Below are 61444 nucleotides of genomic sequence, written 5' to 3' on the forward strand. Positions count from 1 at the left end.
CTGCTCATGTGTCAGCATCCTGGTTGTACTCTGTAAATACAGAACCTACATCTAACAATTTGGACAGCTTGCTTTTGTTAATGTCGTGGAAAAGACACGTGCCCTGAAGATCACAGCTTATACACCAGCATGAAAGCTGTAGCTATACCATAGATTTTCTGCCTGTCCAGCAATAATGTAGCGAGCTCAGGGAGAACAGCTTTACTAGATTAAGTAAGATTAATTAAATAATTAAGTAGATTAATTTATTATGGATTCATAAATTTCCTGTTGTTAAAATGGGCGGTGAGAACTACTGCTCCACCAATTGAGGTATATCCTCTAGATATAAACATTTATTTAATTCCTTTTATTTAAAATACAGTCCACTCTTACAGACCCTCTCAAATGTCTTTCTTTTCCTCTGGTCAGGTAAGAAATAAGTATGGCTGGTAGTGAATTTAACTGGGATGGCTGAGGTCTGTACCAGCCCCAATTATAGTTTATTCTGCTGTGATAAGTTGTAAGCTGAGGGAGCCAACAGCTGTGTCATTGCTAGATTTCCTAAGGGTGTGTGGGGATGCTAACCAGGGAATGTTAACCTGCTGGCAGTTCCTGAAGGCAGGAACACAGATCCGGGGGGTTTGTGCAGTGCAGTCAGTGAGCAGCGTGCTTGGAGGGGAGCTGCACCCTGCGGGGCAGCGTTCTGGGCTGTGAACCACCGCTTCATGCTCCTGGATTTATTGTAGTTGTAAAAGACACACAGTTTGACAAACATGATTTTTTTCTTTGCCATTTATAATTTCTGCAGCTGCCATGTGAAGACCAGATCATCCTTCTGAAAGGCTGCTGTATGGAGATCATGTCCCTCCGAGCAGCAGTTCGCTATGATCCCGAGAGTGAGACTTTAACACTAAATGGGGAGATGGCGGTTACAAGGGGCCAGCTAAAAAACGGGGGTCTTGGCGTAGTGTCTGATGCCATTTTTGACCTGGGCATGTCTCTTTCTTCATTTAACCTGGATGACACCGAGGTTGCCCTTCTTCAGGCTGTTCTGCTCATGTCATCAGGTAAGAACAGAAATATATTGGGATCCCAATCATTTTTAAACTCTTTGGTCTTTGTCACAAGCTTCTTCGTAAAAGAAATAAGATATGTTAGATCTTGTAGTGCTGACTAGAGTAATGTGGGAGAAATTTTCTCTCAAAACCCCAGTGCAGCTTAGACTTTTTTTGGTGAGCAGTGGGAAAAAAATTCAGAGTGTTCAAAGAGATGGACTCAAAAGTGGTTTTGGTAACACACCTTCCTCAATTTGGTACTTGTGGTTGAGCCTGGGATGATCATCAAGAAGAAATCAGTTCTGATTCTGAGCCAGTTTGCCTTATAGGAAAAATGGATAATTTAGCAACACAGGTCCTTATGATAAGTTCCCTCTTCCCCTGAGTCACGTCATGCACCAGGCGGTTCCTACAGATCTCTGCAAGTCTCATATGTTTGGTTTGACTTGCCTTCTTGTTTTCCTAATTAACAGCACCACTGCTTCCTGATGGGCATCTATGAGCTGTGCTGTTTCCCTACACTGGGACCACTTGCAACTGTCCATAATACAAAACCAGCACAGACAACTTCATATGGTTTCCAAAGAATTTCTAACCTTCTCAATTTGAGTATCTGTTCAAATATGCTTCCAGTGATTGTGCCAGCCCAAAGAGGAAATTCCATTCTTGGGCAGTGGCAGATTTGGCAAGATTTTGTTATAAGATGGCTTTGAAGATCGGGCACTGAATAACAATACACAATCAGTGATTTACAAGCATTAACTGCATCTGAGATAGAAAGGTTTCCACATTAATCACAACACAGCACTTCATCTTCCCCATCAAAACATTTTGATTTCTTTTTAGGTGCCTGCACAGTGAATCAGGAGCAGGGCTTTCAGAAAGCAATTCAAAGGACCTGCTTTCCCAGAAGTGTCTCCTGAGAATTGACTTGTGAAAGGAGTTTTCCCAGTCCCCATCTGGCTGCCAGTTGAGACAGCCGGATTTTTGGCCTTTGTTGTTCCTTGGTGCTCCATAACATCTCACCTGGGATCAAAGCACGATCAAACTATTGGTCAGATTGTAGAAAAAACAGATAGAAAGGAACTATAATTTAGATATCTGACAAGGAATTTTTTTGTTTCTTTATTAGTTGTTTTACAGAAAAATGTAGATAGAAGCCTTAGCTGAAATCAGGGATCTGTTGCTCTAGTCACTGTAAGGAAACACTCCCCAAACAGCTACACTCTAACTGAGCAAAGCAAGCAAAAGATGAAGAAAGGAAGGATTATCTTCTTGTTTTAACAGGGATAGTACTGACAAGTGAGTTGTCCTGAGTGAAAGAAGTTTGTGGCAGAGCCACAAATGTCCATGGTCTCTCTCCTTTCTTTCCTAGCATCAGAATCATCCTATTTTCCCTGATTTATGATCAGGAATTTCTTAAAGCAAATAAGTAAGAATGATAATTCTGCTGCTTTGTATCTACAGATCGCCCAGGCCTTGTTTGCGTCGAGAGAATAGAAAAGTGTCAAGAGGGTTTCCTCCTGGCATTCGAACACTACATTAATTACAGAAAACACCATGTTGCACACTTTTGGCCAAAACTGCTGATGAAAGTGACAGACCTGCGAATGATTGGAGCCTGCCATGCCAGCCGCTTCCTGCACATGAAGGTGGAGTGCCCCACAGAACTGTTCCCTCCATTGTTCCTGGAAGTGTTTGAGGATTAGAGAGACTGAAGTGGTTCTCCACACCCCCGTCGCACTACTGGCTGTCATTTCATCCCATTGCCCAGCTCTTCTCACCTGTTTGTTCTTCTTCTTTCGTGGTCTTCTGTTTCTTGAGACGGGGCTGGGGTTTTGTTTGGGTTTTCTTTTGGGGTTGCTGGGGGGCAGTTGTATACACATGGATGAAAACATCCCTATAATGCGGGTACTTGTGACTATTGCAATTTGTTCTTCAGTCCTTTGATGTGAGTGCTTTGACAGCTTAACAGTGAAAATATGAACAGACCAATCTCATTCACCAGCATTTGCGTGGTCACCAGCTCACACCCATCATAGCCTGGAAAATAGGGGAGAGAGATGGAAGTGGCAGAAAAATAAATTGGCCTTCAAGGTAAAACAGCTACTGTTAATTTGACCCTGACAGTTCTGTCTTGTATTACCTCCTTTTGCTGGGTACAACTGACCAATTTATAATATGAAATTTCTGGTCTTCATGATTGTTTCTATCGTAACAATTACTACTATGATCTAGGATCTTTATCATCATCATGATCCAATCATTCTCTGAGGTTTGTTCCAGCAGATGCAGTTTAACTGTGCCCCATAAAACAAGTACTTAAAATAATACAGAGTGTTAGAAAGGACTGAGTCTTTTTTTTTCCATGTGTATAAGATATTAAGACCTTCAGTTATTCAATTTGGACTCCAGATAACTTCACTGGAATGTTTGTTAGAGTGAGGAGGGAAATTTGATCCTCTGAGGTGCTTTTCCTGAGAGTGGAGGGGTCTGCTCTTTCTGAAGTGTGTGGAAAATCTGTCACTTTGAGGGAGAAGGCTCTCTGTCAGGATAGCAGGCAGTGTCTCAGAGTTATTCAGGGATATGAGGGCTCACAGAATGAGGACAAAGAGAATGAAACATACGGGGTGACCTTCAGATGGGACAGAAACCAACTGTGTTATTAACAACACTCAAGACTGTACAGCTTTATCCCAGTAATACAAATAGTGTTGCTCAGCAGTAATCCTTTGGTTTTATATATATATATATAAAGTTTATATGCACATATATATATAATTTTATATATATATAATTACAAATCTTCAGCAGATGTCTTAAACCTATTTCCATATTTTTACCTTTTCTCTCTCCTTCTCTGACTCTCTCGTGTGTGTGTGTGTGTGTGTGTGTGTGTGTGGATCAGCTGGGTTCTCCCTCCCTGGTGTCTGTATGTGTTTCATTTGACTAGATGTTCTCTTGATTCTTTTAATTTATTTCCACTAACTGCACTAGCAGGAACCAAACTGAGCAATGACAAAAATGTCCTGCTGCCAAAGTCTGCAAGCCAGTACTCACAGTCCTGGAATGTTTGGAGGCCAGTGATGAGGACATGGTAGGCAGAGGTTCCTCTCTGTCATCCATCTCCATTCAGAGATGTTGTCTCTGGGTTTTATAAACTTGACATTAAACCATCTTCTGGATTTGTATGACACATCGAAAGCATCTTTCTGTTCTTCCTGGGAACCAGAGACTTAGTTCATGTTTTTTGCACTGCCTTATACCCCACATTCTTTCATGTTGCGCATTGATTTGTACCAGTTTCTTTCTCTGCTATGTATTGACCCATTTGCCCGGCAAGTTGTGGGCATTGTTGGAGTGGATGTATTGACTTTAAGAGCTCATGGCCAATATCTGAACCCATATGTTATGTGCTTATCTGCTCATAAAAACAGGACACTCAGGAAAACTTATAAATTGAACATGGTATATGTGTTTAATTCTTCCTACCCTTCTTTCCCTGCATCATTGATAAAATATTTGGAGTGCTATTGGGCATGTTTTTAGGGATGTGGAATCTCGTTCTCCCTGTTCTTTGATACCATATGCACCTGTGATGAGCTATGAGCACTAAAGTTGTCCTTTAGGGGTTTTTTTGTCAGAACATGAACCACGTTGGGGTGTTTCGGAGTTTTTTTGCAGGTAGCAGTGAAGACACACCATTGGAGATTCATTCTTAAATATTTGCTGTAGAACCTCTCTTGTTGGCTATGTTTGCTCCATCTTGAAGCGTGTGTCTAAACAACATCTCTATCCAAATTCCTTGTAGAGCACTGTCTTGGAGACAAAGAGTCAGAAAGTAGCTCTTTGGATAGGTGGTTTGGGGTGACTTGATAGAGGACTTACAGCATACAATAGGGGACTCAGAAAAGCAGTAGATCCCTTACTTGCGGTGATGCCTTCACAATCTAGAAACAAAACAACACATTTTTGAGACAATATTAATATAGCAGGGAATATAAAAGCAGAATTGGAGGCCTCCAGGTGCAAATATGGCAAAATGTGTATGTGATGCAGGACTTCTACAATTTTATAAGTTTAACAAATTAGCATATTTAACAATAGTATCCAATTAGAAGAGCAGTTAGTTAAGTAATCCCCCCTTTTGGTACTGCCCTATTTGGAGCCTGTCCCCCCCTCACCAAGTTTCTAGCCCCATATTTATTATGTCTAGGATACATGGTGACAGAAAATAACAATAAGACATCCTTGGCTAAAGAGGCAAGACTAAATAATATTTCGGGAGTGTAGCATAATATGTGTTAGAAGGTTAGCTTATTGTTCTAAAATGTACGGAAAGAGGGGTAGGAAAAGTATTGGGAGCTACAACCATGTATTAGAAATCTACAAAGCTACAAATACATGACAAATATATAAAAAGCTTAGGCATCAGCACCAATGCCCACAGTGGCTTGCAAAGAAAAGAGAAATGTGCATGTCTTCTGAAGCTCTGTTCTGCCATGGATCTGAGCTTTTGACTGTGCTGCTGATGGGACACAGGAGAGGAAACATCACATCTCTTCTAGTTCCAAAATGCTGATGCATTTTGGAGCTGTGCTTAGTCAGGGTTCAGAAAATCAGGCCGCCTTCCTTAGATGATTGCAGATGGACTGAAGTGCCTAAAATCAGGCAGCCAACTTGGGCAGTTCTGGCAGTGCTCTAAGCAAAAAGGACATACACCAACATGCTTTTCTAGCTTTTTAGGTTTAGTTGGAGTCTGACACTAATTAACAGACTGAGTTAGTAGGATTCCCTAACTGAAAACTAAGGCCAAGCTCTTAGTTTGACAGATTTGATGTACTGACATCTAATGGCCTCTGATCTCCTACCAATCTTACTTCATGTGACTTCCTTTACTTCCTCAATGAGACTGCTGGTTTATGTGATCATGACAGCAAAACTAGCTGAGCTTAGTTCTGCAAAGACATACTTCTAAATATCAGTGGTCTCAAGCCATTGTGGGATTGAGCCCCTGGACTGACCACCTCAGTGGCAGACACCAGTGCCACAGTCAGCACCCTTTGTAGTACCTGGCCTTCTGAGTGAAATAACAAACTTATGCTTTCCAGTGCAGTCCAGAGTCTTGTTTCTGCTGGTGCCACATGGCTCTCATATTTGCTTTGTGGTTCTACACGTGGGTCTTACACAGAAGGTTTTTTCTGTCAAACCTGATTGTCACCGTTCATGCTATTGCCCTGAGTAACATGTGCATTTAGATACTCATTTTATGTGTAATCTCAGTTAAGTTGTGATATTTATGATATATATAGTGCGTGATCATGATTTTTGTTTACATTCTGCCAAAATGTAGACGTTAGAGTTAGACCTCCCAGGTCCAAAATCATCCTTGAGCAGACTGCTTGCTTCTTCAGAGGCAGGTATCAGAAAGAGGAAAAAACTGTCCAGAAAGACCATTTATATCAGAAATCTGCCAAGAGAGAGCTGTTAATCACAAGCAGAGCATGTCATTGCTAGTGATGTATTTTTATGCTATGGAACTCTAATCTGTATGTGTCATATTGACTTCTTGCTGCATGAATCATAAATTTTAAAAATCAGTCTTATGGTTTTGAGATGTAGCCAGCATTCCTAAGGCTAAACCTTTTTCATTAACAGAATCAAAATCCACAACCAAGGAACGTTTTCCTCTCACTGTGAGAGCAATTGAAAGTGTTCAACATTTATCTTTTCACAAAAGGAAGAGGCAACAGAACCTCTTAATGTGTCTTGTTATTGTGATCATCTGGAAATGATTGCCAGACGTTTCCTTTTGATATAGTAATGAAGTGATCTGTATTTAAATTTTATAGAGAGAATTTTATTCTAGTGTGATAGAGATTTATTTTCCACTTTAAGACTCAAAACGGTGTGAGCACGTTTTTGGTTTTTTGGTTTTTTTTTTATTATGGTATATTTTTGCTTTAAAATTAAAAACAAAACAAAAAAAAAGGTTTGGCCTTATCACAAAGTTTTAGTATAGATGTTAGCAAATGCAAAGAGTATGCATTATTTGTGTGTATCCACATTGACTGATGTCGCCTTCAAAAAGCAATATTGTGCAGGTAATAAGTTGTTTGTGACTGTCCATTGCACAGTTTACCTTCTTTAAAAGCTAACCTTGTTTATGCACAAGACAATCAAATGTAAATCTACATCAGCACCCAGGTGTGGATTAAATTTATGTAAATTACTGAGCACAATGTAAAACATTAAAAGACACTTTATTTAATTACACATTTAATGTTGGTAAAGATAGTATCAGGGCATGAACTAGCTGACATACTGTAATTTCTTTTTCTCTTTTCCTACTTCCTTAGCACTCTACAGTTTCAGTTTGCTCATAAATACATCAAATTAGTCATTTATAATTTTTTTAAAGAGGAGGGTGGTTTGGGTTGTTTGTTTTTATGAATTTCGTTGGGAGGACTTACTACTTTGTCTATGAGGTTTGTGGGTTTTGCTTCTTTGGTTTATTTTTTTATATCAGTTTCATGCCCTGAGGGTAAGACAAACATTACACCATACAGTAAAAAACAAAGTACCTTGGATGATGTATTTTTTTGCAAACAGTGTTAAGAGTTATGCTAGATTGGTAATATTTTTTCAGCCTAAGATATATTAAAAAAAAAATCTGTGATCACAAATGTTTTAAACTATCTGAAGAGAAAATTTGTATATTTGGGGAAGAAAATAATTTTTACATAGCTTTTGTATGCAGATATTAAAATGTAATTATGAATATAGTGGGCATAGATAACTGTGTAAGCTTGAATTCTAAAAAAGAAAAAGCTTATAACTGAAAAGTGGTCCTGGTGTCTCTGTCTCTTTGTTGCAGGCTCTTTTGTCAGCTCTGTCTCACACTTCCAAGCCAATGGAATGGGAAAAGTAGGGCCTAGAGCACAATGTTTTATCAGCTCTAACCTGTTCACATTTCTGTGTTTCTGCATCCCTTTCATCACCTACCTCATATCTTATCTCCTCTCCTCCCTTCCCTTGGGCAGCCAACCAAAGGTTTTCACTTCCTCACTCTTCACAGCAGCCAACTTTAATTTACTCCAGTGAACTGACTCTTGATTTATGTCTCACTCAATTACATTTTTTAAGGGAACGCCCTTTCTTTCCTTCTCCACTCCCAGTCTAAACAGGGATGGTGTGACAGGAGCAATAAGCTTCCCATCTTTCCATACTTTCCATACCTTGGTCTCCTACCTACTGGAGATCTTCTCATTCAGATATTTTCTCTAGTCTTATATTCCTTAGCAGTTCTTATTTCTCTTCCAGTCCTTTCATTCCCATCAGGAAGAAAAGCCAGACCTATTGCCTGGATCCAAAGTAATTTCTTGGCCTGTTCCAGATGGGAAACCTATTTTAGGCTGCTGTTTCACAGTGATTTCCACAGGCATTTCCTGGCTGGTTGCCAGCTCCTGCTCCTGGTCCCCTTCCACATGAGGTGCTGGGAGCCTTCAGAGGGATGCTGAGCTCCCTGAGCTCCCTCTGTCTGGCACCCCTGGGAGCACATTCCTGACTCCAGGCTTAGTGTTCCTGGGGAGGGCTGTGCCAGCACCTGGAGGGTTTGTTGCCACTGAGGCCTGTGGGAAGAGGGGCTGCCTTCAAAGGCAGGAGCTGTATGTGAGGAGCCAGAGGGAAAGCTTGAAATCCCTGCTCTGCCCTAAATGGAATCCCTTCAAGCGTTCCAGTTCAGGCACCCACATGGGGAAGCCTTGCCAAAGCCTCTGCTGGGTTTGCACCGAGGACAAGGGATTAATCTGGTGTGTAAAAACTTGTTTACTTGATGTGAAGAAATAGTTCTGGTCCCAGAAATGCCAGTGCTCTGACTGGGACATTTTCAGCTGTCGTTTGTAGCAGCAAAGTCTGTGTTTTTTAAAAAATAGCATAAGGGTGTCTGCAGGGACCTCCAGAATGTGTCAGAGCAAGTCTGCCAGACCACTGTGCAGCAAAAAGGCACTTGAAATGGATGGCAAAGGTGTTGGGAAAGAACTACAGCCTGCACTTGGATTATGGATATCAGGTTTTACAGCAGTTAGTCCCATCCCAGACTCAACTCTGCTGACCATGAGGGCAATCTAGGACATCAGCAGGTGTTGTGAGGCTTGGGGCATTTTGAAGGGCAGAGAGCAGAGGGACACAGTGGGCAGCTATTGACCCACTGGTGGTTTGACCAGCAGTAGCTAGCATCCCCCAGGCTTTCCTCATTGCCCTTTAAATCTAAGGTCCTCTGGGGCAGTTCATTTTGGGAGCCAAGGGTGACTTCAAGTCCTGGGCTGCCCTGTGCTGAGGGCAAGGGAACACACCGAGCTGGGAATATCCATGGGGAAATCACCTCGTGCCTTGAGCAGCTGACAGGCACACAGCCCTGTGAGCCTGGAGCTGTTGGAGCTGTGCTCCAGCTCCGGCACCAGGGCTTGGCTGCTGATCTGAACCCAGGGCAGAAAGGACACACAGAGACCACTTGGGGTGTGAGGTGTGGGATTCTTCTTAATTTCATTTTTATTTCAAGTTCTGTTAATGAAATCAGTAGTGCAACTAGGCAATCACCTAATGTTAATTATAGCTTGTCACATCTCTAGCTGTGCTGATCTGATCTGATTTGCCTCTAGCCTTGGCTTCAGACAGTTGAATGCACCTACACTCCATTATTCCCATACATGTTTTTTCCTGAGCTGGGAATGATGATAGTATTTCAACTTCAAAATAAACCTCACAATATCCATTTCTTTTTTATGGTGGAAAATAAAATGTTTATAAGGATTTTAACCAGGAGATTTCAAGACAAGATAGGTGTCTAGGCCAGGAGAAGAGGCTGGACTAATAAGCGAAGTTTCAAAATAATTTTATAACCTGTGATGCTGCACTTTTATCCATCCACAGCTCCAGGAGACTGACACCAGTAATATTTCCCTTTTCATCAAGGAAGTAATGGGCTTCATTAGAGACTTAGGAGATGTTTGCCTTCCTCAGAGCCAAGATGTTTGACTTCTTCAAAGTCAAGGGAGGTCGTCTCAGCTGTTGACATTTGTCTCTGCTGCAGATGAAGTTCTCTTCCTATTCAAAACGTATTTTAAGCAGAGAGGTTGATCAAGAAGAGGGAATACTTTTCTGCACTGTCCATTTGACCTCCATTCCTACATGTCACCCATATGCACACACTGACTCCTGGGCATTTTCTTTTCCAGTGTGCCATAGTAGCTGCTGCCCTTGGATCAGAAGTCAGGTGCCAAGGGCTTGTGAGAAGGAGGGTTGTACTGGGTGGCTGCCAGTGCTCTCCACAGACTGGAAATACCATCGCTCTAAAAGTACTGCAAAAGCTTATATCCTTTGTGAGAGGGTGCAGATTTTTGCTGTTGTGTGAGTTAAGGGTCAGTTATGAAAACCTTGCTGTTCTTTGCTTTTGCAAGCTGTGAGATAGCTCAGGACTGCATTATTCTTGGACCAGATTTGGAGTAGTCTAGCACTGAACATAAGCACATATTCTGAGCTTTAATTCACTTGGCACTTATTTTAGAAGCTGACCTAGTATCATTGTATTAAGAAATCTGTTGCCTTCCATCTAAGCATCCATGATGTTCCTGAAATGGGTGCTGACTAGTCTGTACCAAGTTTTCCCTTTATTTTTTTACTCTGTCACTTCAGGCCCACTGGATGGAATAATTTTTGCATAATGCAAACTAAATGATGACTAATAATAAGACCCAAGACTTGAAGCTGCTTTTGAAATTCCACTTCTTGAAAATAGATGTTGAAAAACACCCCTCCATTTCCCTTCTCTGTATAAATCTCTGGGTAAAATGCCTTGTCTAATACAGAAATGTTTCCTACTGCTTCTGCACTGGAGCATCAGTATTTTAATGATTTTTAAGTGCAAATGGGGTAACCAACAGATGACAACTCTAACCTACTACAAGTAAACAGAGAGAGAAGGGATAGCTTAAGGTTTGTTTTGTTTAAAGAGCTGATCTAGCTGATGGTGATGTGTTTGGGTTCAGGCCTAAAAGCTGTTAAAGCTGTTCAGAAATCAAGTGGATATAGAAAAAAATCTTACTTGCATGTAAGCCTGTGATCCCCAAAATATATTTTAGTGGAAACCTTTCTGAATAAAACATCTATTTTTTTTCCTAAGCGGAATCAACAGCATTGAGAAGCAGTATACTTGGCTAACAAAAAGTGAGAGAACTTTGGCCTTTTTCACCATTTTTACTCTGCACAGAGCCTGTATAAGGGGGGAAAGCCCCAAAGGCACTGGGCTTTGCAAAACATCTCGGTTGGAAAGCCAACTTTCTAGCTAACCCAGTTTGAAACACCATGTTCCAACCACAGGTTCAATGCACATACACAAATGAAGTTACAAAATAAAGTGGTTTTTACTGAACCCTGATTTTGTGACAGCAGCCTAGCACACTGAGTGCCTGGTCAAACCCTACCAGCTGTAAAGCAGGGCGGAGTGTTGGCACCTCTGTTGTTTAAAATGTCAGGACTCTTCCCACATGGAAAAGGTGGTGCATTATGCTGTCAGTGTTGATTTTGCAGCTGGACAATAAGTGGTAGCTTGTGTGACAAACACACTGATGAATAGATTCAAGGAGCCGTTTATCGTCTAAAATTTCTCTGCTGAGAAATATCCCCTGGCTGTCAGGCTGGGGGCCCCAGGATTGCTGTCAGAGCCTTTGTAAGAAGTAGGGTGCTTTTGGTCTGATTCTGCTCAGTTTTCTTTGAACAGTTCCATGATTCTTACAGCACACAGCTGGTGAGGACATGTGTGAGGGAGGTAGGAATTTTTGCTGCCTGAAAATCATATCCTATTCACAACACAAGCAGCAGTTGCGCTGTTTGTAACTGGGCCATGCAGACAGGCTGAGCTTGTCCCTTTGAGGAGTCTGGACAGAGAAGTGCATTGAAAGCACAGGTAGTTGCTTCCTTTGGATCTTCCCTTGTGAATGCACACTAGGCTATTTGGAAGACTGCATTTCAAACTGGTTTAGAGAGAAAACTGGTTTTCCAACTAAATTAGATGTTTTGTAAAAGCATTCTTCTTTCCAGAAACTTTCTTGATTCTGCAGTTCAGGTATTCTTCACATATAGCATTGCAGCTTATCCTGGGACTGCAGCCTGGGCATGAAAACCCAGAAACTAACACCTTCAGCTGGAACAAAACAAAACTGGCTTTGGAAATATAACCATAGGATCTTCTGAAGCTTATCTCCCTAGTCAGGCTGCCTCTCTCATTCCTTATCACCTGGCCTGTGTGCACAATGCCAGAAACTGTGTAATGAGCTCCAAACTGCAAAGACACCTCCTCTGCAGCAGAATGGGGACACACAGCAGCCACAGCATGTGCTGTTAGAAGGCATCTCTGCCATTCCCGATTAACTACAGGAGAGCAATTGAAAGCTTCTCTTTCAAATTATTTTCTTTCCAAAAGTACTTTGCCAAAAGTGCAGAAGTGACAGGAAGAGGAAAAATCCAGCTAATCTAAACTACAGCAAACCTCAGGTCAAGGAGCTTGCCAGACTGATGAGCACACTACATAAATTACCTACTTACATTTACCTTTCTGCCTCCTCTCCTCAGTCATTTGATTTCACAAGTTTTGCTAGGGAGATTATAGATTAAATAGACAATCTTTGCCCAAACCAGTAGCAAAAAGTACTCAAGACCTTAAAGTGATAACCAGGAAACATCTACACCACAGGAATCCTGAATGTTCAGTTTAAAGAGGATTCACTGATTGGAAAATGCTAAATATTGACTTGAGGGCAATAAGAATGATAAATGTTCAGAAAGGAGGATGTGAGATCCATTTAAAGAAAGAAAAATAAGAAAAGAGGAGAAGTAGTGCAGCTAAAAATCTTATTTTACACTTTGGAAGGGGAAATCTGGAATTATATAACTATGCAAAAATCCTAGGAAAAGTGTTTAAGGCTTCACAAGCTGAGGAGCTCCAATGAATGCTAGGTTTAACATGGCCTCTAAAGCTTGAAAAGAAATGGTAAAGTCATTCCAAAAAGGCCAGAAAATGTCCATTTACTTTCTTCTAAATACCAAACAGACCCTCCAGACATGGGAATAGACTTCAAGTACCTGTCACAGCCTCAGTCTTTGCTGCCTCCTTCCTGGTCATCCCCCAGAGCCAAGCTGAGGGCTGGAGTTTGTGGTGGGCAGCCTCGAGCTCTTCTCTCAGCCCCATATGCTGCCCACCTGGCTGCTCAGCAGGAGGCTGGCTACGGCTCAGGATGTGGGCTCTGGTATCCAGGAACAAAGGCCCCTACTAAGTTCTTGGACAGCCTGGAGGCAAGGATCTGGCATTGCACTGACTAGGAGCAACACCTTTGTCCCCTTCCTCTGGCCAAGAACACTTGCACTTGGCCAGCTTTGTCAAGACAACCAGAATGGGCAGGAGTAGCAGGAGAGTTGGGAAAGGAGTGACTGCCACACTTCATTGTTTCCTGGGCTTTAGAAACCTTCCAAAGTCAGGTTGGAGGCTGGGACACACAGCCGTTTCTAGGTCTCCAGCTCTTTGATCTTAGAATCATTAAGGTTGCAAAAGACCTCTAAGACCATCAAGTCCAGCTGTTAACCAATTCCATCACTAAACCACATCCCAAAATGCTGTATCTACATGTCTTTTGGTCCCAAGGGCAGTGACTCCACCACTTTCCTGGGCAGCTTGTTCCAGTGCCTGACTACCGTTTCAGTGAAGAAATTCTACCTAATGTCCAATCTAAACCTCCCCTGGTGTAACTCAAAGCCATCTCCTATTGTCCTGTTGCTTGTTACCTGGGAGAAGAGAGTGACACAGAATCACAGAATCGCTGAGGTTGGAAAAGGCCTCCAAGATCATCCAGTCCAATGGACGAGCCCACCTGAACCCCAAACTCAATGTGCTGCATGACCTGACACTGCTGACCCCATTCCTTCACTGCACAGAGACAGTCTGGAGTTCCTGCACCAGATCCTGGTGTGTTCAGCTCCCTGGGACCACACAGGAACATAGTTCATCAATTGTCCCTTCAACAAACTTAATTCTGAAACTGCCACAAGACACAAATACATGCCCCAAATTGTGGGGGAGCCCAAACAAGTCTAGCACAAATAGGAGACCTCTCCAGCCTGAACAGAGCTCTGTGAGACTCCCTGGCCTCCATGGCCAATTGTGGGACTGTTCCTCCTATTCAGGGCACAGATCCAAACCCTGTTGTCAGCTCCAGCCACATGTGATGGGAGAGTGAAACCATCAACTTGCTGGTTGAAAATACTAATTCCTACATAGCTTGTGCCATCACAGGGCCTTTCCAGCTATTCCAGGTATGTAGAACCAGTGATCAATATTCATCTTGCCTCTAGTCCGACTTCCAGCATTGAGAGACAATGATGTCCTTCTGTACATGGCAAAGTCACTGCTTTATTTCACATAGTCCCATTTTTTCTGTTTGATCTTTGCTGATTTTTGTCTTTAACTTAATTCTGCTTTTCTATAAAATGTGGTGTGTTGTTTATATAACTTGCACTTGTTCTATTTGATTTCCTTCACAAAGATAACACAGTCATTTTTAATTTTTCATAGACGTCCTGTTGCTGCCCATAGTAATAAATTAAATTGTTCATCACATATAATTAATTGTTATGATTGTGTGCTCATCCACTTTGAAAGAGCGGGACTTATGCAGAAATGATTGAGTAAATTAACTATCTAGGAAAGCAAAGGTAGGACTTAATAATGTCCAATATGCTTTTGTACTTAAACTTTATATCCAAAAGCTGTAACACAAGCAGTTCTTGTTCTTTCTCACCTTTTTGCGTGATAGAATAGCACCTGTTACAACCAGACTGTGTTCCAGGCTTGCCAATGCCTCAAGAATCTGAAAATCATGACCTTCATCTGTCTTCTCCAGTGAGTCATGGAAGCAGATGGCCTTCCAAGTCAGCACTAAACCACAGTCCCCAGTGCTCTGACAGGGGACTCTGACTTCTCTTCTCTGTTCTGCTTGTAAGATACACCCATGGACAGAGTGCAGACTGAGCCAGCCTCTTCTGGCAAGTGAGGTCACTTACGAAGAGCTCTCTTATTATTTTCAATATATTTTGAAGAAAAACAGCAGGCTGGAGCCAACTGATCGTCTTTTCCAATGTGTGGGATCTGACAGGTCTAAAAAAAGGTATGGAAAGAAGAGGTAAGGGTTTGTTTATATGCCAGTCAGGACAAGTCCACAAAAGTAGACCTGTCATCTATCCTTATCTCAGGGGTTTGGAGCAATTCAGTTCAGGGAAAAATTATGTAATGAGAAGATACGAACATGCTAGAGAGGACATATACTCTGGAACAGTTTGCCCAAATAAACTGTGGCTCCCCCACCCTTGGAAGTGTTCAAGGCGAGGTTGGATGGGGCTCTGAGCAATCTGGTCTAGTGAAAGCAAGGGGCGTTGAATCTTTGAGGACCCATTTAATCCAGGCCATTCTGTGATTTTATGATTCTTAGTAATAACTCCTGATCATTGAAGAGCAAGATGGCAGAGAGTAACACAAGTTCCCTGTGCTCTGTTACAGAAATTATAATAAATATAATACAAATTCTGAAGCCAGAGGAGCTTTTACTAATCACATTTCCTTAATTAAAATGTCCCATACATGTGGTCAGGAAAGGAAACATGCTAGTGTGAGCATAGTATAGAGAAGTTGTTTATAGTTTAGCATCCTCTCATTTTTTCCTCTTAGGATGTTCTGTCTATTAAATACTTTCTGTCCTTTCTCACTTGTATTGAGAAAAATTAAGAGAGAAATGGGGGAAATTGGCAGATAATTTAAAAAACCTACCATCAGTAACAAGATTTTGCAGTTTAGCAGCAACATTCTGAACTTCTTTAAACTGTGCAAAACCAGAAAGTGCCAGCTTTTGGTTGCACCTTACATGTTTGCACATAAATTCCCAAATGTATCTATACTTCATTTCTGTCCTATTTCAATGCGTGGAAGTGACAGTTTCCTCAGCTGGTGAGGCTATGACAGAGGAAATAAGAGCAAAATTGTAAAAATTTTGATTTATCAAAGCATTTAAGTCTTTTGATTTCCATCTTTCTTTCTCCAATCTGTTGTTTAAAAGTCCTGACTTGGAGAGCTTTTCCGCAAGCCACTTGTAAGGCGCATTCCATTTGCAGAGTAATCTGGCTCCACCAAGTGACAATTGTTGTGATTGCTGCTCTGCACCTGCAGCTGAAATAATACAAATCTGGCACTAGATCCCACAACGAGCCAGTGCATCAAATTTTCATTGGAGAACTTTCAACTCCAGCAATTTTAGACCGTAGGATTTCCTTCAACTCATACGATGCCAGTGTGGACACAGAGAGTTGCCACTGATATTCTTGTTCTTTGTTGCACTGCGCTGTGCCACCAGCATCCAGGTTTCTGCGTGCACCCATAATGGGTAATTTAAAGGTATACATTCCATGGAGGAGTTCAGAAAAAGTGAAGTGCAAATACACATTTCATTGTCTATGTTTCCCTCTTCACTACGTATATATAATAACGCTATACCTGTTACTGCTGGATTAGTAACAATATCGGTGTTGTTAATTGGTATATATATATTTTAACAGTGCTGTGAGATGAGGATATACCTGTGGCATTCTAGGTTTTTTCTGAAAAAAGACCGGGATATGCTAAAGTAGTAATAAATTTTGCCTGTAGTAGAAGAAACAACAGTTTCTGATCTATATAATAACTCCCTATGTATTTTCTTATTTTGAATTTTGTCCATGAATAGATGTGAAGATTTATTCATCTTTTACCTACTTATTTACATTAAACTGGTGAATAACCAAAAGTAGTAAAAATTTTTAAATCTTTAAATCTTTTTCTACAAAGGGCTGTACCCTTTACCAATTTCTGTTACAAATATCCAACAGAAATGTTATAATTCCACTTATCTGAAGAACTTGGTCATGGGAGCAACAAAACTAACTAATTAACATTGGATAGGACATTTCAGATCCAGCTTGTTCTTCAGCTGGGAAAAGCAAATTTCTGACTTAGAGGCACTACCTATGGCCCACATTGGTGCTATATTTTGACTTCCACACCATGTGTCGCACTACAGCGTGTAGCTTGAGTTCCAAACTCCAATGAGAGGTGCCTGGAATGCTGCCAGAATCACAGCTCTGATTGCTTTGATTTAATGCAACTGTATGATGTGACTCTATCCACATGACTTAGCAGAGAGAGATCAAACCTGAGCTGAGGTTTTACCTTTGAATCCTCCACTGACTCCAGTCACTGTAACAATTGTTTTGCCATATGAATACATTTATCTGCAATAAAATAATATCATTAATGGATGCAGTACAGCATCATCTTCATAGAGAAAAACATCAGCTTACAGTAGAGAGTCACTTGGGCTAGAAGTATCTAGCTGTTTGGGGGGATATGCCCAACTGTTGGGGTAAAAAAGAGTGGAAAGTTTGGGGGGGGTGTTAGGATGAAGGTGACTGTACAATATCATAAAACCATTACTGTGTTGGGCCCTTGTTCCGTAACATCCAGTGGAATCCGTCTTTTCCCCAAGCCTTTTGTGTTTAGGAGGAGGCTGGTGGATGTTTGGAGGAGCTAGGAAGAATGAACAGGGGGACAGAAAGGAGAGTGGGGGAAAGAAGAAGAGAAACTGAAATGCTGATTTCGCTTTCTGTGACATTATGAAGCAGAGGCTTCCGTTAACTGATTTGCTCATCGTTTTTCATATTGAAGACTAAGATATTGTCACTTTTTATGGTATCATTATGTATTTCAAAGGGGGTTCTTTACACTGGATTAATGAAATGTGTTCCCACAGAAGCTTACTTGACAGAAGGAAAGTGAATCCCAACTTTTTTGATGCAAACCAAGAATAAGTTAAACAAAATACATAGATTTACACCATTGTAAAAGCTGTGCAGACAAAAGCCAGTGATTTTGACCTGAAGAAACAAAAAATACAGAACCTTCCAAGGACTGGGTACACATAAATTACTGCTTTTTCCATTCTCACTGGAAGCTTCTCTAGTTTTAGAACTGCCCATGGCAGAGAGTTGAACTAGGTGATCTTTAAAGGTCCCTTGCAACCTAAACCATTCTATGATTCCATGTTCCTATGTTTGGTGTACCTTTCATTAACCTGTATTTATATTTGAAAATTCTACACAGTACACTTACCCTTCTGATTGCAATAGAATTTGTTTGCTGCCCTGAAAGTGTTGTTATTCATTAAGTTCTACCTTTTTTCCTTGGAGAATTTCCACAGTGTGCTGCTGAAGATGGTGAAACAATTGGATGTGAAATGGAGGTTGATAGTAACAGAAATTAGCCTTCCCATTTTATTTCAGATGTCTGCCAGCAGTCTGACAATGCTGTTTCCGTAATGAAAATGGCTCCAGACAAAAGTAAACAAATCTAAGTAGAAATTAGGCATTGTGTCTACAATATAATTACTTCTTTTGAAGTAATTGTGAAGCAATTTTCACTTATTATCATAAAAAGGGTACATTAATGTCAGCAAAGGATAGACCTTTTGGATGGAGATGCCTAGCAGAACAGAAGAATTTGAAGATGGGCTTTCTTATATCTGCAGTCTATTTTCATTATCTTCTGAGCAGTTTAATAGAGACAACTATTGTTCAGTGGTGCAATTAGTATTTATGTAATCAACAGCTGTTACAAAGTAAAAGGTTTAGAAAACCTATTTAGAAAAACAGATGTGGCCTGCAGCTAAAATTCCCAAACTGCAGTAGTTTAGAGGAATTCTCAATCAGTAGTATGTTTATGAGTTCCTTTCTGGAGGATGGCTTAAACAGAGATTATTTGGTAACTCTATACTGGGCCATGCAAGTCTTTCTAGAAAGCTCCTAACACTCTAGTTGTTTACAGGTTCCAAATATGATCAAAACTCCAATTCAGTTTTGCTGGCTTGTTTTCATTTTAAAGGTGTGCAGCAGGTTCTTGTCTGGAGAAAATAGTGTCAGAGCTGGGAGAGACCTTTTTCAAGTGAAGAGAGGCCGTTTCACAGTATGTTACCAAAAAATGTGTCCGCTGGGCATCAGTGTTCAAAGATGAGAACTCAGGGTGTGCTTGGTGTGTGTGGCTTGGACCATTAAGAGACACCGGATTCAATGGGAGAAGTGTGTAAATGGGGGACAATTGGACTTGAAAGCATAGAGAAGTGCACTGTAGGAAATATAATTCCAGTATTTTCCTAACATATATCCAGGATGAAGCAATTGGAAGGACAGATTGACAGATCTTAAGAGTGTCTGTGTAAATGTTTATTTAATATTAATGGAAAGTTGCCTCTATGACATACAGCTGGGAGTTCCTGTCTGGTACCTTCACAGACAGAGTCTTTTAAGATCCTTGTTGGCCTGGATCATCCTAAGTGCATAATGATCCATCCCACCTTATGTTTTTAAATAGCAGAAACTTCTGAGCCATTTTCTGGTGTTGTCAGAAGTACTTCATCATCATCACATGCAGCACGGTGAATGCACGTAATTGTCCCAGAAAGTGAAGACCCAGCAGCTCCAAAAGGCATGTGAATTGTGCACTTGCCATCTCTCAAGACGCAAGTATTGAAGGAGAGCTACTTAGTGAAATTAAGCTGAAAATTAAGTGCATCAGGCTATCTTTAAATGCGGTCTTGGAAGAAGAGGTATTTATAAATGAAAAATACATTCTTAATTAAAACCTATACAGAAGGATTGGGTAAGGGCAATACAAAAGAGTTCAAGTAGAAAAAGCCTTCCCTCATTGCCAAATGTTTCATGGTGTACTACCTATTGGAAAAAGTTTCCTCATTCAGATGTTATCTCTGTTCCCATATTCCTTTGCAATTTTGAATTTTTCTCCAGTCCTTTCATTCCCATCAGGAAGAAAAGCCAGACCTATTGCCTGGATCCAAAGTAATTTCTTGGCCTGTTCCAGATGGGAAACCTATTTTAGGCTGCTGTTTCACGGTGATTTCCACAGGCATTTCCTGGCTGGCTGCCAGCTCCTGCTCCTGGTCCCCTTCCACATGAGGTGCTGGGAGCCTTCAGAGGGATGCTGAGCTCCCTGAGCTCCCTCTGTCTGGCACCCCTGGGAGCACATTCCTGACTCCAGGCTTAGTGTTCCTGGGGAGGGCTGTGCCAGCACCTGGAGGGTTTGTTGCCACTGAGGCCTGTGGGAAGAGGGGCTGCCTTCAAAGGCAGGAGCTGTATGTGAGGAGCCAGAGGGAAAGCTTGAAATCCCTGCTCTGCCCTAAATGGAATCCCTTCAAGCGTTCCAGTTCAGGCACCCACATGGGGAAGCCTTGCCAAAGCCTCTGCTGGGTTTGCACCGAGGACAAGGGATTAATCTGGTGTGTAAAAACTTGTTTACTCGATGTGAAGAAATAGTTCTGGTCCCAGAAATGCCAGTGCTCTGGCTGGGACATTTTCAGCTGTCGTTTGTAGCAGCAAAGTCTGTGTTTTTTAAAAAATAGCATAAGGGTGTCTGCAGGGACCTCCAGAATGTGTCAGAGCAAGTCTGCCAGACCACTGTGCAGCAAAAAGGCACTTGAAATGGATGGCAAAGGTGTTGGGAAAGAACTACAGCCTGCACTTGGATTATGGATATCAGGTTTTACAGCAGTTAGTCCCATCCCAGACTCAACTCTGCTGACCATGAGGGCAATCTAGGACATCAGCAGGTGTTGTGAGGCTTGGGGCATTTTGAAGGGCAGAGAGCAGAGGGACACAGTGGGCAGCTATTGACCCACTGGTGGTTTGACCAGCAGTAGCTAGCATCCCCCAGGCTTTCCTCATTGCCCTTTAAATCTAAGGTCCTCTGGGGCAGTTCATTTTGGGAGCCAAAGGTGACTTCAAGTCCTGGGCTGCCCTGTGCTGAGGGCAAGGGAACACACCGAGCTGGGAATATCCATGGGGAAATCACCTCGTGCCTTGAGCAGCTGACAGGCACACAGCCCTGTGAGCCTGGAGCTGTTGGAGCTGTGCTCCAGCTCCGGCACCAGGGCTTGGCTGCTGATCTGAACCCAGGGCAGAAAGGACACACAGAGACCACTTGGGGTGTGAGGTGTGGGATCCTTCTTAATTTCATTTTTATTTCAAGTTCTGTTAATGAAATCAGTAGTGCAACTAGGCAATCACCTAATGTTAATTATAGCTTGTCACATCTCTAGCTGTGCTGATCTGATCTGATTTGCCTCTAGCCTTGGCTTCAGACAGTTGAATGCACCTACACTCCATTATTCCCATGAGTGTGCTTCTTCCAGAACTGGTCATGATGACAGTGTTTTCAGCTTTAGAATGTGCTAACAATCCTCCCCGTGTTTTCTTTTTTAGTGGGAAAGAAGTTGGTAATAAGGATTTTAACCAGGAGATTTCAAGACGAGATAGGTGTCTAGGCCAGGAGAAGAGGCTGGACTTCAATACAGGTTTCAGAATTGTTTTCATGAATCAGCAACTACAGTGCTGCACTTTTAAAGGATTGTTTCAGGACTAGTTTTCCAATTCCCCTAATTTTACTGATAAAGTAAAGAATACTTCTTTTCTTGTTTTTGTGAGATTGAAAAGAGACTTAGATGATGTTTGACTTCTGCTGGTGAGCTCCTCCTCAGATTTGCAACAATCAGCATAGGGAAGGAAAAAATCCCTTTTTGTGATGTGCCTGGTGCAGAGGAAACACTCTCCTCTTGCTTCATGTGGATGTTACGCAGAGATTAATCTGTAGGGAAGACACTTTTCCTCACTGACCGTTTAGCCATCGTTCCTACATTTTACACACATGCATGCCTTCATCATTTTCTATCTTAACAAGGGGTAGCAGCTTTGATGTTTGGATCTGAGGTTAGTGCCAAGGTTTTGTAAGAGGGAAACTACTCTGTGTGTAAGCCAGAGTCTTCCATAGAATCATCACAGAATCATAGAATGCCCTGGGTGGAAAGGGACCTTAAAGATTTTTAGTTCCAGCTCCCCAGCCATGAACAGGGACACCTTCCACTGCACCAGGTTGATCAGGGCTCCATCCAACCTGGCCACTTCTCTGGGCAACCAGTTCCAGTGTCCCACAGTGAAGAATTTTTTTCCTAATATCTAATCTAAACCTACTCTCAGTTTGAAGCCATTCCCCCTCATCCTGTCAGTATGTGTCCTTGTAAAAAGTTCCTCTCCGTCTTTCCTGGAGGCCTCCTTCAGGTACTGGAGGGCCACAATTAGATCACCTTGAAGCCTTCTCTTTTCCAGGCCAAACAAGCCCAATTGTCTCAGCCCTTCCTCACAGCAGAGGTGCTCCACCCTTCTAATCATCTTGGTGGCCCTCCTCTGAACTTACTCCAACAGGCTGATGTCTTTCCTGGATCCATCCTCACTGTAAAAGTATTGCACTTGCAAAAATTTGTGTTCTTTGTCATGTAAAGTTTGTCTGTCACTTTTACAAAAAAGGCAAAGGAAGTGGAAGTGTGGATGTTCGGGAAGCCTGACTTTGCCCTTGACACAAAGCTCTGATTTGTGACAAGAAGACTGGGTGCTTCATCAGACCATGGCAGCTGTGAGGCAGAACATTTGCACCTCTACCATTCAAAATGTTCTTCTCCATGAAATGGTTGGTTCACTGTGCTGTGAGTGTTTTTGTGCACCTATACTGCACAAACAATACCTTTTGTGACAGACATACCAATACATTGATGCGGGGAACCAGTTATCCTCTAAAGTCTCCCTGCTTTGCAATAGAGCCTGGCTATGAGTCCTAACACAGTCTGGTCTCCTGTCAGAACTTCTGTAGGTCCAGGGTGATACTGGTCCAATTCCATCCAGATTTTTTCATACTGGTCCATGTTTCTTGCAGCTGGTGTGGACATCATGTGTTGCCTGAAAATCATGTAACTCATTTTAAATCTGCAGGCAGATGACTGTGCCCTTACCTTTGAAGTGACTGAGCAGGTCATCAGAAACCACCGGGCATGACAGGAGCAATGGCCAGACACAACAGGCTACCAGCGAGTGAAGAGATCCGTACCTGCCCCTCCACTTCCCCTTGTGAGGATGCTGAAAACCACAATGAGGTCTCCCCTCAGTGTCCTCTTCTCTAGACTGAACAAACCAAGTGGCCTCAGGCACCCCTCATAAGACTTCCCCTCCAGGCCCTTCACCATCCTTGTGGCCCTACTTTGTATGTCCTCTAATAGCTTAATATCTCTTTTATGTTGTGGTGCCCAAAGCTGCACACATGACTCAAGGTGAGTCAAACAAGGTTAAGAATATCTACATATCATTATCAGAATTACAGATCTAGCTAGATTAGAATTGAAAAGGAAGAAGTAATTAGGGTTTTCTTGTTTATTTGGGAAGAGACTAGGGTGGAGAAAGGAGGATCGAAACATGGGAAAAGTCCTAATAGATGTTAATGACATAAGCACAGCTGTCCGTGAGTACCTGCCCTTTATCACTACAGCCTGAGGCAGGGCAATTAGCCAAGCCTGTTGTTGTGATCATACCATGCATGTCTAACTTGTTTCCAGAGCCAGGAGGCCCAGTGTGCATTCAGTTGCCAGCAAGAGAACACCCAGGATGAACAAATTGAGCATCCCATCATCACCATGTTGGTATCTGTTCCAGGACTGATGATATGAACATCTCCTTGTCAGCCTAACATCAGTATTCGTGACACAAATGTTGGTTACACACTTATTAACAGATTGATTGCCCTGCTTCAAAACCCTGTGTGTGTTTTACTGACTCAGCTCGGAAAATGTCTTGTTACTCAGCCAAGATGTAATAGGGAGAAAAATGACAGTCTCCAGGCAGGGGCTGTAGGATGAAGCCTGCAGTTGTCCCTTTGAGGACTCCAGAAATGCTCTGAGAAGCTCATATAGCTTTTATACTGTTTTCTTTGGATCTTCAGGACTTGAGCTAATCTAAATTACACCAGGCCCCAGAATAAGGAACTTGCCAGACTATATGGTGAACAGGTTTCAGAAATTACCTGTTCGTATTTATCCCTCTGATTTCACAAGATTTACTAGATTAAATAGAGAATCTTTTTCCTATGCCATTTTTGTATCTCTCTAGTACTTTTCAGTAGTAGAAAGCTATGAAAAACTCAGTGGGAGGTTCCTTGCATAGGTGTTTCTTCATGAGCTTCTCATTCAGTTCCTGGGATTCAGCCAGTCCAAGTGAATTCTGTTCCCAGAGCTCCAGCTTCTCTGCCTGCAGTTCTGGAGGCACGCTCAGGGCTAAAGCCTCTTACCCACTTGTCCCTTGCTTCGAGTTCTGGCTTGGGTTATGCAGTGCACTGTGGTTGCCATTTGGGTATAGGCCCTGTTCACCATGGAGAATAAGACAGGAAAGGGGTTGATGAAGATGGGAACTGAAACTCAGGACGTCCAAAGTAATTCCCACCTTAGCCCAGGATCCTTTGTGTGATCTCGGTCATGGGTCTTAAGCTTAACTGTCTGCAAGAAGGAAATAATATAACCCTGCCTTCCTAGAGCACTGATGATATAGAAATAGCACAATAATAGGAGTCATATTTGCACCTTTTAGAGCAGAGTAGGACAGCCTGATCTCTTCCATACCTGTCACATTGAATGTCACCCTTTGTATACAGCACTGCTGGCAAGTCTCCCTGCAACTGCCTGAGTCAGCTCTGCTTGTTTGAATTAATTCCTCTGGATGGTGGATTTAATGCTGTTCATTTTATCAAGCCTTCCTAGGCTTTCTGACAGGGTAATTGACAGCATTGGTAGGTTTTGCATGGCTCTTATTGTGAAACACTTGTAATGATGAAACATTCTCACCTGAAGTCCTGAGGACTGAGTCTATAGGATGTTAATAAAATTAATTGAACAGAGTGAAAAGAATCCCAGGGAGGGCAAGACCTTTCCTTCTGGCAAGCACAGGTATTTCGCAAGTGGGCGTGCTGTTCTGACAGAGGAAGAGTAGCAATGGAGTAAAAAACCTGCTGGTTTCCAGACAAAGAACAGCCTGGTTCTCATTCTCTCTTCACTTTTTTTATGTCTGCAGCAGACAGAAGTGTCTTGAACCCCTCCAACTCTCTCTTCTCAGTATCCTCCTGGCACGTAAGACATGGCATTGAGCCATGTGGAACAGAAAGCTTGCTCCTGCTCTGCTACACTTGGTGTTTTCTTCCACAGGCCAAGTAACATATAGTCCCTGATATTTTCTCTGTGATTTCTTGGGCTGTTGCATTAATGGTTATGTATTAATGCTGAGGAAGAAATGCTTATGAGTTGTAGGATCAGGACGTACCTCTCATTGCAGTAATTGATGTCTGAGAGTGTTGGCAGGATAAAGTCTACAGTTCAGTCTGAGAATGAGTTTATTATTCTACCATTCAGGAGCCTGGATAAATTGCGGTCACAGGTTTTACCTCAGGAGAAGATTAGCCTTCTCAAGAGGAGAGAGACTGGCACCTTCATGCCTGCTGTGAGACATAACACATGGAGATGGTGGAAGGCAAAAATACCACAGGTTGAGTGCTGATGGGAATTGAGTGTGTGTCAGCCCAGAGCCACTCTCTGATCTCTACCAGTGTCCAGCAAAGGACAGTAAAATTAATTCTGCTCTGAAAGTACCAGAAAGCTGAGGGAGGCATGATGAATAAATGAAGAAGGACAAGGAAACACATGGGAACTATTTTCTTAAATGCCAGTTTCTTAAGATGTCTGAAATGATGGTTTCATTCTCTCTCTCTGTTTTTATGTACCCCCATTGATTTTACCCTTCCCTCTCATCAGTAAGTTTTGACTCTTGGTGTTTTCTAGAGGAACTGAGATCCCAAGAGTGCTGGCTAAGAGGCCTCAAGGTAAAGAGAGGTTCTGTTCTCCTTACTACGGCAAAAGACAAGCCCAGTGCTTATTCAACAGAAAGAGTTCCACGTGGGATGGAGAGAAAAAATGGAGAAAGTGGATGTGTGCCCACATTGTGGAAGTGCATCATTTCAAGATTACATGGAGTCACAGCTAATTATTATCAACACGTTCAACACTTTTTGCACCCCATGTTACATTCTTATTATCAAACATGAAATATGTTCTTCAGCAGCAACAAATAAGGTCTGAAAAAAATGTACACAACTTAATTCTAAGGCTGCTGGACTGAAAAGATGAAGATGTGAGCTTCTGAGGGGGGAAGAGAATGAGAATAGGAACAGGAGATGAACAAACTATTTTAATACTTTAGGCCACTTATTAAATTTGTTATTTATGTTCTTTCTTGATAAGGATAATGAGGGTTGTTTACATTACTCAGGGGTGCCACACACAAGGGCTGCCAGGAAGGCTTAGAAAAAAGAGGGCTTAGTGGATGAACTACGGCTCCAAAGATTCAAACTATGGGCTGCTGGGTAAGCCAAGGGGCATATGATCTTGAGCAGCTATGTAGTGGTTTTCAAGGATGCGTGGCATGCAAGTGGTAGTCTGAAGAGGCCTTTGGAGTCTGAAGAGGGATTTGGATGCTTTTGAACCATGTCTTAATATTATTCCTGCACAGTTTTTGTTGTTTCAGAAAGTTCAGAAAAACAGATTACCTTTGAAGAGGCTTAAAACCAAACTGTCAGGTGTATTTTCTTTTTTTCATAATTTACCCCAGCTCTCGAAGTGTTCTACATATTCTGCAGATAAGGAAGGAGGCTGGGGGATAATTCAGCAATCTTCATGCACGTTAGCAACCTCAGCAATAAGGCTTACTCTTCTCTGAGGGATTTATGATCTTCCTAGAGAAGGGCCAACTAAATAAAGAAATACAAGAAAGTCATGGTGTGGGAAAACTTAGCTGTGTCTCCCTCAACCAGTGTCTTCCAGTTTGATCTCACTTTGCTGTTAATTTTTATATTTATATTTGGCATCTTTCTGAAGTGCTTCTCATCACAATGGAAGCATAAATCATGTTAATTAATGAGAGTAGCAGCCAAAAAAAAAGTGGAGCTAGCGCTTCTTTGCCATAGTCAAGAGCTCTTGAAAAACTTGTCCTTGATGTTGTTTTGACTGAACAAAAATTAGATGCATAATCATTATTAGGCTTGATTGACTACATAATTCTTTCTATTACACTGATGAAAAGTACATGGCAGGAATTCTTAGCCTTGTACAACTTTATTGCCACATACACACGTTGCTAAATAGCTGAGCATCTCCTTGACTTGGACATTTATCACTGAGGGCGTTGCAATGTCTGAGGTAGTCCACAATAGTTTAGGCATGATGGAGAAAAAATCCTTCCTGTTGATGTAAAATCTCTGTCAGGCACAGGATTAGGGTATGATATTGTGAATCAGCACAGTACAGATGCAGAACCCATAAGCTCCAACCCCTTGGCGGCTCTCTCACACTCATCTACAGTCATTTAATGAGTCTGAATTTAAGTAACGCCCTTTCTGACCTCAGATAACAAATCACACTGCTCACTGTGGGACGCTGAGCCCCTGGCCACCCAGCAGCAGCCAGGTTCCAAGAGTTATTTTCCTAAGAATAAGACAATTCCTGTATCCCTGAGTAAAACACCTGTTGCAAAGGATGTAGGGTGATTATGGCAATTCAGACCAAACTAGGTAATTATTAACTTTTCAAATATTTTCAAATCCTCTTGGAGTTTTTGAATCATCTTTCTGTGCAGCCAGAAATTGCCCTCTGAATGTCCAAGGGTGAGAAGGCTTGGGATCAATCCTCTTGACCTTGTTATACATACACCAAAGATCTTTGAGCAGCCAAGAGCCACAGGAGATACAGCACAGACCACAGAGATACAAAACTAGTGGAAGATGGCAGCAAGTCCCTGCATGTGAGGTGAAGGTGAGCAAAAAGCATGGCAGGGTCACAGAGAAGTTTGGTTTGAAAGCCTCTCTTGGCTTACTTTATATTCCAGAGGAAAGAAAACACTACAGTTATCCAGCAGTACCAGCACCAGCACAGCCCTGTGACAGGCACGTGGTATCTTGCCATGAAGGTAATTTCTGAATGGCAGATCAGTCCCAAGAGGCAATGTTGGAGCCACAGAGTGTCTGACGGACAGGTTTTCCTATGCACTTACTGTTCATCTCAAAGCTGAATCAGGGTTAAATGTAAACAAGGAAGTAAATACACTGGGTTTCCCCACAGCAAAAGATGAATGTAGTCTGAAGATTTTAAATGCAAGACTGGTCCTGAAAATGCACTTACAACCTTTCTCTAAAAGCCTGCCATCGTTCAGAACTGCTGTCTTGGCAGGAGTTAAATGGAGCAGAACTGGATTCCTGCCCTCCCACCTGAACAGATAATCTTTGAGATCTCTGGTACAGTAGCCTGGTGTTGAGTCAATAGGCAGAGAAACCAAAATACTTAAACAGCTTGAAAGCTGTGGCTGACACAGCTGCATCTGTGGCATTACAGAGCTGTCAGTCATGTGCTGTTCAGTGCTTGGTAACCATTTTTCTGGTCTTACGGCAAATCACCTCTTAATTCTTTTCCCCTCTTGATCACTCTTTAACAAAATGCTATTGATTGCTGCTGGGCATCCCAGGCACAAATCAGACTCTCAGGGCAAATTCAAGTTGTCTTTGTGGCCAACTCTTGCTGGTGTCATGGGGTGGTGGGATGGGAGAGGCTTCAAGGGAACACTATCATGAAGGAGGGGAAGGGGGAGAGGATCAGCAACAAGCAGGGAAGTGCCAGTGGGACTGAGGAAGCTCCAACAGCCCTGAGTCAGGCAACCTGAACTGAAGAAGGCAGGCAGACAAGGCAGGCAGGACACAGCAGGATGTGGGAGAGTCTGAAGCTGGCTGCACACCTGCCAGCTGGCTACTAGAGGTGAGGAGCGGTCTCAGGAAAGGAGAGGGGATGTATGGCTGGAGGTGCTGGAAGATCAGAGCAGGCATCTCTGCTCTTTGACCGGCAAGTGGGCAGAGCAGGAGCAAAGTGAGCTGTAGAAGACGTGATGTAAGCGTTGATGTTACCTCATTTGGCAAGGGCAGGAGGTATTCCTGGAGATGGGACTTGAGAACAGGCACAGCAGAGCTGGATTCCTTTCTCTCGACTGAAGTCCAACCACAGCAGACTCCAGCAGAGTCCTCTGGCGTTGGGGACTGGCATATAAACACGTTAAGAGTTGCTGTTCATGGGAGCAGTGCAAACAACCCAGGGGGCTGGCTGATAGCTCACATCAGTCACACATGAAATTCTATTTATACCTTCCTACACAACCAAATGAGCTGTGATTAACAAATACAGGCCATTTCAAGCATCACAGACTAGGTTTGATGCTAATTAAAAAAGGGGATGGAGAGGAAAAAAATGTTTTCCAGCTCCCCCTTGTGCCTCTTCTCTGTCTTTGTTTTGTTCTCAGTTTTGCTGGCAGACTCCATGCCCTGCCTCCCAGAAGTGATTTAAAGAAGTTATTTGATTATATGAGGTTATTTGATTATATGTTTTGTCTTACAGGACAAACATCATCCCCTGGGAAACTCAGGAGGTGCTCATGCTGCAAGTCCATGCCTGCATGCCTGCAGCTGATGGTCCCCGTGTTTGTGTGTCATGTGCACACGAGTGTTTGTATGTGTGTCTGTGTGTGCGTGCACAAGCACTCAGTGGTTGGCCAGGTGGAATCCCTGTGTTTAATCAGGAGAAAGCTAAGTTGTGAGCCCTCCTGGTTTGGGACGAGAAAAAAAAAAAGAAAATTGGGAGAAGGTGAATCCTAATACAGATTAAAAAAACCCCCAAACCAATAACTAAAAAGGAGGAAAGTTAAAAGTATCTGGTATTATTATTTCCAGGCCCCAGAGGAAGCATACAGGGTGGTGTTGAGTCCTGTTCTATAAAGGGCTGCTTACTCTTAAGGCTCATTCCCTCATCTTTCTTTCACCAGAAGAAGCAGCAGCTGAGAGGGGAGATGTGGGGCAGGAACCACAGGCACAGGCAGAGACCCTACAGAGACATCATTTGGATGCTCCAGCTCTAATGCTGCAACACGTCCCCCCTCCCCTTGCCAAATGCCACCACCAAGAGGAGTTCAGTAGACCGGGTTGCATCCCATTTATGCTCGGCAGTGATTTAGGGCTCTTCCCATCTCTTAATTCCCTTCTGCTGCCGTGCCGTGTTCCAGGGATTGTGCTGTGAGTGCGGCGCCTGTTTGTGGGGCTGATGCTCTGCCCAGCTCCGATGCAGAGCTGCAGTGAGAAATGGCTGCGCATTGCTGAGCAGCTGGAAGCAGTTATTAACTGAATTTGGCATCCGAGCTGAACTACAAATGCATCTGGGTGGCTTGAATTGTTCTTAATTATATTTTTGTTTTATTGTTTTCATTTCGAGCTGTGCTCTACCACTGCTCTCTGTATATCTCTGTGCTGTACATTTTCTTTGCTTCCAGCCCAGGGTAATTGCTCCTTGTCGTGCTGTGTTTGCCATTTTAATTTTTTATCATCTCAGATACTTTCTTTTCTTTCCCCCTTTTGATTATTTGGTTATGTCATTCCCATTTGCCCTGACATTTCAATAAATTCACCTCTACATTATCTTTGTCCCTAGAGCTGTAGCTTATCCCTCTCTTTCTAATGTCTCTGTCTCAAAGCTGGATATAAACTGTTTATTTTTTCCTAACAGCTTCCCTTTTGGGCTGAGCAGCAACCAGCAGCAGAGTGAGTGTGCTGGGCCGCAATCCTGGAGCCAGAGTGCCCCCTTCCAGAAATACTGAGGAATAACACAGCTCCCTTTAGGGACAGAAGCACAGCCAGGCAGGACTCTGCAGCTCGGTGTGTAGCCACAGGTTAATATCCAGGTACTTAGTTGAGACTAACTAAAAGGATGCTGCTGCAAATGATGTGTAAGGAAGTGAAAATTTCTGGAGTACATTTCTAGATTGAGGGAATTCCCTTTATCCACTGGATTTTTCACTTCCCTTTCTCCTTCAGGTGCTTGTTTTTGTTTCTTTCAAACTTGCATTTTCATCTTTCCAGCTAAGAGCTCAGATGAAGGGTCTACACTGGTGGTGGGCTGGGCTATTCTGCATGCTCAGGTTGTGCATGAGGAGGTGGCTCTCCTGCAGGACAGCATTTTTCCCTTTGCAGTAGCTGATTCCACTCCAAGCAGGTGGTTTCTGTTCAGTCAAGGCTTTGGGCTTTGAGCTTTGGCAGACACTGACAAATTTCACTCTGTAGTTAAAGACCACTCTCAGCCAGCCAGTCCAGTCACTTTCAGAGGGAACAGCCTCTTGCAGCATCACTGGAGAAAAAGAGGATCGGGGGGACCTTATCACCTGAAAGAAAGTTGTAGGCAGGTAGGAATTGATTTCTTCTCCCAAGAACAAGAGGAGGTGGCCTCAAGTTACACCAGCAGAGGTTTAGATTGGATATTAGGAAAATTTCTTTACTGGAAGTGTGATCCAGCAGTGCAACAGGATGCCCAGGGAAGTGGTGGAATCAGCATTCCGGGTGTGCTCACAAAACTGTAGACATGGCACTTGGGGACATGGCTTAATCGTGGACCTGGCAGAGCTAGGTCAATGGTTGAACCTGATCACCTTAAAGGCCTTTTCCAACCTTAATGATTCTATGATTCTGTGATTCTTACAACTTTTTGATCAGCAGGGTGGCATGAATGGAGCAGTTCAGGGTCCTTGTTGCTGGTCGCTGGCTGCTGTGGAGCAAAGTCTGGCAGCTCAGTTTAAAGGGGTTGATGAAGATGGGTTTTGAGGGATGTGTTGGCCTTTGTGCAGAGGTGGAGTGGCACAGCCAGCCACTGCATCCCAGTGTTTCTGGGGGAGACACAGGATGGATACTGCTGGGTGGAGAGGTGAGTGGAACAAGGGAGTATGACACTCTCTTAACCTCCCGTTTTTGGGGCTGAATAGTGCTTACCTTGTCACCACTCTCTACAGCAAGGTCCTCACAAATGGTTTGTCTTCTGTAGCAAAATGACTAAGACCTTGGACTGTGGTTTGAACTGTGAGTTCACTCCAGCAACTCTGTATATAGGTCTCTCTGAAGTGCTTGTGTTGGAAACATTTGTCCATTCAAAGCTAGAACACAGACTGATCTTCATGTTAAAGTTCTCAGAACATAGGAGGCTGTGATCACACCTGCATCAAGAGGAAATGTGAAGGAAACATACTGTCCACACTTCATTCCAGGGAGGTATGAATACATGTGGTTTATTTTAAACTGTAACACCAGGTTTAAGGTAATGACATTATGCAATCCTTTCCAAATACTGTTCTTATTGCTATTAAAGTTTATTAATATATAAGAAACACCATTTTCCTTCAAGGCACTTCTTTTAAACTTCAATAAAGTCCTCTTGTGTTAAGCCACTGGAGTCTTGCTCTTTCTTGTATCTTTTAAGACACTCCAAAGAAGACAAAACCTACCCTGGTAGCTGTGTGTTTGAGTTCCAGTGCAGGAAGGTCCCTTGCTAATACATGGCAGCTCTTCAGCACTCCGGGACATACACAGGCTCCTGGCAAGGCTGTCCCAGCAGTCAGCTAACACTGTGGAATGGTATTCACACGTGGTAAGCGCTGTGCTATGCAGCCAGGGAAGCTCGGGCAGAGCGACGGAACACAACGTGTCCAAGAGCACACAGTGAGTGAAGGACAGACTAGGGACTAAACCCCAGCTTCTCCTCTCTAGGCCTTGCCTTCACTACACCACTTTATCATTTTAAGCCATAGCTGCAGTAACACCAGGAATGTGACCCACATCCATGCAGTCGTGCTCATTCAGGTCCTTCCACTGCCAGGCTGGCCAGACAGAGCAGCACCACAGGCTCTGAGGCACTGGTGCTGCTGCCTCAGGTAGAGATGCACAGTCCTGAGGGATGCACACTCCTGGGAGGTGCACACTCCTGACTGAGGGCACCTTCCTGTCCCTGAGCCAGCCTCAGGGGTGCCGAGGCTGAGCATGCAGGAATGCGCACGCGCTGTGCTGGGAGAGCACCGGCACAGAAATAAGGCTGCACCCCAGCTGGACGAGGCTGAAGATGATCTCTCCTCTGTGGAAACCTCAGCAGCTGGTAGACATCAGGTGATTTGTACAGTGCAAAGTACTGTGGTTGGGTCACTGGGCTGAACTAGCTACTGAGCCTAAATTGTGCCAGTTTGTAAGCCAAGAGGCAGTCACTGCATCGGGCCTGCATCAAAAGCAGCGTGGCCAACAGGTCAAGGGAGGAAGTTCTCTCCCTCTACTCGGCACTCATGAGACCCCATCTGGAGCACTGCATCCAGGTCTGGGTTCCCCAGCATAAGAAGGACATGGACCTGTCAAAGTGAGTCCAGAGGAGAGCCACAAAGGTGATAAAACAGCTGGAGCACCTCTCCTATGATGACAGGCTGAGATGGTTGGGGATGGAGAAGAGAAGACTCTGGGGAGAGCTTATAGCAGCCTTCCAGTACCTAGAGGGTGCCTACAAGAGAGCTGGAGAGGGATTTTTTACAAGGGGATATTGTGATAGGACAAGGGTTAATGGCTTTAAACTGAAAGAGGGCAGGTTTAGATTGGATGTTAGGAAGAAATTCTTTACTGTGAGGGTGGTGAAGCACTGGAACAGGATGCTCCATCCCTGGAAGTGGTGGATACTCCATCTCTAGAAGTGTTCAAGGCCAGGTTGGATGGGGCTTTGAGCAACACGTTCTAGTGGAAGGTGTCTCTGCCCATGCATTGAGCTGATCTTTAAGGTCCCTTCCAACCCAAACCACTCTATGGTTCTATGGTCAGTAACTACATGACAGTGAGGGTATGCATGCCTGCAGACGTATGTGAATAGGCACACAAAGCTGTGTCCCGCTTCTGAGGGCCTTACTATTTTATTTCTCTTATTTCTGATGTAATGATAGGACTAAACAAGGAAACTTGTGGCATTAAGGCAAACTCAGCTCTGTTGTAGCTGTTTCTGGCCATTTTGGGGGCTAAGATGGGTGAAGAGGCAAAGCAAATACCGCAGCAGCTATCCAGGGTTTGTGCTGAGTGTGTTTGAAGGCTAAGCCACAACTGGAGAGCCTCACCACAGACAAGCAGTGTGGACATCAGAGCCTGCAAGCACTTTGCTCTTCAGGCCCAGAATTATTTTTAAAGATCCTGACCTGGTTACAGACTTGCAGACACCTGACGGGTGGGAAGGAGCAAACACAGAGACCTTCTCCATGATTTGAAAATAATTATTAGCTGTGAATGTAGTCACCAACCTTTATTGTCCTGGCCCATCCCATGTTTGTTGTCTCCTCCTCTCCTCCAAGTCCCCAAACATGACACTCTTGTCTTGGCTTCAGCGCATTAGGAGGTTTTTCAGGGCCAGATTTTCAGTCTGAGCATGGATCAGAAGCTGTGGTGCCTGGGGCAGCTAGGAGAGGCTGACACCCCTACAAAGCAGCAAAGGCTGAGCCCACAGCCTGCTCATTTATGCCAAGGAATTTTGGCTGCAGGTGTGAGTTAATTCCTGGTACTGCTGGCAGGCGATTCCCCTAGCTATTCACAGCAGAGCTTTAATTCAGCCCACCTATGCTCAAGTGAGGCTCCTGTGCAAGGACAACCCTGTGCAGAGCTTACATGAGTTTAGCTGCCAAAAAGGTTTTTTTTATGATGACATTAAAAAGTGACCTGTGAAGTTAAAAAGTGACACCCCACTTTGCTTCAGAAACCATGGAAGGACCTCTCCATTGGTGAAGCACCTGTATGAAAAACGGTGCTTTTATGCCCAGGATTATCACAGCATTTGCTGTGTGCAGATGTATTAAAAGCAAGCAGCCATCAAGTGACAGTACTGTACTTCCTGACATGTTGTCATTGTAGAGCAGTTCTTCTCTGAGGCATAGGACAAATGAGTGCAAATAATTATAGAATCAAAGAATCATTTGTGTTGGAAAAGACCTCCAAGGTCACCAAGTCCAACATTGCCAAGCCCACCACTCAACCATGTCCCCAGGTGCCATATCTACATGTTTTTGCAACACTTCCAGGAATGATGACTCCACCACTTCCCTGGGCAGTCTGAACAACTTTTCAGTGAAGAAATTTTTCCTAATATCCAATCTAAACCTCCCCTGGCATAACTTGAGGCCATTTCCTCTTGTCCTGTTGCTTGTTACTTGGGAGAAGAGACCGACCCCCACCTGGCTATGCCCTCCTGTCAGGTATCTGCAGAGAGCAATAAGGTCCCCCTTTGGAGCCTCCTTTCCTCTGGGCTGAACACTCCCAGCTCCCTCAGCTGCTCCTCATCAGAGCAGTGCACCAGGCCCTTCCCTTCACCTGCTCAATTTTCCTTCTCTGGACACACTCCAGCCCCTCAGTGTCTTTCTTGTAGAGAGGAGCCCAAAACTGAACACAGGATTCAAGGTGCTGCCTCACCAGTGCTGAGCACAGGGGGACGATCACTGCCTTGGTCCTGCTGGTCTCACCATTCCTGATACAGGCCAGGATGCCATTGGCCTTCTTGGCCACCTGGGCACACTGCTGTCTTGTGTTCAGATGGCTGTCAACCACCCCACCCTCCCCCTGGACATTTTCCACCTGGCAGCTTTCCATGAATTCCACAAGTTACAGAAAACATGACAGAATTCTCCTTGTGAATTGTAAGAACGAGCATTCATTTTGTGATGCATTAACTTGGCAGTTTTGCTTATACTCCTATAAAGGCACTAACAGGACAGATGTTCCCCTGCAGGTGTGTGTGCGGGGGGTCAGTTTGGCCCCGTGTCAAACTCTCAACAAGGGGAAGCCTGTGCATGGGCACACAAGAGGGTAAAGGCACACTGCACAGTAGGAAATAGGGCTGCCAAGCCACACACATGCTAAGCAGCATGAGACAAGGCTGGAGAGGTTCCTATTGGGCAAGGATAAGAAGGCGAAAAGAAAAAATCCTTCATGCAGCATGGACTGAACTCTCCACCACAAGCCAGCCTGAGGGGTGTTAGTTTAGACATCATGGAAATGCAACACTGTTAAATTGTTAAATAATTTTTGTCATCTGCCACTGGGAAACCAGGTGCATGTTAGGTTGACCATATACCCCTGTGTTTTCTCTATCCCAACGTGTTGTGCAGAAGAGAAGTCAGCTATCAGGACGAGCACAGATCTGGGCTGCTTCCCGGGGCTTCTGCACGAGCAGAGGGAAGGCGACCAAAGGATATTTGAGGTTCTCCTCGAGATCCTCCCATATTCTGGGACTATGCAAGAACCAAGTCAGTCTCCAGCCTAGGTCAGAGACAATCTTCAGCTGTGTGCTGGTGACTAAACCTGCCAAACTGGCATACAAGAAGGCATCAGCACCAGCCCCATTTTATACAGCATTACCACTGCAGCTAATCCAGGGTTGCATGAGGCCTATGGAGCATCACACACGATGGAGAAGAGCTCTTGTACAGCAGCAGTCCAGCAGCAGGCCTCTCTAGATGTGCTTCATTTAGAGCTGCAGCTTGTGGGCCAGATGGGCTTGTGACACATCGTTGTTTTCCTCTGCCTTTGTACCATCTCACAAGCAGCACTCAATGCTGTTGCATGGAATAATTTGAGTTACAATCTTAACCTGAGGGGGTGGGGGGGCAGAGAGAAGGGCAGAGAGAAGGTAACCCAGACATCAAGTTTTTAGCATGTAACTTTACAAGTAATCCCCTGAGGGTACTCCTCCAGCCAGAGGCAAAGGCAGTCCTGGAGCACAATGCAGGGGAGCAACACCTGCTTGTGGGAATTCAGGCCAGGCAGGAGACAGAACGGTTCAGCCCCCTGTCAGTGCAAGCTCTGCCTTCACAAACAACTAGGGTGTGCATTTACAGCAGGTATGAACTGTTCTGTGAAGGGACCTGGTGTGGCAGAGCAGTCTCTGCGCAGAGGAAGGTTTTTTGGTGTGAATGGCCATTTTCGTTCCAAATAACCAGGAATGTGCAGCCTCTCAGCCTCCATGTGCACCTGTTCAGCTCCTCTTTTGCTGGTGATGAGTCTGTGTCCTTGACCAATTTTCCTGCCCAGCAAGCACAGGCTCTACAGTGCTTTTAACGAGCTGCTCATTGCAGCTCAGTCAGCTGCCAGGGGCAGCTGCCTCCAGGCTCTCCTCATACCTGGATGTTCCTCCCTCCCCACTCCGAACTTCAACTTTAAATAAAAAAAAGTAAATTAAAAGGGGGCGGAAAAGGCAGCATTCACTGATGAAGGCTCTTGGAGCTTCTCGCTGTACTCATCAAAGAAGAGGAAGTGCCAATTACTTCCTTGTAGGAACTGTTTCTGTAATCAAAGTACTCTGCGGTTGAGCTGCAAATGCCGATTCCCTCCCGCCCAGCACAGCCCGTGGGTCACGAGCCAGAACAGGAGGTAGCTGGCTGCCCACACCCTCATCAGTTTACACTTTCACACAGAACACTCATACCTCTGTTTCCCTTGTGACACTCACCATTTCCTGCTGGAGTGAGGACAGGCCAGCCTGCTGCTGTGGGCACGTTCACATTCAGGCCAGCACTGCAGATTCAGAGCCCAGCAAGTTTCCCACGAACAAGCCCAAATGCTCCATGCTCCCATCCCCAGAGCATCTTGCCAGACTGGGAGGTTGGGAGAGTGAGTGGAACAGAATCATGTTGTTGCTGGGAAGTATCTTTCCTGCCCCCCTCCCCTCCATTTGCTGTGGTAAGGCTCTTGCAGTCAAACAGTGAAGAATGACTTGTGGCCCACCCAGAGCAATTCAGCAAAAGTTGAAAAGAGCTCTTCCCAAGGACCTCCCAGGCCCTGGAACCTCTGTGCCTTGTGGCACTACTCACAGGGGCTCAGACTTTGTGGCAACAAGGAAAGCCATGTGCAAACATGGCACCAGAGAAAACACACCACCAAAAAAAGCATTTTTGTGCTGTTATTTTTTTCCAATGCTGGCAGCCATAACTTTGTTCAACTTTTTTGGGTGCATGCCTTTTTTAAAAATACCAGTAGATATAACATTTCCTGGAGAAGCTTCACTTATCTCTGAAAAGAGTGCACACTCTAAACTGGAAAAATAAAACAGATCTTTGCCCCCCCTATTGTTTTTTCTCTAGCTCTCTTATAATGCAAAGACTTGTCTTAACCAAACAGTATCTTTTTCAGTTTAATCGTTTAGTGTATCCTTTTCTCAGTTACAAAGTTATATCTCCAAATTAATGCCATGTTTAAAATAACTATTTTAATGACTTACCCAAAAAAGCCCTGTAAGTGTAGCAAATGAAGTGCACCAGAAAACCCCATCCAAGCACCCCCGAAGACAGAGCAGACAGACAGAGGGAGATGCCGGCTCTCCCTGCCACTGTGCCCTAGCACAGCCCCGTGACCTTACAGCAGCTGATGTTCTCATCCAGAAGAGAATCTCTTCTGCTTTGTTCATCCCAGCATGCTGTCCTCCCTGCCAGATTTGGTACAGAGAAATACAAAGAACACAGACAAACAAGTTTAGCTTGCTGACATAATGCCCATATTTAATCTTTTAAAACAAGAACAAAATCAAGAATAAAATCAAGAATAAAAATTTCATTTAAGTCATACAGTACATTAATCTTTCAGCAATGACCCAATCTACAGTACTCAAATGCCTGGCATGAAGTCTATTATCTCAGCATTTAACAAGTGTATAACCAGTGACACAGTAAAAGAAGAGCTCACAATACACAGCTAACACAATGAGTTTAGATTTTCTTCTAAGAGTCCAGCTAGGGTTTGTAATACATGGGTCACTTTTGAACTGTACTTTAATCAGCTTTTTGTTCAGTCAATCTGTCTGGGGGCTTTTTTTCCTGTTATGTGAGTTTTTCCATTATGTACAGGAAGATTATTTCAAATGAAATTGCACAAGTTAGAATATCTATCTATAGGCATACATGGTCAATCTAACTAAAAAAATTTAAAAAGCAGTAATTACTCAGTCCTGGTTATACATTCCTAAAGGCTTAATAATACAGTTTTAAGGAGAAAAAAAAAAATAAAACACAACAAAACACAGCTGTAGGGTGGCAATCTCTGTAAGAAGCCTTCTTCCCTCTGGAAACAACCAAGGGCTAACTGTACTGTCCATGCTTGAAATGGGGTCTACAAAGAAGTCATTTCAGCAACTAAATAAAAAAACCTGTGTGACTGTGTCCTCTCTAAAGTCTGAATGGTTCGATGCGTAATTCAGTGAAGCTCTCAAGCAAATAATACTGGTAGGATGCAGACTGTTAACAGTAATTAGGACAATATGCCCTGATAGCACATTTGGGTAGCAAAACTGTATGTACGGAGGGGCCGTTACCCAGTGGTTAAAGCAGCTTGAGGCAGGACAGCTCTGCCCACAGCAGCTGCAGAGCAGGGAAAAGGGGGGGCTCTTCTGCTCCTTAGCCAAGGCTACAGCTGAATTTTCCCCACCTCTTACCAAGCACTTGCCCGCCCCACCCTCAGCCCCTTCCTCCTGTCAGAGACAGAATCCCCAGCCCAAAGGCCAGAGGGGCGTGGCAGGGTGCAAGCCTTCCCTCTTCCCATCCCAGATCCTGATGCTGAGCAGCAGGCAAAGGTCTGCTTCTGCTCCAGCTCCACCACAGGCAGGAGGGCTCCTCTCAGCCCACAGTGGTGTGTGCAGGAGCTCTGCAGGCTGGAGGCTTCCTGGGGCCTGGCCCTGACTACGAGGAGCTGACTCCCTCCCAAGAGTAGCGTTACCAAACACTAGAGACCCAGAGGGCTACCTCTAAGGTAAGTTAACTAAACGAGGGTGATGGAGCCATTTTCTTCCCACATTAGCAAAACATAAATGTAACTAATTAACACAACTGCTTTGACTTCTTTTAATCTCTCTTTTCTGGTGCCAGGTCCTGCTACAAATGGAAAAAACCCCATAGAGAGCTGCTTTCCTAGATGGAAAAGCGGCAGAATCTTAAGCCTCGTGGATCTGCTTTGTAATTTGCTACTGGCATAAACAACAAAAAAGTCCCATTTGTTCGGCTGGTTTTTGTGGTGTTTTTTAAGAAAAAAAAAAAGAAAAAAAAAATCCAGACCATCTAATGCACCTTCTCTGCACATCACACACGCTCACATGCACACACACCAATGGAGAGCTCCAGAACAGGCATGGGAACCACAAAGCCCAAATGGTGAAAAGACATGGGGCATCTCACATTTCTGTTTTCAATTCTCATTTAGCAATGAAGCAGCAAAATGATGGATTGCAAGAAATAAACAGTCACAGAACACACATACACCCAAACGCAACCATGGATACGTTTTTCCCATTTTTTCTTTTTCTGATATACGTTGTTATTCATCTGATAGTTTCTTTCTGGCTGAGCTGAAGTTTTTGAAGAGCATCTGGTGCTTATTTAACCTTGATCAGAACACAAGAACCTCAGTGGCAATGGACAACCCATACCATTAGTGCCACAACCAACCCTCTCTGCTTGAGATTCTCTACAAAACCCTTTTGGAAATTGAATCTGACTCTGCCTCTTTAGTGCCACTCTTGGTTGTTGGTTGTTTTGTTTTTTTTTTTAAATTAACAAACACAGCATATTAATGCAAATTTGATGTTTTCTAAAAAATGCTCAGATAATTAGTTCAGCAATATGCAAAGTGCATCTATTTGGTTCTTTCCATAGATCACCTTCTGTTTTAAGTTTAAATTCCTTCACAGTTTAAAATATTGTGAAGAAATTATATGTATACTTTATGTATAGAACTATTTATATACATACACATATATACACACAACTCTGTACTTTATATAGCCATAAACACTCACTACTTAACTATTTATATTATATACACATGGCATGAACACACACTCAGTGAAGAGTTGGTGCAGGCTGAAATCATTCCATCGGGTTTAATGGAATAACAATAGTGAAACCATGAGTGAGTTATCAAGAGACACAGACATACATCTATTAGATAAGTGAAAGACCAATTAAATCAGCTCTTCCATTTTCCTATTAGCACAGGATTGTTCCCACCCCATTCCATGCTCCATATGCACACACACAGCTACTTTGCATTCAGTTTACGTGAGAGGGCAGTGGTGGTTCTTTTTCCTAAATGAAAGAGAGTCCATATTTACTCGGGCTCACCGCAGCCTCTTCTTCAGGAGTGCAGCACAGCTGGGCCTGGACGCCTTGGAGGGCTCCGAAGGCTGTGCTGCCGTCGGCTGAAAGCACCTGCCAAAGCTTTATTGCATGGTTATGGGACAGCTAGCAACTGTTCACAGTCTGTGAACTCTTTCCAACAAGTGGTACAACTGTATAAATACACATTTTAGCACAAAACAGCTTAACACGAGGCAAGTCCAAGTACAAATGAGACCTAAAGGCCTATGGGTGAACTTTAAAGGCCAACAGTTCTTCAGAGTGCATGTTGTTTAAGGAACGCAAGTCGGGTAATTTCAAAAGAAGTTTTGTGAAAATAGAGGCTTCGTTTGGGTGATTTTTCATAATTAAGGTCCTTAATGCACGGATTAGTGTTTCCTGAAGTGCCTCCACAGAATTGACGTTTTCTATTCCGGAGCGATCTAAACAAAAGGGCAAGGTGAGAGGGAGAGAGAGAAATTAAAAAACAGGAGGGTAGGGGAGGACAAAAAAATTGATGGAACAGATGTAGTGTGCAACATAAAACCACGGCAAGAATCCCTTACTAAATTAACAAGCACAAGAAAAATCAGATTCTTATGCCAGAAGTTTTAAATCACACAGCAAAAGTCTTTCAAATGTTATTTAGCATTAACTTTTCAGAGTACTAAGTTCATGCCAAACTGGCAGCATTCAATCACTATTTCTGTGATCCCTAACCCATGTTTCCAGAGAAGGACAGATTGAAGCAAAGGTTTAAATGTGTTGCTGAATCACAACTTTCAACCCAAGGGGAAAGACAGGGCACATGGAAGTAAAAATTTAAAACGTTTCTTAAGGCTAGATATAGAACCCTAAACTTAAACTGAAGGTTTGAGGAGGAAATCCCACTCAGGACAAGCCACACTTTTATCTGCACAATGGTACCCTGAGGGGCAAAGGTAGTACAAGCCTTCATATGACTGGGCACTATTTCTGAGTATGTTCTGAAGCACTTACAAAATGAAACACAATGCACCCAAAAACTCCCAGCTGGGGAAAAGAAGAATGTCAACATCAGGACAAATATTATGTTCTCACATACTGCACTCCCACCACGCCTGAAGCATCTCTTTCAAGAGAGCTGTATTTAAGAACACACCTGGTTATCCTTAGGTGGAACCTAAGCAAGCGGCTTAAAAGAATGAATTTTTAAGTAAAACATCTCACCTCATAACCATGCACAGTAGCTGGTTTTTTCCAAGCTGTAGCTTCTTTTCTTAAACACTATGTAAATTCAGCAGGGCACGTACATACCCAAGTGACTGGCACAAACAGAAATGTGCTTTGATGAGTACATGTACTTAAGCACTTTGCAGAACTGGGACATGGAACGACAACAGCTTTCTGGAGTAACACTGAGTCAGTTCGTACAGTCAGAGTGGGAATCCCTTCCTTATGCTGTCACTGTCAATCCAATCAGATAGCTCAGGTGAACCGTCTAGGAAGTCCTCCTGGACTACTCAGCGCAGTACCCTACTGCTATAGGAAAAATTATTACATAATCCACTTAAGGATGCATCTTGGAGCAGTTACATGTGTTTTGTTCCTTCAGGAAGACTGTTCCAGAATCTTCTGCAATTAGGAGCTCTGATTACTATTAAACAATTTTTATTAGCACACATTCCACTTTTCTGTGAAGACTGTCCATTAGGTTTGACAGCTGCTGTCCAAGAGAACCGAGTGAGGAGACACCTCTCTCTTTATTTATTAAATGATCTCTCCTGCTTGCCCCCTGCTCTGCAAAGCTTTGTTCTATTCCGAGCAGGTACGATGACATTTGCACAGAACATGCCCAATGGAGTTTCACAAGAGCTCTGTACAGTGAGAATAGTACTGCCTTGCCTCTGAAGGTGGAAGAATGCAGCCCAGCCCTTCCTGGCTGCCTTGGGTGAATTACTGTAACCTCCTCTCTTCAATTAGTCCAAGTCTTTCTTCTCCCTCTCAGTCTACTTCCAGTTGCTCCCAGGGGCCAGCAGAAGATTTTCTTAGTATTGTGCCAGTAAGAGAATAATAGAGGGTGTCTAATTTATAGTTTTCTACCACAAAGCAAGACACTTAGTTAAGGGATTATCTGGTCTCTAGATCTGCAAGAACCACATTCTTTCAGCTTTACTTCCACCTTGCTTCTTCCTCCTTCAGTGCCCATGATCCACCTTGCTTTTTCCTCCTTCAGTGCCCATGATCCACCTTGCTACCTCTCCTCCATCTTCAACACATCCAGCTAACTGAAGCCAGAGGCGAAGCAGTCTTTTAATTCTGGAATGGTACCAAGGTAATTCCGCAGCATCATGCAAGAGTGATCCTGCTTCTTTCTTTGCCACACATGAAAAGGAGAGGATGTACAGAGTTACACGCAGCCCTTGCTACTACCCCTGCTTCTTCTGCATATTCCAAATACCCCTCCTAAGAGTGGTTATTCATCCAGTGCTAAGTGGAGATGTTTCTGACAAGCATTCTCCCCACTAGTGGTATTTAGAGACTTAATTCTTTTTTCCATTGATGGGTTTGGGTTTTTCTTCATTTTAATCAACTAAAAGTCTTTAAAAAGATCTTTAATTAGTGCAGCACGGTACTTTATATCATGGATCACTTAATCAGCATTCAACAGTCACACACTCCTTTCTGCTTTTCGAACTGATGTAAACCTTGACTACTATCTCCCTTTCAGTCTTCTCTTGAATAACTTTCATTCTGAGATGAAGAAGTCTTAATGGCCTTTTTCTTCCACCTTCAGCTCCTCTTACATTTACAGCATTTTTTCCTTTGCCTGCATCTCCACGTCATTCTCTCTGATCCTGTTCTTCAACTCTTCCTTCCTCTGTAACGAAGCTCCACCTCCCCTCACAGAAAGTGACTCTTTTGGTTACACTACTCCTCTAAGAGTGGGATGCAGGGATCTGTCTTTCACTATCTGTTTAATCAACACATGCCCACAATCCTTCAGTTCTACGGACACCTTCTCCTCCTAGCAATCCCTCATGCTGTAAGCATCTTCCCCAGGAACTCTGCTGAGGCCACTTCTGTTCTTCAGTACCTGCCTGAGCATGAAGCCTGCTCACTTACTCACATGTGCGAAGTAACAACTGAAGCATTTCAATCCAGCCTCAAATAACAGAATAAAGTTGCTCTGAAAACTTTCGAACTCACAGTGACCATCAGAGTTAGCCTTGTGTCTGGAATACAGCCCCAACACTGACTAAATAAAGCTGCACTTTATAAAGCCCTATAAAATTTTGTGAAGATGTCCAGGAAGGCTGTGATCACACTGCAGATCAAATCACGAGGTAGCTAAGATAGGCAGCAATAATGTCCAAACTATGATCTGAAAAATCCTCAGCAGCTGCAAGAAGCCTGAATACCAAACACCTTCTCTTTTTGTCCCGTTGCACGGCTGACACTACATGCTGTACATGTTACATGCCAGCCCTAAGCTAATCCCTGCTGGGAGCCAGCAATCAGCACAGCACTTTAAAGGCTGGGGAGATGGCACTATGCTAGAAGCACATTTAACAGAACAGATACAGCCACTTAGACTGAAAACAGGTGGCATGAGATATTCTAGGACCCAGGAGCTGAGCAAGCAAGAAGAGTGGCTGTAAGCCTAGTTACAGTGCACAAGAAGGGAAGAGACCTGGTTGTCAGTCCTTATTTTAAAAGCTGCCTCTGGTTCTTGTCAGGAATTTCCAGAGTCTGGAAAAGCAACTAAGTCTTCAGGTTTCTCTGCTACCTGAACATTTTCATTAACAGATTCCATGTTTCCTTCAGATTATAGTGCCATGCTTCCTTCACACTGCCACTTGTTCAGGCTCTTGAAGCTCACTAACTCTGTGCCACCCTCTGCTCATTATCACGGCCTACAAACTGAAGAGGCGACAGCTGCCCCTCCTGTGCTGTGACATTTCCATTTGGCCATGCACAAAGCTATTAGACTGAACTGTCCTACCTTGTTTACAGAGGCCTCACGTGCCTACAGCACCATGCCTGGGTGCCCCTCCCTCATAAGACATGGGCCTCAATTGCTCATGTGAAAGGGGTGCACCTGTTCAAGGAGTTCAGTGCTCCCCAGCTGCTGGCTCGTTGTCTAAGTGGGCGCTGTGAACATTCCTGCTACCTACCCCTAGAGAGGTTCTTACCCAGCAAGCAGGGATTCTGCATCTTGTATTCCAGGTATTATATGCAGAGCTAATGTGCCTAATTTGAGGCTTGAGATAATACTACAGAAGTAGGTGCTTAATCCTTCTTTGAATCTGGGCCAGGGTGTTCTGTCTATCCAGGGACTGAAACAAGATAGGAGGCTGGTGAAGATGTTAGTGGATTGGCAGGCCTTCAGTGCTAAGAAGTCACGATGCAGATGATAGGGCTTTCTTGCTGACATAGGCAGAGATCAAACTGTTGGATTTAGACTTAGGTAAAATACACAATAGACTTAAATGACAATACTTGGAACCAAAAATACCACCTTATCCAAAGACTTATGCTGTGCAAGTCAGGAGTAATTTCAGTGATGCTGACCTGTGAAACTTAGAGAAGTCAGACAAATAGCATCTAAATGGCCACAGGGCAGCTATGTGTTTTTGCATTACACAGAAAGCAGGAGGAAAACATAAGCCCATTTTCACTTTTTTTTTTTTTAAAGGCAGTATTAGAAAGACTAGGTATGTTAAAAACAAAAAGATCACAGGCTGCTAGTAGCTTAAAACCTACTCAACTGCACTTAGATGTGAAATAATAGGCTATACATTTTACAGAAAGCTTTTCATGGAGAGCCACATTCAATTTTTGGCAAAGGTGCAAGTTAACCTTCTCTCCTTACCAGCAGATACCAGGACAACCGCTGTAAACAAACTCATTTCCTCATTGCTAAGTTGCAGCGCATTTAGTTTCTCACTGAATTCGAACATTGAGTTGAGCAGATCACCAGCTCCCATTGAATGCAAGTCATCCACACTGTACTTCTTGCCACTCAGGAAGGTGACAGTACGTTCCTTTGCATCAAACAAAGATGCAAATCGTACCATTAAAACCTGGTGAAAGAAAAAGGAAGAAAAAAATTAACAACAAAACCAGATAAATGTAGGTGCATTTCTAGAAAAGCCAAAGAAAAAATTAAAACTTTTAACATCATTCGAAGTGTCTCGTTAACCGTTCTAGAGGCGTTCTATACAGAAATTGTCAGCATGCTATTGAGCTGCAAAACACAGTGCAAGCTCTGGCCCAGTAATCTGAGAGAAACAAACAAGTGACAAAATTAGGGAGTGGATGCAGGGGAGGGGCTTCAGCATATGAAAGGCAGGAAAATTAAAATTTAAGCCTCGGACAGCCTGAGCCACACAGACCATGTCATTCATAAATATGCCAGTAGGACAACTTGCTTAAGCCAAACAACAGCCAAAGGCAAACAGAGCATTAAAAGAAATGTTTTCTTGGCCACACTTATGAGGAGCAAAATGAAGGTGCTGAACCAGATTCTCACTTGGCATAAACTGGAGCAGCTCTATGGAAACAATGCTGATTTACACCACCTGATGATCGGGCCCCCTAGGCATTCTTTGGAAAAGTACCATGCCACATCACTGTGCCCACAGGAATGTTAATGAGCCCTGGCAGAAAGGAGCCACATGTAGAGCTTTCAAAAGGCTAGGGAAGCACAGCTTGAGATGGCACCTGGTCTGTAGCAGCTGGGAATACCCCTTTGGTACAAGCACCTGGGCTGGAGCAGTTGACATCTGCTAAACTTACCCCTTTGGGGTGAAATTTCTCTTGTGGTTTCTCAGTTGTACTGTGAAATATTTCCCTCTGGAATGGCTTGTAAAGTTTCATTTGCTCATGTTCAACAATCTTATTTACATTTTCAAGGTTTAAGTTGCACAGAACAGCCTTCTTATTTGAAGAAGATGAACTAACTGGCATTGGTTAAAACTTCAAACTAGCTGTAATCTCTTGGAGTGACAGTTGTCTCTTCTCATTTACCCTATTAACTGCATTAATTTAAATGTTTACTACAGGTGAGAGGAGAACCACGTTTTCAAAGACTAGTGCCTTTGACAAGCTAAAAAAAGGAGTGTTCAAAACAAATGAAAATGTTTGAGAATTCAAACACTGTTCATGCACATTACATGACCTGCTCCTAAATTTTAAGGGCCAAACAACATGCAGCAACCTTGATGGACACATGAGCACTACATACTATTCACCTTTGTTAGCTAAGCTATCTGTCCCCTTTGATGACATTAACTACAGAGTGCAGAGACCTAGATGCAGAAGCCATCAGAATACAACAAAAACAGGCAAAGGGCGGGCAGACAAAGCTGAACTTGAGCATTAGCACAGACCCACCGGGTATCCAGCAACCTTTCAGTTCAAAATGGTATTCTCCCTATAGAACTGGGCTTTAGAAATATCTTCAAATAACGAGCAACCAGGATTAATGCTGGTATTCAAAACTGAAGCCCATGAAGTTGAGCTGACTTATACTAAAGCAAAGACCTCACCTATTTCAGTGTCACCATTCTAAACAAGGAAGAACCGTTTGGACTATGGCATAGCACAGGACTGATTCATCCCATTTCACTTCAAACCAGACACATACTTGTGCATGCTGAGGATACACCTGATCAATCCTATCACTTAACCTTAGCAACACAGGCACATAAAAACTTCCACTCTTGGAGGTTGCTTGATCACTCCCCTACTACCTGTAGTCAAACTGAGTCACTACTCAAATGGAACTAAAGGCCTTGTTAGTTCTACCATCAACTGCATCTGGAGGGGAGGTGGAGGAGGGCCCACTCAAAACCAGTCGAGTTCCTTATTTTAGGCTCACTGCTGTTTCTGAGCTGGCTCTCATAGAAGCCATGCAAATGCCACCACGATACACTGAGCTCCCCAGTACTCCCAGTTCTTAGAGACCTTTTTAGCTTATGTGTGTGTGAATATATATAGCTGTGCAGCTTCTGCACCAACATTGTCTCCATGTGTCCTCTTACCCTCAAAGGAACAGGCACTCCTCAAATACGAACTGCTAAGAAGCACAGTGCCAAGCCAGCCACACCAGACTTGGAGGCAGCACTTTCACTCGGGTTCTTCCATTAACAGGCAGACATTGGAATATCCTAGTTCAGTTACCCAGAAATGACCTTGGATGAACCAGGCTTTCAAGACGCTTTTGCCTCTATTGCAGTGGTTTCATTAATCCTGTTGTGGATTTTTTTCCACTGTTCTGCAGCATAACTTTTTTTTTTTTCTGTTGCTAAGATGCCACACAGGCCTTTAACTACAAGTAGCAGCCCACTAACAGGAATCATTAATGTTTCTTATAAATAAGTGAATAGTGACAAGCATGCGGCCGTACATCATTATTAATTCCCCTGGATACAGAAACCTCCTTATCAGCAGTGCTTGTAACTGGCAAAAAGGCATTTGAGTGAGACTTGAGAAAAGCTTCGGGTGAGGCAAGGCCAAGACAAAACATAAGGTTTGGCTTTACATTATAGGGACTGTTCAAGCCAAATTTTTCACCCTCCTTGAGGGTGCTGGACTTTGCAGAGGAAGGAATCAACATTTTTGCGCAAGGTGAAAGTAGTGAAGAAGTAAAAATACAGCCCCTTTGCTACAGGAGTTCTACATGAATATTAAAAGACCAAGAATAAGTACAACAGAAAAAAATACATGACAGCAAAATGAAATAAACAGCAAAACCAACAGACTCCAGGCACCAAGTCTTCCAGTAGAACTTGTACCTTCCAACCCAACAATTATCCATTTTAGAACTGGGCTGTATAAGCATAGACAGAAGACCCAACACATCACACAAGAAATGTCTTCATTTCAGGTAAACATCCAGCATCTCTCTTTGAAAGAATAAATCATGTAAACAAGAGCAAAGGCATCAGCAATGCTACGCTCCCCAGAAAAGCACAGTAACATCAAACACTTGGGACTTTGGCTCCTCTGGCCCTCTCTATTCAAATTTCACATTTGAATATTCATAAAATGTGTACAGTCTCCAATAGACACAAGGGTCTGGAAGGGCAACTAAAACATGAAGTAAAGGTCACCTAGTGAAGGTCACTAATTATAAAACAGCACCAAGCTCTGTGGTATCATTTCCAAATTAATACCACTAATTCACATATACGTCATGATCACAAGTGGATGCAATTAACCATGAGGACCTAGTAGGATTAGTCTAGAGTAAATCAGGCTGCAGCTGGCACACAGTATCTACAGAGATGCAGCAGTACAGGTAGTTACCATTGTTACTGCACTGGATGTGGAAGCTTCAGACGCTCCCAAGCTGCCACCAAAGGCTACTGGAGACTGGTCAGGATGGATACTCTGGCCTTGGCAGGAAGCAGAATGGCACAAGCAAGGACATGCAGAGCGGTAAACACATTCCTCAACAAAACTTGTAAGTCAGTGGACAGCTTTCTAACCTATCCACCCTTCCAGATGCAGTACAGTTCCCCAGAGTAAGCAAAGGTAGCTAGAAACCCCTAATTACCCATTTATTAACACCCAGGGAAGAGGGAAGGGTAGAAGGGCTGAGCAGTTTTGAGCTCATTGAAAGAGGGACAGGTCACCAAGGTCTGACCAAACAGATCCCTTGAACACCATCACCCCAAAGAACGCTCAGAGCATCCATGAACAAGCTGGTTTCACCTGATGCCACCCAGTTCTATTTGGTTCTGCTCTTACAGGGTAAGACAGATGCACAGCTTGTCAGGTTCACACTATACACACAGTGGTCTCACCTCAAAGGTCCCAGCCTTCAGAAGATTGACCTGGTCATGCTGGGAGAGATCTCGGAAACCTGGGATGCGCTTGGCAAACTCCACCACTTCCTTCACTGCAGGAGTAAAACTCAGGGAAAACTCTTCCCAGATTTCATGGCCAGACTTGTTTGGGTCCACGTGGGGAGTCTTACTCATCGGGCAGACCTGATGTTTACAAAACACAGACAGAAAACAACTTTTTAAGATGTTATTCCAAATACTGACAAATATTTAAAAGAAACAGGTTTATTACTCAACAAAGCTTTGCAATAATGACACAGAGAAAAAAAGATCAATATTCTTCAGTCAATTCCCAAAGGAATTGGACCTCTTCCCCTTCCTTTAAAACAAGAAAAAAATCCATGGCATTGTTAGCAATCTATTTATGAATTTGTTAACTTTGGAGCCTACAACACTGTGTACTACAAAATACCTGACAGAACCAAGGTTATGCTATTGTTCCCTGATCTCAACTAACCTGGTCTGACATCTGAATTTCTCTTACTTGTATTATCCCTGTAATTTCACAGTAAATTGTGATTTCACAATCAATCAGTTGCAATCTCACAGTCACTACGACGTTCATTCTCTTATCTTTCTTGTTCTGCAGGCAACTGAAGTGCTTCAGTCAAGATGACAAGCAAGCTTTGCTTTCCTGAGTCACAGGTTCACACCCTCATTACAAGGATAACCTTCTGCAAGTTTGCTTTTACTTGTATCACTGAAGGAGGAACACCAAGGCACTGGTATTCCAGTATTTCTCAGTCACAAGATGACAAAATTCTCTTTCTTTTATACAAACATACAGCAATTTTTTTTGTAGGAAAGTCTGAATCGATTATGAGATCAGATGTATCAGTCAAGGCTGACTGCCAATAAATTCCCTCTGCAAGAGCCAACCAGAAGCTCTGAGATATTTTCAGTTCTAGCCTGTAAAATTTACATCTTTTAATGAAGTTTAAACCTTTTAATATTCATTTCACCTGTCATCATCAAGGACAAAAATTCCTTTTAAGTATTCCTCACAAGTGTACTAAATGGTATATGTAATCTTACATAATGTCAGCAAAACAAAGAGAAAGCAGTGAAATAGATTAGCAATTCCTCAGAGCTGTGCTGTTTTTTCAGGGCATCTTGAATATGGTAATTGCCTAGCAATTCTTTGCGTGGGAGGTCCTAAGATTACAAGAATATTATTTTGGCAAAAGGAAAGGTCTAGGCACAGAACCAGAAGGACAGCAGATGCCAACCACTGCTCTGCCTGTGATACTGCAATGGTTCACATTGGTATTGCTGAAACAACAGCACTCTCTGAAAATAAGGGATCTCTGCTTCAGTACCCTGCTCTGCATTGGACACAAAAATCACCTTCACTTCTCATTCTACGACAGTATACCCTTACTACCCTTACCCACATGCACCCAGTCCCAAGGGGAAACTACCACTTCCACACCCTGTGCACTGTGTCTGTAGTCTCTTGATAGACCTCTGCCCAAGAGTCAGAGTATCTCAAGTTAGAAGAGACCCATAAGGACTGAGTCCAACTCTTTGCAGAACCACCGAAAGCTAAACCATATGCCTAAGAGTGCCCAGCCACTCCCTGAACTCTTGACAGGCTTCCTACGGAAGCAGTTGTCAGCTTGTACAGTTCCTCTTCAGATCAACTTCTTCAGGAATGACCTGTTCTGCTTTTCTGGTTGCAGGGGTATTGAGTAAAAATGACCAAACCCCTGAACATCCGTCTCCATACTGGTTCAGAGCCTAATTACTTGCCCTTATTGCTGCTGACTCATTTTGGTCAGATCCTGAACTCATTGAGTTCTTGGGCAAAACCCTCATCCATATCAGGGATGTGGGGCGGGGAGTGGGAGCTGCAGTGCTCTCTTGGACTTGGTTTTGTCTTCTCATCACTGACTGAGTAAATCCTCCTTGCAGCTGCCATGCACAGGTCAAACTGACTGGCTGAGCCTCTGCAAGGCAGCACACTCCCTGCCTGCCCATACTGACAGGTTTAACCTCTGCCTCTCAGGAGCACCAAGAATGCCGTTGTAGTGACACCACATACTTTCCCTGCAAGGAAGAAAGGCTGGGTATTATTATTTGTCATGTTGTAGTGCCTGGAGTCTGCAATTAAGGTCAGACCCTGCTATGGATGGCATGGCCTATAGATGCAGTAGACAAAGAAGGGTAAAAAAAACCCCAACAACCAAAAAGTCCCCATGGAAATACAGCATCAAAATAAACACCTTCACTGTGGAGACCTTTGGGGGTCTCCAAGAACCCGTGAAGGATCTTTACAAAGTAGGAGGAAGAAAAACACCGGCAGCTCAAGTACTTCAGAAAGGTCAGGGGCTCGCGCCTCACACCAGGAGCGCAGGATGAGAATGAGGATGTTATGTTCTCTCATCCCAGGCGGCTCCAGTGATAAAGAGAAGGACAATCTATTTTAAGGGGCTTACAGAACTGGTTGCCTGAATGGCAGAGAAACAGCAGGTGCAAGGCAAATGAGAGGGACCTGTTAAAGAAAGGCAAAAAAAATCCCAACCAAACCAAACCAACAACCATATGCAAAAAACCAGGAAGCATCCTTGTTAAGAATTCAGTGAGAAAATGCTCTAGCAAAGTCATCTAAGGTACACAGAAGTGTGTCCAGAGCCTCACTTGCGTAAGTACTACAGGAAAGACCCCGAACTTCTCTCTAACAGTTTAGCTGTGCATCTTCCTCCTGCCTCTGTTCAGATCTGAAGATGTTCTACACTGAAAAGGATGCATAGCCTCTGGGCCTCATTAAAACAAAACAAACCAAAAAATCCCCACCACCAAAAAACCAGCTCACCCTGCAACAGAGATTTTGGAACCCACAGCAAGGCCTGTAGACTGGCTTAAAATCCTAGCCCTGGGGTTTCACCCTAGAAATTTTCTCTGAATACCCTTAATGAAAATACAGTACATCTGACTGTATAGGTTATTTGAAAAAAAGTAAAGTCTTCAAAAGGACTGAGTGAAAAGGGGTATTTATAAACTCCTATTTTCATTTTAAAGTCAAGTCACATAAAAAACCCGTGACTTTTTTTCCAACCAATACTCTTTGATGTTATTTTACTTTCAGTTAGCTAAAAACCAAGTCAAGAAGCTCCATCACTTGTATGATTTCAAATCCTTCACACATCGAGCTGTTTTTGTCCTTCATCCTAATTTGCACTATCAAGCTTGTGTCACCCTTTAAAGTTTCAGCAGTTGTGCCAACTGCATGCAGCTTCACTGACCACTCAGGCACAGCTGGATCACACCCACCAATAACTAAGTCAAATCAAACAATTGATATCAATATACCAGATGCATTCTTCCTCCAGTGCTGCAAGAGTAAGTGGTATTCTTGTTTGGAGAAAAGCCATCTTCTGGGATCCTCTCACACATTCGCTGAGTGTAACCACTGGTGAAGTTCATGCAGTGGCTGTTGGTGAAGCACATGGCGTGCCCGCTTGGATAATGCATTGTGCTCCTCCCTTTGTACTGTCCACCAAGGTGCTGCTCCCTTTCAGGGTACTGAGGGCCACCGAGGCCACCAACACAGTGCTCGCTGCCCAAGATGTACTGCTCGGTGTTCTTTGACCCTCTCTCCCCACTCTGGGGCTGCATCATCTCTGCTGGGTTTTGGGACTGTTCTTGGTTGTACATGAAAGTGTCTTTGTGGGCCCTAGTGACCATACCGATCACTTCCTCCTTAGCCATGTCAGCACTAGGAGGGGGAGAAGGGCTTTTGATGGTTTCTCGCTCTTGTTTGGGCTTGGAGGAAAGATCTTCTTGAGGTGCTTGGTCTTGATGTTCTGTTAATGCTTCGTTGGGCAAGTGACTGCTGAACTGACTGTTCATCATGGTTTTCATGGCACTCTGCATTTCAATCAGCATCCTCTGTTTTTCACGTTTGGGAATACGGCCAAATCGAACAGCTAACAAGGTGGAGAAATGGATAGTGGTGGAAAGGGAAAAAAAAAAGAAAAAAAAAAAAAAGTCACTCCTGAAAGTGTTAGCATGCACAAACAAAATACACACCCCAACAAAAAGTCCTGCCTTTTAAGGCAAGATTGTAACAGCTCTCACCAATACTACAGCAGGGGTATTACCAGTGAAGTCAAAGAGCTTCTGGGGCATAGGACTGGCATGAGTCCTAATGTATGCTGTTGTTTGCATACAGGCAGAAGGCAGATCTAAAGCACACAGTCTGTAAGGCCTTTTCCCCTTTTGCCTCAAACCTGGCTATGGAGTATACACACAGTTGTGCTGACTGACTAAGTGTTAGGCTTTAAGGTTGGATCTACTAAATCAGCACAACTCTGTGAACTGACAATTAGCTGAATGTAAACACAGTTCATATCATCTTTGCATAAAAGTCCTACAAGACAGGTCCTCACGGACCAATTACGTAACTTACCAAAACAAGAGAATCAATGCTGAACGAAGCTTACCTTGGCAAATTTTCTTGACAACTTTGCCTTGACAAGGACATTTTCTGCTGGCAAGGGGATGGGCATCATTGTGGCTGCAGCACTTTTGACCCTGTCCTAGGGAATCTACAACTGCCTCTACCACCCTGTCCAACCGCAGCCGCACAAGGGCTTATAACCAGTTTCGACTGATGTAATTATGCTCACGCAGTAGTCCATCATTAATGTAACTAAGTCTCTTTCATTAAAGCAGGTGCAACCTTGTGCGCAAACAAGCGCCTAGGGGATGAAATAACTCCTATGCACGACATGAACTCGGAACAATTATTTAAAGGAAGCTCTAACACTCCACCCACTAAATTATTAACAGCCGAAGATTCCTAGTTCTTGTGAAATATGCACCCAGAGAAAATTAAAAAGTGAAACAGAAGGAAGCGTTCTGGTTTGTGACAGTAAGTTGTAGCAGACAAATGAACTACGCTTTCAGCATTATTTAATAAAATGTCACAAGGAGTGGACAGCCAGCAAGGTGGTCAGAGACACAGACCAACATCACCATTTCCTCCCTGCCTTTCCTCTCCCTCTAAGAAAAGAAAGAAAAAAAAAATAAAAAGGAGCAGATACATACTCATCCTATGTACCCAAAACTAACTCTTTAGGCTCTATAGTGACTACTCTAAGGCTATCAGGTTGGGCAGAATTCCCTTCCATTGAAAAAGCAATAGCAACAAAAGAAAACAGAAAAAAAAGAAAAAAAAAAAAAAGAAAAATATGAGTCTTGTTCAGATTCAGGTAGGATACAGCTCTAAGTCTTAACTCATTAAACCAAAATCGAGACACTCATTACAACCATCCCCCTAGCAGGCCACGGCAGCACATCCTAGTGCAGCAGCCTCCACAGGCGGGAGGACAGTGCTGCAGGAGGCTGCCCACAGCGTTACCTCACCAGCCCAGGACACTCATGGAGCAAGAGGGCAAGCTGAACTGAATGCTCCCAGACAGGGAACCTGTCCTCGACAATAGGGCTTGGCTGCATTATCTGCCATTAAGACCCTCAACAACTGGTTTTGAGGTGGGCAGCAGATTCCCTCTCAGAGGATCCCTGCTCAGTACAGGAACGTACCATCTCTTGACATCCCAACAGACAGGCATTTTTTGAAACGACACTGCTGGCATCTGTTTCTATTCATTCTCATTATAGAGCAGTTGTTATTCTTCAAGCACTTCTTATACTGGATGTTTTGCTGAATGCTTCTTCTGAAAAAACCCTGTAAACAAGCAAAAAAAACCCCACAACTATCATTACAGCACATGTCAAATCCTTCTGCCAAGACTCACCTATCCGTAAGCACAGAAAACCTCACTGCATCACATCAGCTGCTTCAGAACCATCAGCCCCAAGAGACTTTAAAGAACTTGGTACTCCTCATGACTTACTTCCCCTTTGTGTGTGATCTGTATGTAATGTGAACTAGTTATGATTTCTAATTACAGAAGACGCTAAGTTATTCCCTGCATAGTCAGCACCTAAGAGCAAAGGATCTCCAGTATTACCTCTATCACTGCACTAACAATTCCTAAGACGTGCTCTCAAATACCTATGACATCAAGTGCAAAGATGGGAGTCAAAATAACATCTTTTGACTTCCATCTCTGCAGTTTGGCAACAAAACCATTCTACTGCACCACATCACCTTCAAAGGCGTTTTTTTCACATAACCCTTTATGTTGATAAGCTCCTTCACAGAACATAACATTTGCACTGTTACAGGTTAAGAAAATATGTATCTACTTCTGGCTCTCCCTGTGGTAAAGAATTGCTTTTCCAAAGCTGTTTTGTTCTGTGTCCCAGCCCAGGTGACAACTCACACCCACTATCTTAATGCAATTAACATGCACATGTCTTGCGTGACATGGTCCTTACCACCTCAGCTTCCAGTTCTTGTTCTCTGCTGTGCGCTCCAAGTCAGGCAGGATTGGACAAGGGGTGGGAACAGAAAGTACTGCAGAGTTTGGAAAATGCTGTATATTCCTAAGCAGTTTGCCTGTTCCCTACAGCTTCCAAAATTTCTCATATTTAACAGAGAACTATACTGAATTTTTTTTTGGCAGTAACACCCCTTTTCCCCTATGGGGAGAGCTTGAGCATTTCACCAGCAGAAAGGTGAGCAGAAATATAGCTCACCTTGCAGCCCTCACAGGCATGAACACCATAATGAAATCCTGAAGCGACATCTCCACAGACTTTGCAAAGAAGGACCATGCCATTAAATTCTAGAATCAAACAAAAAAGTCAAGGATATAGAAACCAATGACAACTGCAGGAATATGTTTCCAGCTTTTAAAACCTGGACTTAAATCGAAATATGTCAGGTCAGTTCAACACACAAAAAAATACAGCAGAAGAACAGACAACATGAACGTACAAACCCCCTGAACAGTTCAGAAGGTACCAGTGCAAGGGTGGGGGAAAAAGAGGACAAACACGAAGCACTCAACCGAATAGGGAGAAAGCACATATTCACTGGGCTTTCAAACACAGCAGCACTGCACTCAGCAGTAGAAAAAGAAAGTCTGCTTACATTTAAGCACTTTTAAAAGGACCATTCAGTTAACTAGGCCACCAAAGTTCAGGCTCAATCTGTTTTTTCCATCAGGACAAGAAAGCCTATGAAAGGCTACAGTTTCCCCAACAGAGAATAAACACTTTTTCTTAAAAACCAGAAACACTAAAGGACACTCTATAATATATTCAACACCAGCCATACACTGTACCTATTTGATAACAATTTAGGACTGGTAACTCAGCCATATCTACACATGTAGAGACCACTCATTTGAGTGCATATCCAGAATGGCTTGCATGCTTGGACTTGAAAATACCTTCTCGATCCTGTAAAAATGCTCACGGCTTGAGTTTTTTAAGTTTTTCCCCCACCTATTTTATTTCAGCTTGTCAATAAAATTTTTTTGCAAGTCCTAAGTGCTGGTCTAACATTGGTTTCACTGAAGCCAATGGGAATTTTACCAGTGAGTTCAGTAACCACAAAGTTACCTTAATCCAACAGAGACAGCTGGAAATACTCCCACAGAAACATATTCTACCAGAAAAGTAACTTATTTGACATTTGGGTTTCATTTATAAAGAGAAACTAAAACATTTTTTTAAGGTTTTCAAAAAGAACAAGAACCAAACCACAACTTTTTATTTTTTTTCTCTTTTTTTAACACAGTTAGTACTGAGCTAAAAAAGTTGTCTATCTATCTGAACAATTTACAACAGGTTTCATTTCAGGAACCTCTGCCCAGATACCAAAAATCTAGCTACTAGAGAATTTTTAAGTAAAGGTTCTTACTAAGAACTTAAGGTAGGAACACTTTAAAAAAAAAGCCAAACTGACAAAAAGCCCCTATTTGAGGTAGAACTATTAGACACTTATTCTAGCTTCATAACAATCCAAAATGACAAAACAATTCTGCCAACAAAAGAATTCAGCCTCCAAAGGACTGAATTCCAGCTGTTTGCTGAATCACTCATTCCAGTACTTATTTTGAATCCTGCCCTTCCGAAACTGTTCAAATATACTTCTCTACCATTGATCTTTTCTGATTACCAAAAGAAGTGTGAAGTAAACAGGTGGAGATAGATTGTTGTATTTTAAACGGCCATCCCTTAGTTCTGGTTTACAAGTATTTTAGTTTTCACATCCACAAATTATGACTTGGAATCAAAAAGATAACTGTTCCACCCATAGCTATGTCAGTATGATGCTTGGGTAATTTATTTATTTTGTTCCTCACAACTGGGGAGGAGGGAAGGTGAAGGGGCAGGGGACAGAGCATGAAAGAATAGAGAAACTAGATTTCCAAGACAGTTCCATAAATACTCTTGAAGGCAATTTCTGATTACATTACCTTTACTTCATCACTTCTTTTTAACCAAGTTTTTGATTTTACTAAAATCAGTTTTCACTGATGAAAATTTGAAGCAAAGCTGGACTGTATTTATGGACTGTTTGAAGTTGGCAGCAATGGGACCCCCATCGTATCAGCATTTGTGTGGCAACACTGTATGTATTACCACACACACTGTGCCAAAAGATAAAAATGGAGGCTCTGCTGTGCGCCTGCACCACAAGCCAAAGGGGGACCTGGTTGTGATACGTAAGGGGAAAACGGTGTTTTCAGGAACTGGCACCAAACATACTTGTGACTCCATTATGGCCTTTTGTCAAACCAGCAACACTTGACTGGTTTGTTTTAATAGTCTCCTCCAGCCGATCGCTCTTCGGTGCCCCGTCAGAGCCTTCACTGCTCCGGCCATTGCATCCACTTTCCGAGGAGGAGCTGTTTGGAGGAGATGGCACAGGCGAAGAGGATGACTGGAAACCGCTGTCTGAGCTCTCGCTGTGACATGAGGCTGGGCTAGATGCCGAGCTTGAAGAACTGATGTAAGCTATCACACCCCCTAAGGCAAGAAAAAAAAGGCAGCACGTAGTGACATAACCAGCAGACATGCACCGCTGCCATGTGAGCCACGCCGTGACCCAGCACCACCACATCAGCCATTACACGCTCCTGGAGCACTCCTTTCCCTCCCTTTCTCCCTCAAGCTTGTTTGTCTCCATTTGTTTTCTACGGCTGGCCTCCCAGTCTGCCCCATCCCCTTCTCCCATCTTATCAGCCTCCTCTGGTCCAGGCCGAGATGAAATGGCATAACCAAAAGATGGAGCAACAAGCCATGGTGTTGGAAGGATGGGGCAGCAGGGACAGGGCATGGAGTGACCCAGAGAGAGTTTCCCTGGCCACCCTCTGTGCAGAGCTCATCTGGAGCCTCAGCAAAGACAGGATCTTACAGCACTGTGGAGCCAGAATGCAAACAAGCTAGGTTAGGGACAGAAATAGGGCAGAGAAAAAGACTTCATGCAGGCTACACGCCAGAGGCACAGAAAGGAAGGGCTGGGAGGTGCTCACAATGCAGAGGGGAAGGGGGCAAGGGAAGGAAATAGCACTGCAGTCTGGTTAGCCTACTGAACGCCATTTGTCCAACTGCAAGCCTTTGTAGCGTTTCTAGCAGCAGCTAAACTCCAACTGCCAGGCTGCTATTTGCAAACAGTCTCTGTCCTGCCACGTCTTGCAATCTGACACACTTGAGAATCCCTGAGATGAAACAGCTTTTTGTCCTCAGGCAGACCTGGGAGTAGCTCTGGCTTTTCACAGGCTCCTTCTTCTTGCTTGTAAGCAAGAGAAATTGTTTGCACTTCATACGAGTTTGTCTCCAAGACTCAGCATTTCAAAAGTCAGTATAAAAACATTTGATATTTCACACAAGAAATTCAAAAGCCATAGACATGAAACTGTTTAGATAAATTACACTCAGTATGTTCTACATTTTATGCCTCTATTGTTCAGTAGACTCTTCACTGATGACTCAGGACACTGCAGTAAGGAACTCCACACACTAGTAAGAATTCAAAACTTTAAAAAGGCCATGCACTGCCTTCCTTTGGAGGAAAAAAGCACTAGTGTATGTAGAGTCCTTGATCAACTGAATTGGCACGGCAGGCAGGGGCTGTAGCATCTAACATCAGCCATCACTTCCTCAGAGATGAAAGCAGCAGTATTATACAACCCTGAAAACACTACTGCTTGCAGGGAACAATTCTGACTTACAAATTTTCAATACTTTTATTAGACATAACGGTCCTCTTAGCACCTCTGCGGCAACAAAACTGGCATTCCGGATCAGGTTTTCAGACAAAGGAGGATTGGCAAGGGGGTCACAGGTTCAGCCATGGCATGAGAAACAAGGCATCATCAGACACCCGTGCTGGGCTAAGACACCACCTGTTTGACAAAGGTCTGTGCCACCCCCCAGCGTCGCACACGCCTCTGCCAGGTGCCAGGTCAAAGCTCACAGTTCACCTGGTCCAAGGGAGGCACCGGGCTTCTCAGCAGGCGCCATCCTTATCTGCAAGAAGCAGATCGGGACACGCAAGCACAGCCCCTGCAGGGAACTCCACGTTTCTCCAGGCTGCCACCGCGCCCCATTATCTTTAAACCCTGCTCATAAAAGAGATGCTCTTTTCCCTCAAGGGTAAGGCCAATGTCACCGAGGAGCACAGAAAGTGTGTGCCTGTGGGGGAGTTTTACCCTTCTCCTGAGAGCAGGAGAAGCCCCAGATAGCTGGGCTGCTCTGGCACCCTAGAGAGCTTGGCAGTCTTGCCAGTGTCACGGTCACGATTTCTTGTATTTTTTGTTATTTTAGAAGTTACACTTCCCTGTGAACCCTGTTTTTTTTTGGTCAGTAGTCAAAAGTTGACTCTCACACACAGCACAGGGTGACATCTCAGAACAAAGAGCACAGACACGGAGCACGTACACGTGCACACGGATGCTGGCACTCCGCAGAACGGGGGTACCGGGGCACCCGGTGGAGAAAGGCAGCCCGGTTCTGTGAACTACCGGGGATTTTCTTAGGGAACCCGCCGGAAGGTGGTGAAATGAGTCCTTTGGGCTACACGGAGCCGCGCTACTGCTGCTGCGGAGTCACCGTCGGCCGAGTGACAAGAACCCCTTGGGCTCTACCTGGCGGGATTCACTTAAGGGATGGGGCGGGGGGCACCGCAACGTGCTGGTATTTCATTAACACAGAGATCTGGGAAGAGGGAGCGCCGCAGGGGCGCGAAGCAGGCGGCGAGCTGGCCGAGCGATCACACCGGTCCCCGGGACGCTGCGGTAGCAGGGGGTCCGCAGCCGGCAGCCCCGACACCGCCGATCTCCCTCGCTAACAAGGCGGAGACGGAGCGGGGAGCGCGGTCGCCGTGCCCGCAGCCGCCCTCTCGCCTCACCCCATTCCACCGCACCGGGGCTGCGGCTTTTCCCTGCCGCGGTCACGCGGCGCCGGGGCTGGAAGAGCCGGGCCCGCCCTGCGCTGCCCCCGGGCCGCCCCCTCCCCGTTACACAACGCCGCCCCCGCGCACCGGGACGGGCCGCGTGCCGCCGCCGCCGCACACGGCCGCACCGCGTGTCCCCCCACGACCCCGCGCACTCCCCCGCACCGCGCCGCGCCGGCAGCCGCCCGCCC

General features: G+C 43.7%; 2 protein-coding genes across 15 annotated transcripts in view; one reads left to right on the forward strand and one right to left on the reverse strand.

Moving 5' to 3' along the window:
• THRB (thyroid hormone receptor beta) overlaps positions 1-7885 on the forward strand; it is a 157012-nt gene extending 149127 nt beyond the window's left edge. For all 14 annotated transcript variants that reach the window (XM_042042767.1, XM_042042766.1, XM_042042769.1 and 11 more), the window contains 2 exons: positions 791-1049; positions 2505-7885. In XM_042042767.1, coding sequence (XP_041898701.1) covers positions 791-1049; positions 2505-2746 — 501 coding nt within the window. In that variant the 3' untranslated portion in view covers positions 2747-7885. The remainder of the gene's footprint in view (positions 1-790; positions 1050-2504) is intronic.
• Positions 7886-38465: 30580 nt separating this feature from the next.
• On the reverse strand, positions 38466-59972 carry NR1D2 (nuclear receptor subfamily 1 group D member 2). The gene is given in 8 exon segments (XM_042043209.1): positions 38466-41539; positions 45952-46162; positions 49892-50077; positions 53246-53862; positions 55481-55625; positions 56543-56631; positions 58565-58841; positions 58843-59972. Coding segments are annotated over 8 exon segments (1806 nt in total). The 5' UTR covers positions 58927-59972; the 3' UTR covers positions 38466-41342.
• Between the last annotated feature and the right edge of the window lie 1472 nt (positions 59973-61444).

Source organism: Corvus kubaryi, unplaced genomic scaffold (assembly GCF_017639235.1).
Source record: "Corvus kubaryi isolate FWS band 111438036 unplaced genomic scaffold, C.kubaryi_AGA036_p1.0 37398, whole genome shotgun sequence".
Classification (NCBI taxonomy): domain Eukaryota; kingdom Metazoa; phylum Chordata; class Aves; order Passeriformes; family Corvidae; genus Corvus; species Corvus kubaryi.